Source organism: Triturus cristatus, chromosome 4_1, assembly GCF_964204655.1.
Source record: "Triturus cristatus chromosome 4_1, aTriCri1.1, whole genome shotgun sequence".
In the NCBI taxonomy this organism is placed as follows: domain Eukaryota; kingdom Metazoa; phylum Chordata; class Amphibia; order Caudata; family Salamandridae; genus Triturus; species Triturus cristatus.
The window spans coordinates 474,383,310-474,455,398 of NC_140585.1; positions in this window are offsets into that span (position 1 = coordinate 474,383,310).

The window sequence follows — 72,089 nt, forward strand, 5'->3', positions numbered from 1 at the left end:
GGAAAGAACGTGGGTTCCTGACTTCGCATGGAGCTAAGATTCAGAATGGCAAGTTGGTGAATGATCTTGAGTCGCTGACCCTACCGTTGCAAGTTGCGATTATGAAATGCAGTGCGCACAAGAAAATCACTGATGATGTTGGTCGTGGTAATGCGTTTGCTGATGAAGTCGCGAAAGAAACAGCAAAAGATGTGAAGACTCGAATGTATGTTGCAGGCCCTGCCAGATGGGTTGGTGATGTTGGAATATGTGAAAACACAATAGAGAGTGTAAAGTCGCTTCAAGCTGAAGCCACAGAGAAAGAGTTAAGCAAGTGGAGAGAAAGTATGGGTAAGTTGGATGAGAATGGTTGTTGGATTGATCTGTCAGAACATAGGCGATGGTTGTTACCTGATGCATATGTGCTTCCAGTGGTTACGATGGCACATGGAATGGCACACATCAGTACGAAAGGAATCTGTAAGTTGTTGGCTCCAGTATGGCAGAATGCTGGAATTCCTAAGTGTGCAGAGAACGTGGTCAAGAATTGTATGGTAAGCTTGAAGTACAACCCTGGTAGGGGAACCCCAACTCCAGCTGGTCATTTTGCGCCTCCATCATATCCATTTGAAGTTTTGCAACTAGATTTTAGTCACATGGAAAGGTGCAACAACCTGAAATATGTATTGGTGGTTGTTTGCGCTTTCTCAAAATGGATTGAGGCCTATCCTCTAAAGGATAACACTGCTCTGTCCACAGCCAAAGCCCTTGTGAAGGAATTTTTCCCTAGGTTTGGAATGCCAAGAATGGTGTGGAGTGATAATGGGAGTGAGTTTGTGGGTAAAGTGATGAAGAATGTGTGTGAGGGACTAGGTATAAGGCAGAAGTTTCACGCTGCAAATCACCCCCAATCAGCTGGATTAGTAGAGCGCTACAACGGCGCTCTAAAACTTAAACTGGCCAAAATCCAAGCGAGCTCAGGTCTTAAATGGCCTGATGCTCTGCCTCTAGCACTCCTGTCCACCAGAATGACCGTGCACTCACGAGTGGGACTTAGTCCCTACGAGGTCGTTTTTGGCCGCCCGGCCAATGTATGGGGTGTGCCAAGGCCGACGAAATTCAGTGAAATCGAGCATCCAGTACTGTTTGATTACTTGCACGAATTGACAGCTAAACTGCGTGTTTTACACCAACAGGTGCATGATACTCTTCCCCAGGACTCTGAGGCTCCAGGACACCCTATCGACCCTGGCACGTGGGTCTTGGTGAAACATTTTCAGCGCAAGAGCAATGATGAGCCTCGTTGGATCGGCCCTCACCTCGTGCTCCTATCTACAAGATCAGCTGTTCGAGTGAAGGGGAAGAAAAACTGGATCCACGGCGCCCACATCAAAAGGATCCCTTTGCCTCTGCCGTATGACCAGTGGGTCCAGGAGGGTATCGCAGACTCTGAAACAGACACTGTACCTCGCTTTGTGCCGTTCAGTGATGCACGCATAAAAGGCACAGCTTCAGCGCAGGAAAGTGACGATATTTTGCAAGAAGCTGTGCCTCCGTCAATTCGATTGGACACTACCGAGCCTGAACTTTTGTTTTAAGATCAAACAGTACCTGGCCGTCTCCACTACAATCTGAGACCAAGGCCTATGGACAAATAAATATTCTTTTCCTTTTACCTTTTTATTTTTTGATAACCAGAGCTCTCCCATCTGAAGGACTTTCTTGATTTTTGTTTTTCGAACCACCATCCGGGTTCAGCCGCAGGGTCGCGGTGCCAAGACTTTGGGGTACAGGCCGAAGACGTTAGGTCGACGGTTCTGGTTGGTCTAGGGCATTCCCTGGACTGACAGGCGTACTCCTTAGCAGAAGAAACTCACCCGCCGCGAGCGGCACGATTAGAGGATGGAGTTTTGTAAGATGGAGAGACTCACTGAGGAAATGAACTTTAAAGCAAGAATATGTAAAATAGTGAAAACCAAACGTTTTGTGTTTTTATGCCTGTTTGTATTATGTAGTATGATAATGTTTACTGTAGGATTTGTATTCTTCTCCTCTCAAGAGCCCATTGCCCCCACTGTACAGCCTATACCTCCTCCTACTATCTCCTCACACTCTTTTCACCCTCTGCCCGAACATGAACAAGCTAGACGATCAGAGTTTGTGAATAACTCGTTTATTCAGCTCCTGCACCAGCACCAACTAATCATGAATACAACAAATTGTTGGGTGTGTGGTTTAATGCCACATACCATTAATAAGGGTTTTCCTTATCTAGTGCTGCCGTATAGTTACAATGGATCGTCATGGGCATTCCAGACTATGTTTCTCTATGCACTAGAAGTATACTCCCCGCGACAACCGCGTTCCATCAGACCTAGCACCAATAACAAAGCTTTAATGAAAGGAGTTGCCGATATGAGTAGAGATATCGATGCATATTCATCCATTCCCAAAGAAGAGCTGAGAGCTTATGTAGGGTGGAATGCGATGGGGTATAGTATTAGTCTAGGTGAAAGACAGCGGAAAATCTCATCCCCAATCTGGGTCGTACCCCACATAGGTCGGTTCTGTTTGCAAGGTAATGGTCAGAATCCTAGAGCTCAACTGGGAAGAAGTGACTGTACTGAAACGTACACTTTTCCGTCACAGTTTTCCCCTGCGTTTTTGGCTGCCAAGGGTACATATTTTATCTGCAATGACCGAGCATATACATGGTTGCCCCCTGATTTCTCGGGCACATGTTATATTGCAAATCTGCTACCGCCAACATTTACTGCCGCCTCCGACTATCACAAGACCAGAGTTGTGAGAGGCGTGATTAGTAAGGAGGATAATGCCGGTCAGGAAGCGGGAGATTTCTTTTTGGGTTTCCTGCCGTTTTGGGGACCTATGGTTAATAGTAGGAACCTGAGACAGCTGACTCGTGTGGTTGAATCCACTGTTAATGTTACGGCTGGTGCCCTTGGTAATTTGACAGCTGAGCTCCAAGCGGATCGCCTCATGACTTTGCAGAACCGCATGGTTCTAGACGTCATACTTGCAGACCGTGGTGGGGTATGTAAGGTTATCCAATCCAGTTGTTGCATTTTCATACCAGACAACGCTCCAACAGTTTATCAAGCCATCTCCAAACTGCATAAAATATCTGAGTCCATACACGTGGATAAAGGAGATTGGTCACTGGTGGGGTGGTTCTGGGAACTGATATCTGCCTGGGGTTGGAAAGTTCTGATGGTCATTGGAATGATCTTAGCCATCCTTTTCCTGTTCTGTCTGTGCATACAGTGTGCTCCTGCGATATGTGGTCTCTGTGCTACATTATGTGTAAGGAAACCTGTATCGAGGGACGAGCTGAGTAATAGGATAATGCTACAGCAACATCTCCATGACTTCGTAAATATTGACCTAGATTCGGATTGAAATGAGTATAGTTATTGCCTATGCAAGGGCAAAAGGAGGGTCTGTCGTACTTTAGAATTTGGGACCGTGTAGGAGGCAGGGCCCTACCCCTGTCTATCTCGGTAATAGTGAACCGCAAATGGTTAATGCGGTATGTACAAGTGCTTTTTGTAACGTTTTAGCTATGAATGCACTGTGTATACGCTATTTTACATCACTGCGTGGGTTCCATTTTGTATCGGTGGCCATCTTATGGTTGCCCTCACATAGGCTATGTAGTGTGAAGCGAATACGGGCCTTTTAAAGCACATGTGGCTTTCTTTGACTTTTCTGTGACCTGGGCAGCTTGGCTCCGCTGCCCCAGGTCAAACTGGTCTCACGAGTTCCCCGTCCTCTGGCCACCTGTGATTAGCATCAGGGCTTGACACACCATAAAGTCTTTTCATCCTACACAAGCCTCCAGCTAATCTCTTTCACACCTGACTGTTCCTGCTTTATTGCTTGTTTCCCAAAACAGGAGATGCTCATGTTTATTGGGGCCTATCGATATCTGATGTGGGATCTGAGCCTTGCTGGGTAAATAATTACGGGCTTGTTTAACTGGAATGTGGGATGGTCATCATGACTCTGCCTTTTCTTTTTGTAATGTATACGTGTAATGGCCATATCATAAACTAAAGAATGTATGCCTGAGGCAGGAAATTCTGTATTTAAGGAGAAGCTTGTTTCTGTGATTTTTAGCAGTCTCCTGAGAACATACACGCTGTTGTACTTCTAGGACGCTTGTAATTGGTCTGCAGCCAATAAACTGATCTTTGACTTCACCCAGAAGACTCTGTGTTTCTGTAGGTCTGAAACAGGAAGAACCCCGAAGTCATAGGGTGTGTTCCCCTGCACCGCTGGGCTTAAAATACCCAGTACTTCACTCCCGAGAAGGCCCCAAGCACTTACTTTTTTTTTTGTTTACAATAAAAGCACTGACATTTATTACAATTGCATAATCTGAATCCCACAACTCTAATTGTAGCAGGGAATCTTGAGTTTGACTGGGGAGAAGCACTGCTAATGTAGAACTCAAGGTCTTGGAAAAGGACTTGCATGTGAGGGGAAAAGAAGCTAAGAAGAGGGTTGAAAAGAGACAGGCACTTGGAGGTTGGTAGATGGAAAACCTGCAAATGCTCTATCAGGTGCAAAGTGCAGGCAGACAGTAAGAAGTGCACAAGCATAACTGGGGTTCCACTTACGTGGCAAAGTATGAGGGATTGACTGTGCTATACAGGTAAAGAGGAAACCTGGGAGAAGGGAAACAAACACAGAATGCCAGAAAATCAAAGGAATAATAAGGATTTGGAAAAGATGGAATCATAGCAGATACAAAACAACAAAGATGAGGAGTTGAGTGGGCTGTGTGGAGATGGAAGCGAATGAGAAGTAGTCACACCAAACACAGTTGTCAGATAGCTTGCTTCTGCACATAGTAGCCCTTAATACTTTCTCTGCTTCTACTGATTCAGTAGTGCAGCTGCTAGGTCTAGGGTGCAGCACAAATGCATAAATCACTTGTAATAATGTAGACAGGATATCTGTCACTCTGTGAAGGAATCAATTTGCTCCATAAATTCTTCTGCATCTTCAACTTCTTTTTGTTGCCAGGCTAATTTAAGAGATCTTGAACTAGGTTTCTGTAATACACAAGAAAATTAACAACGAGAAACTGTGGAACATATTTCCAAACAAAGTTTACTTCTCACCCTCAGATAGGGAGGTTCTTAATGTCAGAAAATGTGAGAATATGGAATTAATTTTATTTATACTAGTGACATTAAAGTAGGTATGAGATAAATGTTTTGGGTTATACAGCACCAGGGGGCATATCAACAACAACCGGCGATAATTATCGCTGAGCGCACTTAGCGCTCGGATAATTATCGCCAGCTAGCGCCGATTTTTATCGCTGAGATAGCGTGCTATTAGCAACGCTTATCTCATCGGCGATAAAAATCCTAGCGCTAACTGGCTAACGTGAGATTATCGCTGGAAACCCAGCGATAATCTCTCGTTGGCTAGTTGATAAGGACTCACAAACTCAGCCATGATATCCACCTTCCATAGGATATCATGGCTAAGTCAGTCCTGAAGCAGGCGTAAGGAAAGTAGCGATTACAGGGGTTATCGCTACTTTTCCTGACGCTATGCTTCATAGAGTGGGGCTTAGCGACATTTCTCCTATCATGTCAGGTCAGGAACGCCCACTTTGCATCTCATTAGAGATGCAAAGCTGGGCGTTAGAAATCCCCACGCTAAAGCAAGGTTTCACGCGTTATCGTGACCTTGCTAATATAGCGATAAAATTATCGCCGCTTTTCGGCCGAAACGGCAGCTAAAGCGGCGATAAGTTTTTTATCGCCTCGTTGTAAATATACCCCCAGGTGTGTTGCCTAATTGAACTTCTTTATAAAACACGTTACACACTTCGCACCTGATGCATATCTTTGAGGCGTCAAATAATTTTCTCAAACACAATGGAAAAAATGTAAGTTCAGCCTGAGGGAATGGACATCATGCCTGTCTCTGTTGCAAAAGAATGTCTGAGGGTATGACGTGCTATGGCACTGCACCTCATTAATTTGGTAAGGATATGTTTCCATTCCGTGGGCACAGGGCTCACATCTTCATTAGCTTTAAGTGCTTTAGATGGTTCGCGGTCAGTGAGCAGTAAAGCCGCACAGGTGCTGCAGCGCTGTAATTGTTCACAGATCAGCGCTCACGTGATGCTGCAGAGATAGTGCCACAGACAGCCACAATGACCACACGGCTATTAGTGAGTTTGAGAGCTACCGCGGTGCTGACTTCTCAAGACTCCCGCCACACACGGGCACACTTTGAATAGCTATTGGCATTTGCATTTGTACTTCTAGTATTTTACTTTTAAAGTTGATTTTGGTGGGTGGAACGCACGTTGTAGATGAAACGTACTTCTTCAAACTGCTGCTGTAAATGTGAATGAGTGTTTGAAATACCTGCAACAGAACAAATACTCAAACATAATGGGCTGCTATGTTTCTGTCATGTACTGCATACATCTCACAATGAGGCAATCAGATTATCTTCGCCATTATACTGTAGCACTCGTCTCAAGAAATCGGAATCAATCGTTGATTCTGATGAGGCCCCGGTGCAAGAACTTAAAGCAGGAAAACTGTGCAAAAAAGAAGAAAAATCATGTAAGAAAAAGATAAATACTGCTGTTTTTTGCTTTCACAGTAACTGTCGGTTCCTTCTAAAACCATCAATAAAATCTACAATATTAAGCCAAAGTTATCCTAAATGAAAATGGCATAGCAGTAGATTTGTAAGAAAAAATGCTTTGACAATTTTGTGAAATTAGTAATAATGAAGTAACCGTTTCTGATCCCTACTAACACAAATATAGAGGGTCATTTAAATGATGTTGGACGGTCTGTGAGGCCACCAGGTTGGTGGAGTCAAAGCCTTCCTTCCTGGAGGAACACCTCCCCCCAGACTTAGACTTAGACATTTATTTATTTTATTTATTTATTTATTTATTTTATTTATTATTATTATTATTATTATAAGGATTTATATAGCGCAGATTAAAACAAAAATCGAAACTGTAACCCTACGGGTATCCAGGCGCTCTGACCAGACAAGATGTTTTATCGCACGAGAGGACAAGTTGGAGACTTTACGCTGCTGGGAACAACCAGGTTTTGAGGCTCCTTCTAAATTCTATCAAAGACTGCGTTTGCCTGAGAGCTGGTGGGAGTTCATTCCAGCTTTGGGCTCCGACCACCCTGAATGCCCTCCCTCCTAATCTTGCCCGTTTAAAACTGGGCTGTACCAGCAGATTGGCCTTGGATGACCGCAGCTGCCTTACTGGGGAATACCAGGCAAATCTTTCCTGGAGTGGGATCGGGCCTAGTCCATGGATTGCCTTGTGCACCAGGCACAGAGATTTGAAAAGGACTCTTTCTTTAACGGGTAACCAATGTAGATCTCTAAGTGCCTGGGTGGAGGAGGAGTCAAACTTACGACCAAGTGCCAGCTTGGCAGCAGCTGACTGAACTCTCTGTAGCCCCTGCAGAATGTATTGGGGGGCTCCGAGATACAGAGAGTTACCGTAATCCAGCCTGCTGAGGATAATGCTTCTTACGACCGTGTTACGGGAATCTGCAGGCAACAATGGGAGGACACGGCGTAGAAGTCGCAGTAGACCAAAGCAGGTACTGGAAGTTTTGCTAGCCTGTGAAGCCAGCTGAAGGTTGTTATCGAACAAGACCCCCAGGTTCCGTACAGTGCTAGCTGGTGTCAGTGGAGCTGAATCCGGGGCGATTCTGAAGTCCACCGGAGGATGTTGAATCAGTCTTGTTGGTGCATAAAGCAACAGTTCTGTTTTGTCTCCGTTGAACTGCAGACAGTTTCTCCGTAGCCAGTCCGTTGTCTTTTATATAGCGCTGGCTAGACCCAAAGGTATCAGAGCGCTTTACATAAGGTTCCACATAGTTGCAAACATACATCATTTTCAAGTTACCAAAGATACCAGTAAAAACTTTTAAGGAGCATGGAAGAAAAGGAAAATGGAGTGAGGAAGGGAAAGGGGGTAGGGATAAAATGGGTAGGGTATAGATACGACGGAGAGACGAAGAGAAGGTCTGCCCAAGGTCCGGCTGGATAGGTGAGTGCCGGGAGGGAATCCGCAGCCCATCTCCTATTCAGCTATCAGGTAGCTCCAGCGGGCATCGGTCAAATAGCTAGGTCACAACAGAAAAACATAAAAGGGATAGAAGACGAGAAGAAAGGAGCGTGGAGGGGGAAGGGGGTAGGGTGAATGGAATGGAGGGGGATACAACAGAGAGATGAAGAAAGGTCTGCCCAAAGTCCGGCTGGGTAGGTGATGGCCGAGGGTAGTCCACAGCTTATCTACTCTTCAGCTAACAGGCAGCTCCAGCGGGCCTCGGTCAAATAGCAGGGTCTCCACGGTCGAGGGAAAGTTCAAAGAGAACATGTCCTGGAGGGAGCGCAGGATCAAGGTCAGGCGAGGGATGTGATTAAGTACAGGTCGATGACCAGTTTGATTGTCCAGGAGTGGTCAAGCATCATGGAGAGACCAACTGAGGCAGCCATCTTGAGGTCAGGCAAGGGGGTTATGACCTTGGTGTTAAGTTCAGTCGGTCCCCAAAATTTTCAATGACTCGAAAGCATATGGGGTGTAATCTATGCATTGATGCGGCGGGAGGACAGGGCCAATGTCCGCATGTCTTCAGAGGGGGTGAGTGATGGTGAGAAAAACCGCCAGTGAGAGAGGTAACCGCAATTAGCAGGTCAGGCAAGGCGCCTCCAGAGTCATTCTCACATAATCCGGGATCAAATCTGGGTCATCCCTATAGGTCAATGTGTGACCCCCTCCAGCGTCAACGATTGGTTTAGTGGAAATCCCTAGCCTACGTTCTCGTGGCTGCAGAGGTGTTTTTGGTTGTTAGTCTCCTTCCCGCTCTCCAGCTGCATCGATCCCCCAGCTCTAGGGCACCATTTTGGAGTCGGGCAGCCCCTGGAACCAAACGGCCGCAGCATGCTCAGTAAGTCCAAAGTAGTAGAGGGGAAGGGACTCTCGCCCACCGATCCCAGAATAGGGGGAGGCGGACCGCTCCTCTGCAGTGCGGGTGTCCTAAACAGGATAGATTCAGGTTTAGGGCGATGCCTCTGCGAGCGGGATGCGGGGTCAGCCCCCAGCTACCGGCTCGATGTCGGGCGGCTTTTCTCTGGACTCTGCAAGCGGGGGCCTGACTCCCCGGGGAGCCAACCTTGAGATAGTTAAATGTGGGCCGCTGGCCGTGGGTCAACCATTTTGGGGTCAGGCATTGCTATTCAGCAATCCCCGACATCCGTGTCTGCCTGCTCTTGGTGGCCGGTCCTAGTCCCCCGATGCAGCACCTTACCTTCGTTGGCGAGTGGAGATCTCCCTTCCGGATGCACTCGTGAGGCAGGAGTGTTACCTGTGGGCTGCGGACCACGCGACAGCCATTTTGGGGTCAGGCGTTGTTATTTAGCAGTCCCCGGTGTCCGTTGTTGTCCAAGCCCGGTCACAGGCACCAGAGTGACCTGAGCATCAGTTCCTTGTTTGGGCGACCATTCAGCGTTGAATCGGGTCCGGCGCCTGGGCCTGAACCCGGTGAAGGAGCGGCTCTGCAGTCGATCTGCTCGGGCGTCGCGTCGTCTCCACTAGGAAAGCCACACTATTATCACCGTCTGGTGACATCAGCACAGGTAGATAGGAATCTCTCTGTCTTCGGTTGGGTCTCAACTAAGAAGGGTCCACTGAAGACAGTGAAGCTTTGTTGAGTAAGTCCCATGATTGATTTGTCAGCACTGCAAAGTTTTTATTGTTTTTTAAGAATAAACTCTTAAAGTGGAAATTAATTCTTGAGAACAAAAGACAATGACTCAGACATGCAGTGAGTTTTCTCTGAGTGGTTTGAGTGATTTCTCTGCCTGGGACATTCATGCCCCCCACATGGCAGTCCAAGGCAGCAAAATATAGAGAAGATCACCTCGTCCTAAACAGGGTTGTTATACACTATGGCCTGATACCTCTCTGGTGCATAAGCCATCAGACTAGAGGTTCTCAGCGTTATAGCCAGTGGAGGCTTCCCCAAACACTAAATAGAGCAGGGAATCATGAGTTTGATTGGGCAGGAGCGCAACTGATTTACAGTCTCTTTCCTGCTCTGCCAAACTCTAAATTACCCCCCTGATGTAAATATGGATCCCATTTTTCGGTTTAGATGAATGAATTGCAGTTATGGCACTATAGTGTTTTTTATTATAGTTTCTTTTATGAAGCACCTCATAATCATGATGCAGTGCCATTATCCAGTAAGTGGACAGGCACTACACTGCACCATGCTGGAGGTCTTGTTTGGAATAGTGTGGCATTGCAACGTGGCTTATATGTGAAGTATTCGGGTGTTGTGCATGAGTGATGCTAATGGTGCTCTTTTTCTTGGCTTTAGCATATATAATGTTGAGGATGTCAAGGTCAAACCCTCCTCCTCTGCATATGAGTCTCTTCGCCCCCTGTAGCTATCTCAAGGTCTTTGAAAAGGACTGAAATGTATTTTTAGAAAGCTCACATTTTTCTGCCTCAACCAGATGTGCCTTTCTGTCTGTATCCTGGGTCACATAACAGTTAAGGGGTCTCCTAGGGTGTGATCTGTATTCCATCCTGTTAGACTTGGCATCTTTGGCGTGATTTCCCCTGAAAGGAGGCATTTACTTGTTTAACCATTCTGTGGGCCCTCTGCCTGTTTGTTTATTGATTGTCTGATTTTGGAGTGACAAGGGCTGGGGATACACATTCACTGTAGGGGGTGGAGGAGTGCCTGGCCCTTCCTGGATGACTCAGAGCTGAGCTGAATAGACCGTGGCTGAATTTAGAGCAGTGGGTGGATATTTCCTTGAACTTGAATAGTACCTGTTTCCCTTGCACAATGCTGTCTCCACCCCCTGTGGTCATACTGCACCGGTAAGGAAAGAAATGGTTTGGACTGGGCTCAGAGGCTCTTGCACAAAGAGAACAAAGACATTTTGGGGTATAAGTATTACACCTGAAACCCCAAAACTTTAGATTACCTCTGGACTCAAGAGGAACCTTTGCCAAGGAGAAAAGCTGAAAGCCTGTGAGGAGGAGTACTGCCCCTTTGCTGTGTGCTTTGTCGGGTTGGCCTGCACTTGCTGGTTCTGCCAATGAAAGGACAAAGACTGGAACTTTGCTTTGAACCTGCTTGAAGAAGATCTCCAAGGGCCTGTGTGTGCTGGCCTCTTGTTCTGAAGTCTCAGGGACACACAGGCTTCACGCTCAGGTCCCCTGAACTCTGCTGCCGAGAGTTCTGACCTGTCAGAAGGTGCCTGTTCCAGTTCTGGGCCTCTGGAGGTCGTACTTGCTGCTGGGAGAAACCTAAAAAATCTGAAGAAATTGATGCATCGCTCTTTTTGCGGCAGTTTCTCCAACGCAGAACTGCTGTGCGAGAAAAATCTCCACGCATCGCTGCGCCGCTCCCACAACCGATGCAGCGCCTGTCGCCGCTGCAAGAACTGATACATCGAGGGATCACAGCTGAAGAAACCAACACAGCGCCGCTCGACGCCGCTGCATTGATTGCCGACACATCCCGGATTTCCACGCATCATACCTGTGTGGCAGGTTTTTACGTCACATCACCCACGGAACAGAACCGTCTTGGAGTCGACGCATCACTTCCCCCTAAAGACCGGATTAGACACATCACTTCACCTGTGTGCAGCTGAACTGTCGAATCGCCTCACCATGATCTCAGGAACTGATGCATCTCTTTGTTTCTCAAAGCTTCCCATCTCTGCGGCTGTTTGGCCTAGTAAATTTTGACGCATCTACAGGTACTTTGTGAGAAATCACGAATACATAGTTTTCTATGGACCAAGTTTTTTTGAAACCTTTCTAAAGTCATATTCCTATTACATGTATGTTGGATTTTCGTCGTATTGGTCTTGTTGAGTTTCGATTAAGATACTTTATTTTTCTAAAGTGATGTGGTGTCCATTTGTGGTGTAATCACTGTATTACTGTGTGTTTTGAATACAAATACTTTACACATTGCCTATGGGATAAGTCTGTCTGCCCGTGCCAAGCTACCCAGGGGGTGAGCAGGGTATATCTAAAGTGTGTATCCCCCTTATCCTGACTAGAAGCAAGGGTCCCTATTTGGACAAAGCTACCTACCTCTGCCAAATAGAGACACCTATTTCTAACACATCCTGACAGGGAACAAAATGGCTCTGGGAGCAGGAGAGGTTGTTCTTCTCTGGAGCAGGATTACCTGAGGGGAACCTTTCCTCAGCTTCTAAGGGTAGCCTCAGGACTTTGACCACACACTTCCTGACTTCTAAAGCTGCCTCACCTGTCACTAGTAAATGCAGCACACATCTGGACCTGCGTTCCCTTTTCCCCTTCAAATGATTTAGAACCAAACCCAGGGGAAGGGGAAGAACTGACCAAGGCCAGCATTGGGGAAGATAAAGAGAGGGACCCCCACACACAGGCAGGTACTAGGTACAACATGGCACTCTCAGACCCTCTCATCAGAACATTACTGGACCTGTGGATGTTTCAGAAGAACTACCCTGCTGTCTACAGAAGGAAGACTGGAACAGCTTACTTTAAACCCAGCATCCCCAGATCCAAGGGACAGTTGGCTGACCTACTGTTTGAGCTACAAGAACACAGCAAGCTTCCATATGCCTCTCCTGCTTTGCAGTTGATCAGATCCAACTGCACCAGACCCGGTCCCTTCTGCTGGCCTCCTTGGGAGTGGTTTCTGCCCCTCCAAGTGCTGTCCTGCAGGTCCTGGACCCTTCGTTGGAGTCAGAGTGTCCTCCTCCCTGCTCAACTGAATGTTCCACCAGATGAGATGCAGGCCAATGCAGACTGACTTAGGGCCAGGCTGTGCAGCATCATGCAGCTCCTAATCAGCAGCTTCACTGGGCCTGATGTTGCATGGTGCAAATCAACTCAGGGCCTCACATTGCAGCACCTCATATCTCCTGAGCAGTGGCTTCACTGGAACTAATGCAGAACAATGCAGAACAATGCAGGACGACGCAAGGGCCTCGCATCACAGCACCGTGCATCACCTAATCATCGGTTCAACAAACCTGATGCAGCACAAGTCAGACTCTATGGACTTGAAGCCTCTCCTCAAGGAAAAGCTATAACAAGGAGGACAGAGAAGTTGGGTCGTCCCTTGTCTGCCACAGGATCACTTTTGGGACTATAACTATTTGTTGATGACTTATGTTTGACAGCGGGTTAGAGCGTTTGCTGCTGACCCTTAATTACATAATTCTATTGTTAAAGAAATCACAATCCGGATTGTAATTATTTTTTGTATTGTATTGTATATATATTCTTTTGCGTATAACATTGGTTATTATTTTTGACTACTTCACGTAAAGTATTCTGGGGAGCAGATATTCTTACTGCACCCCGCGAATAAGTAACTCTTGATGTTTCTCCTTCAGGAGACATTGTTTTTTGTATACATTGTAATTATGAGTCAGTGTTTGACCAAATCAATGCAGCAGAATGGATGCACTTATGTGTATGTGGCAGTTAAAGGCAAAATTTGCAGCATAGTGCACCAAATTCTGTGACAAGGTAAGTTTGGAATTTGGTCATTTTAACACACTTCAATGCAGTCTGTGCATAGGTTTCACTCTATTATTAGTTATATTTTTACTATTACGTTTCAGAATAAAACCCCTGTGCTGTGCAGAAAATGAGCAAGCACCCTTGTGCATTTTTAGCTATGCGACTGTGAATGTTCCATATTGTACATCACAAGTTAAATAAGTGCATTTGTATTGAACCGATGACAGTCGTCTTTTTATCTGTTTGAGATATTGCTTGAAATATTTTGCTGGCTGCTGGCGCATGATCCCACTGGCGTACTATAAAATCAACTGGTTGCCCATGGCTGAAAAGTGTCAGATCCTAATATATCAACCCTATGTTTTGATGGCCTGAGTTCTTTGCTTAGCTGGGCTGATCTGTTTGTTAGAAGGAGAGGGATTATTGCAATGTGAGTGTTTTTGTGATGTCCTGCAGTTGTTTTTTTGCATTCTGTTTAGGCTGTGTTGTTGTGATGTGCATTATTATTATTTGATTGTGTTATTATTTTTGCTTTGTGTATGCTATGGTGTAATGTTTAGTTATTTAATTTAGATATGTAAACAAATGTTGCTATATTTTCAGCCAAAGACAGCACATGCCTTGAAATTTCCTGTGACAAGCAACCATTAACTACTCTATAGGGCTTGTAAAATAGCCCTGTTTCCAGCTATGCAATTAGGTAAGACATCAGTCAGCCCAGAAAGTGGCGGAGACTGGGGGCCTCTGTCACAACGATGACGAATATCCCGTCCGCCGAAATATAAACTCCATTATATCCTAAGGGAGTTATATTTTGGCGGACAGGATATCCGTCACCGTTGTGAGGAGTAACCTGTCCACCGAAATATAAATCCGGCCCTATGTCACAAATGTGACGGTTATCCCTTGTGACGTAGTAACCTGCCCGCGGAAATCTAAATCAGGCCTGAGTCTTAGCTTGACCCTCCCATTTCTCACTTCATGTGATACAGCCCTCAGTCTCATATAACAAGCTTAATAAAGAAGAAAAATACCCTTCATTTCAACAATAGGTAGTTGCTGATGGAACTTGAGAGTTTTTTTCTGTTGGTAATGGCAGTGGGAATGCCTTTAACTGTAAATCAGGAATTTAATAAAAATGATTTCAACTATTATTTAAAGAGAAAATATTTACTGGCTAAAGGTGGATGGAATAATAGAGTTCCAAATAACGCATAACTGTAAATGCGTGCTGAATGCAGTCACGCGTTAGGTAGCCGACTAGCAGTATAAACCTTAAACAGCAATATTCCCTGGGAAGTTCCTTTAATTGACCCAACCTACCACTGGATGTCACCATCACTCCATTTCGTTCCCGAGCATGCCGCTTGTTTCTGAAAGTGAAAGCTGGTGACTGACAGGCACACGGAAGATTTTTAGTAAGTTGTTCTCTGAATGTTAGACTGAAATGAAAGCTCTTCCTTCCAATGATATAAAAGAAAACATTTTGTGATTTATAATCGAATTTGTGTTTGAAAGGTGTTATTTAGATGAGTTAAAAGATAAAGTGGTAGGAATTGGTCAGCACATGTTTGTACAATTGTCGAGGGCTCAGATGACATCAACGCCATCTCATGAACAGAGAAAAGCTTTGTTAGCATTATCTTTTCCATCATTTACGTTTTTTCTGAGAAATTCGATGAGGATAGTATCATCCACCTTTAAGCTGAGCCTGTGCAAAATGATTACTGTATACCTGAGACGGCAGAACTTGCTAATTTTGTGTAACGTAAGGTTTTTGTGAAATTCTGTGAATTTTATGGGTGTGAACAGTTTCACAGTTTTGTACTGATGAGAGGTGGTTTAAGCAGTAAATGTCATGAAGGAGGCTGGTTCGAATAGAAAAAGTCTTCTTGGTGACATTTTTTACTCGATTCGGCCAGCCTTGCATTACTTTTTTGTGTAAGGTAATCCTCCCCCCCCACCCACTTTTCATTCTTCACGTGACATACGGTAAAGTTAATTTTCTGAAATGTCATGCAATTTTAAATAATTTTCACTGTATGACTATTGCACATTTATGAAGTTTTAAAACATTTTCATCTCGGGACATCAGGGAACTTCACAACAAGTTATTCGCAATTCGTTCAATTTTTTCACTAACATAAAGTTTATGAAGAAGCTATACTTACAGGAAAACAGTGTTCAGCATCACAATGCCACTGCGAATCACACTCTGAAGATGTTATGTGAGAGTTTGTAATTTCTTTTTGAGATTTTCCGGGCGCGCTAGGCCATGAATCCTGGTCATGAATCATGATAACCTGAAACGTAATTATTTTGGGAGTAGGTTGTTGTTACCAATCTTCTTTCTGGAATTACTTGTTACTCCTTGTCATTTTTTGGATGATTGCCCCTGATGTTTCGAAATATCTTTAGTTCTATTGCACATAACATCATAAAAGAGCTTTGGTTTCATGGAAGAGGTGATAGACTGCTTATTGTTTGGGATAAAATTACTGGCGCAAATTGTACAAGTAGAAATACCTCAAAAGTACTCTCTGAGCTTTCACTGGATGTGGCGGTCCAGTGGCATGCATCATCATTGAAGCTGGCAACAGAAGTATAACTCTATTTAAGACAACCAAGCACTGCATCAGACCCCCCTACCTGACTCTTCAACCCCACACTCCACAACTCTCTCTATGTAGGTGATGCTGCACCCTAGTCCTTTATGGTTGCCCTCTTCATTTGAGCTCTCTCACCACTACTCTATCGTCAGTTTCTCACTTTCTTAAGGCATCATCCTAGAATAGCTTGAGCTGGGCCAGATCCTCACACTCCTGAACAAATGTACACAAGACCCCGATGACTGCAACAAGTAAAGGCCTATCACTCACATACCCATCATGCGAAAGATCATTAAAAAAGCATTCCACGCTCAACTCCAAGATCACATCAACACTAAGCTTCGCCTACAAAGCTATCAATCTGGTTTTAGGTCATGTTGCAGAACAGAGACAGCTACATTCCAACTTATAGATGATGCTCTCCTGACAACGAAGGTAACTCTTTCCTCCAGAAACTGCTGGAGCTCTCAGCTTCTTTTTACACTGTTAATCGTCCCACATACAGATGTCTTGACTGGGATACACTGGCAAAACTGCCATCACACCAAGCAGCCGAAATTACACTGAAATCAAACAAACGCTGCCAGACAATTTACACAGTTTATTTAAACTACCAACTAAGAAAGAGAAGCAACATCTTAATACCTCGCCAAAACTAACAGCAAACTCTGTATTTTTGCCCAGGACTGAACTTTACCATGCAACTATAACGAGCCCCAGTGTGGAAAATACACTAGTAGACAATGTCCGGAAAGATTGTAGTAATTCAGGTAAAATTGAAAAAAAAAAAGCATAAGCCGAGTCCGGGACGTAATGTCATCACAAATACAAAGGCCAATAAAACTCCGACACTAGACAATACTAATGTCTTCCCGTATCTGCCTTTGATGCTTCCTGGGCCTACTGAGGAAGCACCCAAAATGGAACACGGCTCTGAACGCACGCCGTAGTCCGAGATCTTCCCAGATAAAAAAAAAATTGACTTTATCCCCCACTACGTCTCAAGGGGCAACCATGACTTCCTCAACAGAAGTGTTCTGTTGAAGTTATTCAAGGCTCTGCCCGCTCTGAGCCACATTAACTCCAGGGACATTAAAAGCATAGGGTTCTACCAGAATCAGCATTCAGTGGAACTCTAAGAATCAACAACCGCCACGTTCATTGACTCCCTCGTCACTGAGCAAATCTGGCAGCAGAGGGTTTCATTTGGAAAATGGGGTATTGAGTTAAAAAAGATCGACCCCCCCACGTTATCCCAGTCCATTACACATGCCAAATCAAATAGCGGGCCTGTTAAAAGGTGCCAAAGGCCCGGATAACCAAAGTCTTTTTCCTGGCATAGACTCCACGGTTAGGACAATCACAATCACCTTTGTTCAACCTGAAGCCAGTCAGCCCATCGGACTCCGGCACTTTAATAAGCCTGGGATCTCCCAAACCAGGGCATGAAAAAATCCACAAGTCGCCACAAATTCACCTAAAGGCTACCAAATCTGCTCCTGGAACGTGTTCGGCCTTGGGACGAAATTAGAAGACCCTGACTTCATGGAGTTTATAACACGATACAAAATACTCCTCTTCCAGGAAACCTGGTTAATAAAATCTACTCCCCTAGTAGGTTACAAGGAATTTCAGAAACTGGCCACAAAGGGGACCAATCGAGGGAGAGCAAAAGGGGGCCTCTCCACCTTCATTTCAACCGACATTTCTGGACTCGCCGTTTCCATAGACCTTGATTCCCCCTGGCTGTTATGTGTCAAACTTGACACTACAATCCAAAAAAGAAAAGGGAGGTACTCCTTTGTATTTATAGGGACGAGGTATATTAATGGACACAAAAGACAAAAATTCCCAAATCAAAGCGTATAGGCAGAGAAAAAAGCTTCTCACTGGGCCAAATAATTCCTAAGAGTAGTAAATCATGTTAGGAAAATCTCTTCTTCCAGTGAGAGCCACTATCTAAAAAGACCTTTAAGTAACTCTTATTTGCAGTAACACAGTACAACATGTGGTTTCATAAACATACTATTCAATTCAATCACGATTAAAACAACAGTTTATTATGGAAAGAAAAATATCGTATTACATATTCAGTCAAATACTATATATGGCCTTCCTCCCACTATAGGTTACAATCTAATCATAAAAACGTTAAAAAACAATAAAAAAGCAGTCGATGCGGCGTTTCGGTGTTTAGTTCAATGTTTTCACCTTCTTCAGGACAGAGAATTTTCATAAAATCTTAATTGTGCAATAGATTATGTTTATTCAATTGCATAATCTTGTAGAGGCACCTGTCTCACCACCGTTAGGGCCTCAATATAGGGTACTCTATTAGAATGTAGTTCTTTTCTTGATATCCGTTAACGCCACCGTATTTTAAGGTGGAGAAATGTTATCAATTCAAATTCCTTTATATTAGCTCTGTGCGTATGGATGCGGCCTCCCTGCGTCAGCGGATATCCGGGATGCAGTTATTCGCTGACGCAGGGAGGCCGCATCCATACGCACAGAGCTAAAATGCAGTACTATGAGGAGTACTTAATAATATAAGCAATTCTAAAAAGCCATGGTGATAAAGAATAAAGTGCCTGCTCTGATGGTCATGTCATTCGAATAGAATCCCTCATATAAAGGAATTTGAATTGATAACATTTCTCCACCTTAAAATACAATACGGTGGCGTTAACGGATATCAAGAAAAGAACTACATTCTAATAGAGTACCCTATATTGAGGCCCTAACGGTGTTGAGACAGGTGCCTCTACAAGATTATGCAATTGAATAAACATAATCTATTGCACAATTAAGATTTTATGAAAACTCTCTGTCCTGAAGAAGGCGAAAACATTGAACTAAACACCGAAACGCCGCGTTGACTGCTTTTTATTGTTTTTTAATGTTTTTATGATTAGATTGTAACCTATATTGCGAGGAAGGCCATATATAGTATTTGACTGAATATGTAATACGATATTTTTCTTTCCATAATAAACTGTTGTTTTAATCGTGATTGAATTGAATAGTATGTTTATGAAACCACATGTTGTACTGTGTTACTGCAAATAAGAGTTACTTAAAGGTCTTTTTAGATAGTGGCTCTCACTGGAAGAAGAGATTTTCCTAACATGATTTACTACTCTTAGGAATTATTTGGCCCAGTGAGAAGCGTTTTTCTCTGCCTATACGCTTTGATTTGGAAACTTGACACTACGCCTTTCAATAGTTTACTGATTATAAATATTTACATTCATCCTGCGTCCAAACAAAAACGGGCAAGCATCGACCACTTATTTGCCTCACTTGCCACTCTAAAACTTGCTTACCCCGACGCTAACATAATTCTGTCAAGGGACTTCAACATGTCTTTATTGCAAGAAACAAATGTCAGTAGGTGGGTCACTCTGGCCAAAACTCGACACAACACCCTTGGCAAGCAATGCGCAACTCACTTGTATGATCTTTCCCTGCGTATGCTTAACGGGCACTGTCCAACTGATACCACAGCGGCATATACAAGGGTCACTCAAAAGTCAGCTTCAATTATTGACTATTCTTTTATAGATCACAATCTAGCTTCCCGGATCAAAAACTTCCAAATTTTGGATAGAGCAGAGAGTGACCATCAACCGCAATCCTTCATACTCCTAAGTAATAATACAAATTCAACTCTCACTAACTCAAAGTTTCAAGAACTCCAATGCTACAATCTCAAACGCCTCATCTGGAAAAAGGATAACATAAGTGACTTTATGGCAACATGCATTAGCATTTTGGAGAAATTTAATCTCGAACCATCCAGCATCTTGGGCCTGGGAGACATTCACCACTGAACTAAACCAAAATTGGTCCAAATTGGCTATTGGCAAAAAAGCAGGCAAACCGTTGGGGGCAGCATGGTTCACCAAAAGCCTGAGAATTCAAAAACAACAAATGAACAAAAACTTACGAAAACTAACAACACAGGGCTTACCTCCTACTAAAGATCAATTGCTCTTAATTTCCAAAGCCAAAAAAGACCTTAAAAAAGATATCATGGCGACCAAGAAAGTATTCCAGGAACATCTTTGGGCGAAACTCCACTACTCTTGCAAACAAAGAGACTCCAAGCTTTTCTGGGAAATCTTCAACCAGTTAACTAATGGCAGGAACCGCCACCACAATTCGGACATCATGGGGGACACATGGAGAGCCCAAATCGAATCATTATATAACAAAATCTTCTCCCCAGGCACTGCTGATTGAGGCTCCCAACTCAGTAACAGAGTTACCATTGGAGATTCAACGAAAAATGACTTCCCCTCTGATTCAGACTCTCCTTTACGGATTCTTAAAGAACAAGTACTGAAAACAATAAAAAAATTAAGATCTGAGGGTGCCCCCGGGCCTAATGGCCTCCCAAATGCCTTGTTTCGGCACAATCCACCATTCTGGGCAGATTATTTGTCCCCTCTTTTTTCGGACATTCTAACTTTTAATATGATCCCTGACTCTTGGAGGGGAAGCATTCTAAGCCCAATATACAAATCGGGTTCTCGTTCCGATCCTGCAAACTACAGACTGATCGCGTTAACTGATGTGGAGCCTACAATTTACGCATCAAACCTGTTGGTAGATCTAGAGGACTGGGTGGCGAGAACAAACCGTATTCCCCCAACACAAACCGGATTTAGGGCTGGGATGGGCACCTTGACGAATATTTCCGCTGTAACACTCATGGCCAATCAAGCCCTTCGTACCTCAAGCCCACTCTACGTATGTTTCATTGACCTTAAAGCGGCCATTGATAAGGTCTCAAGAGCCAGGCTATGGGCAAAAATGCGCAACTGGGGCATCCCAGCTAAGCTGCTGGAGGCTATAACCAATCTGTACTCCGAAACGTGGGTCCAGATTAGGAAAGGAGACGGACTTAGCATTACCAAGAAGATCCACACACTCAACGGGTTAAAACAAGGGTGCGTGTTGGCACCGTACCTTTTTAACATTTATACTGCTGACTTGGACGAGCACCTCCGGTCTATCCAATGTGATTCCCCAAAACTTGGCACCACTCCCATATCCAGCCTTCAATACGCGGATGACATCGTTTTACTGGTGCAAACACCAATTGGTTTGCAACGATTAATTACAGAACTCAGAGTCTATACCACCTCGGTTCAACTGACCATCAATCATAAAAAAACTAAGGTGATGAGTTTCAACAAACATCATAAAGCTGACCGCAAATTTACCTGGATTTTGGATAAACGACCTCTGACCGAGGTGGATTCATACAAATACCTTGGCTTCCAAATTGATTGCAAACTTATTTTTAAGACTCACATGTCCCAAAGCCATACAAAATCTAAACAGTTGCAGTTTGCTTTTAAAACTTTAAAAAACAAACTTGCAGATGGCTCACCTGGGCACCACTTAAAGGTTATAGCAGCAAAATTCTTAACTTCCATTTCATATGGCACAGAAATCTTGAATGGTAAGGATGCTATAGGCCTGAATTTGGAACAGTCAATCCTTTTTAAGAAACTGTTTGCAATCCCCCGCCACATTCCACAAGCCCAAATTCGACTCGAGTATGGTTTAAAAAATCAGATCCCTGACAAACAAGGCATACTAGCCAAGTACTATTGGAGGATGCGGGATGCAGAGGAAAACACACTTGCGCATTATTGTTGGGCGGAAATTTAAAAGCAAGCTAGCTTCAAAAATTCAATTTTCGAAGCTCTGAGGGCCTCCCTCTCAGCATTGAAGTTAGAGGAGGCATGGCTTACAGCACCCACCTACTCTTGTTTTAAACCATTGGTCAACAAAGCCATAAAACGGCATTCCATATTACTAAACAAAATTGCCTTAGCAAAAAACAAACACGCCTGGGCCGTGATCCAGTCATACCAGAGGCTGCAACCCCAACCCTACCTGCTGGATCACTTCTCGGACCAGAAAAAAAACTTTTTTACTTTACTAAGGCTAGGGTCATACCCATCAAAGGACCTGGCCCCAAAATTGAAACACGTATGGCAATCAAAGGAATGTCGCCTGTGTGGAGCTTGGGATGAGTCCTACTGCATCTACTATGCATCTGCCCCGCCTTGGCAGAAATGCGCAAAAAGGAGCTTCGGGAGATCTTTAGGAAGGAACAAATAAGAACTTGTAGAGCAGCAGTGATTCACTGTCTCACGGGCTCATCCATCCCATTGTCCTGCAGAGCCATAAACTTTTTAAAAAATGCAGCAAGAGCTTTGGCCAACAAAGAACCCGTTGACCAACTTGCGCAGCATTAGAATACCTGGTTTTGTAACCATTGAAAGTTCTGCTTACATGTTAACTTTTTAAACTTTTTATAATAATAATCACAATGTATATCCTTGAAATTTTTATTTATGGTGGTTTTTCCACCCTTTTATGGTTTTCTATGAAATCAAATAAAAGTATATTCTCTCTCTCTCACTAGCAAAACTGTTCACAGGTTCTCCTGCTAACTACCCAACCAGTGCCACTTTCTTCACTTGAGCACCTCCAGGAACCAACGTACCCATTCACCTGCAGAGTCCCCTACGTTTCCATATTGTTTCCCATCATCTTCAACCTCTGCATAAAGGCCCTTGGGACTTTATCCAGCAATACCAGCATCACTATTCACCAATACATTGACGACACACAATTGTACTTAGAATTCTGACCTCCAGAACAAAATGTCTACTGTTTATCAAGTAAAACAAGTAACAACTAATGAAACCTGGGGCAATGGCATGGAAACTGGAAAGATTCAAAGCTTAAATTTCACCCAGTGTAATTCACTCAGATTTACCATGCACACATACCTCATCCTAAGAGAAAAGACCACCAAAAATCTGACACAGTCTGATACCAGTGAACAATTTCTCCCAGAAAATGACATCAAGACTGTTGTTCAAGCCATTGTACTGTTGCATCGGAATGATGATAACAGCCTGCTCTATGGCCTTCCGCACTCCACATTGGTCTCCACATAAAATCATCTTAAACGGCATGTGACCTGCAGCCAAAGGAGAAAGATGTATCTTGATCAGGCTCCACTCATAAAGTGAGGTCGGGGACAGTAAACAGCATTAACCTGCCTCTAAGTTGCATCACTGTGTGGAAAAGATATTGGCACACCTCGTGTTAGTGAGCAGTTTCCAGCAGTGGGGCGTGTCACTGTGATTTAGCGAAGTTTATAGTAGGGGTGGGCGGAATTTGCGTAATCGCGTTATGCAAATCTCCGCGAAACGGTAAAAAATCTCCGCGAACATGCAGAAATTCCGCGAACACGCGGAATTGCTTGTTCGCGATGCTTTTTTCCTGTTCACAGTTGCTGTTTGCGTGCTCGGGGAAAAATATCTCGCGAACACGCATTTTGAGAACGCGAACAAGAAAAAATTTCGCGAAGTCGCGGAAAGCAGAATTTTGGGCATTTTCGCGTTCTCCGCGGAACGCGAAATTACCGAAATTCTGCAAATTCCGCGAGCGGAACGGAATTTACCGCCTAGGCCTAGTTTATAGTGGATGGATGACACAGCCTCTTAAGAAGGCGGTGAGAGTGGTGTGGGCTGTGTCTCGTCCAAGGTTAAGTAGAGCTGCCACCCCAGACTGTGAGAACTTTAAATACAGGAGTCAATGTGACCTGATGCTGGAGAGTGCTCGAATCTCAGTCCGGTGAGGCGAGTGGAGTTCCTTGGATGATCTGTTGCCAGTAACTGGATGCGATTGGTGTGAAGGAGGCCAATGCCTGTGCAACTGGCAGGGAAGGCTATGATGGGCTGGAATTGGGCCTGAAGCGTGATAGGTTGGTCCAGCTGAGCTGGGATGCGGGGCTAATCGCTGGCCCCTCTCCCTCTTCGCTTTGGACTGCTCTTAGAGATTGGGAACCAGATGAAGATAGTCCTTTGCACTGTACAGAGTTCAGGCATGACCCATTAGGAGTTTGGAGGAATCTCCAAGACTTTATAGCGACTTATCAAAGCATGCTGCTGAACAGACAACCTGGGGCCTGGTAATATTCAAGCTATAATGTTTGATTGCTTCTGTGCTCTTCTCGTGCTGCAGCTTTGGATTGGGATCTGCAGGATGCTGCTTCTTATGCAAAGAGAGCACCCAAATTGCTTTTGGAGTATCCAGTGAAAAATGGTACTAGGGAAACTTTACAAGATAAAGGCCTATGAGCAAGTCATGCAGCGTAAAAGCTGATCATGCTTACACAACACATAAATTAATCTTGACATTGAAGAACAAATGTAAACTTCACACGTCTACAATAACAACACTGAAACTGAGAAAAGTACCAGCACCGTAAAAATGTGCTTGACTAGGTAAAAACAGTATGATTAATCAAATAGTGGATGTGTAATGTTTATTAACTGATTGTTTTCTATTCTTAACAAAGATGTCATAAAAATTAATGATGAAACGTAACATTTTTATAGACGTCATTGAACAGCACCATAACAAACTCATCAGTGGTGCAAATCATGCATGCAATATGTTAAATCATTCAACTTTTCACTGTAAGTGCCTCACACTTTAAAGATTTTTTATTCATAGAAACAACTTTATTTTAACAGTTTTTAGAAATAGTTTACATGTTTCTACTTTTTGAAATTGTAGTAGTATGCGACCATTAGAGATGAACATTTCTGTCTAACAATCACTACCAGCTTTAAAAAATGCTCATATATGATATGCTTGATTTATTTTATTATGCTTGAACTTAATTTGGAGTTTGTTTCACAAATAAGAAATGGTAACTTAAAAAAGCATTTGAATTGAATTCCTCTTTAGGCTGCATTATTTCTTAGCCTTGTGTAATGGACATTGATACGTTTCCTCAAATGTTGCTTTATACATTTTTGTTCATGCAATATTCTTTAAGTGACAAGAGACTTTCTTACAGCACCTCTTTGTGTATGAATTATGGAAAACTGACCTCTGGACCATATCTTTGGAGAGCAAAAGAGTAAAACAACTCTTTGTCAACTAACCTGTGTGGATGGAATGGACAGTCGTTTCTCATGATGAGCAGGGGAAACATTCGGGAGTATCAATTTGTACCTGGAGAATGGAAGAATGATCAAATGATGAACAGACAATTGTACGGCAACTACTGATGTCAAAGTGGACAATATGGAACTATAAAAAGTGACTTTCCTAGGAGGAGGGAGCTCTGGCTTCTTCATTCCCCCTCTCCTTGTCTCCTGCCTGCCTACCGGACATTTTTTTTAATGCCCTTTTCCTTTTTGCTCTTACTGATGAACTTTCCTTTTGGGCGATTTGGAGTAGTTTGGTGAGAGGCCTGACTACAACTTTCCTGACTGATTTATGCTCCATTCCCCTTTCCCATGGATGTTTCCCTAGTAGACTTTAACTTGATCCTCTTTCCCATGCTAAGAGAACCCTTGTGAAACCATCCTCCTGCCGTTGTTGGTGATAGGAATCTCTAACAATTGGAACCATCCTCTTATAGATGTCTGTATGTAGCAATAGATTTAATTTGACTAGATGTGTGATTATCTATTTTGAGCTGTAAGACTCATGATTGAGTTTCTTAAAATGTTACTTATATGCATTAATTTTGGATCTTTAATACAATCACCAAATATTTTTTTATTGTGTCTTGATGTTTTTTCCACAGAAATTGTGGCTACATTTATCTGACTTATTTTTAAATTCCTGATGGAGAGAGTCATTGAATTTTTTCAGGACATCACATTCTTTTGCTCTTGTTTTGTGTAGCCACAGCAGAGCTATTGGTCTGTATTTGTGAGTTGGCTACCAATTAATGGTCATTATTGGTTAGCTGACATTGGAACATCCTGATTTCTCACCCCTCACTATGACGAAGAAAGATCCATCAGAGGAATATCGCCTCTGAGGTGAAGTATAGAATCTGAATAAAACAGTTGCTCGCATGGGCCCAGAGTCAGAAGTAACTAGTATATTGCTTCTGTTGCAACACACGTGCCGAGGACTATAACTTCAACTTGGTGAACCAGGTAGTATTTGTAACTTTAAAGGTGTGCAATAATCTTCTGTGAACTTCACTATTTTATCAGTGGCTGTCATATCTGGGTCACACTGTGGTATTAACAGATCTGCCCTGCACCACCTGAAGACCGTGGTGGTTGCATGATCAAAGCTCTATGAGATTATAGAGACCGCTCCTTGGTTGAAATCCTGGAGCTTTACTATGACAGTCTGCATCATTGCCCTGCTTGAATGGTGTATTGGTGTAATGTCACCCTACACCTCATTTGTGTTGTGGCCATTAAGCAAAATGTACTGACAACTGACCAAATAAAGACTACTGATAGGGTCACTTATAATGAGCATTGCTATGATGAGCTGCAACTAATAGTTAAAGGATCCCAATCTGAACTGTCAGATCTGCACACCCAGGGGCCTACCGTAACTTGTTGTATAGAACATGCCTATAGAGTACCTACAACTCAACCAGCTCCTAGTGTACCCCCTCGACTTACAGCAGTGAGGCTATTAAACTGAAAGGACAGAGATGTTCTCCTCAAAACATCCACTGATGATGGAGTGATGTTGCTAGACAACCAGGAAGTGCTTTTGTTCCTGAACCATGATGTTCTAGTCCAGATACGAGACAATCATTTACGGAACTTGAACAATATCTACATCAATTTGAGATACCATACTTCCTTCTTTTCTCTGCCACACAAAAGATCATTGATAATGATAAAACATACTTTTGCTCCAAACCAGTGCAGTGGGGGTATGGGAGTGAAATGCAAAATGGGCAGCAGACAAAGGTGTTACATTTGATCACCACCACCCTCAAAGAGAAAGAAGAATACAGCCACAAAAGTCCGGCAAGCAGATGTCATTCTCTAAACCTTCTCAGGACCATATTGAAGATGCCAAACAGAAATTGCTGAGGGAGGTAAGCAAGCAAGACACCCACAGTGCTTTGTCAGGCCCAACCAATTCTGAGAATGACTCACAGGCCTTGAGCCCTGAAGTAGTTGGTTTGATCGACATGAACATCCATAAACCGGTGATAACTCCAATGAACTCCGATGTGAATAGTGCTTGAATGATACACATAGGGTAGCATCGTACATGTTGGAGCAGTAAATTGTGTTGTGTATGTATTTTTTTGCATTATAAATCTGGGACCATTGCTAATCTGATTATAAATTCACATTTTAGTGGTGGGTGGAAATGCGAAACTTGTGGGTTCAGCATAGGGTCATTATTAGGGGTGGGCAGAAATCACACATTTTCACTCTGTAGAATTCCACAGAGTTACATAAGCACTCTGCAAGATTCCACAGAGTTCTGCGAGTGGGTAGAGTCCAGCACATCATGCTGTTCATGCTGATTATTAGCACTGGAAGCTTGTTCTGTGCTGTAAAATCACCACAAATGGCACCAAGTAGTGCACCAGAGGGGGCTTCTTCTTTCTGCTGCTCAAGTAGATTTTCTACTTTAGTGGCAGCTTTCTCAAAGTGAATGGTCGTGACCTGCCAAGGCTGCCAGCATTTAGCCATCTCTCCGGGTGGGGTTCTAGCTCCTGAAAATCACACATGGGGATGTACATTCCCATTTGGCAACATAACATTTGTGAGCTGCGTGCGAGAAAAAGCTCCGCCATGCAGTGGTTAGCAGAGTTTTGACAGAACTCCACGTTCCAAGTTCTAAGCAAAACTCTGCAAACTCGCCTGTGTAGCGGAATTTTTCACCCACCCCATGTCATTAATATTATTATTAATACAGGGCCTCATCAAGGTTTTAGTGCACCAGTCACACCTCATACACCCATAAAATTGTATTAGAGAGATTTGTTTTTTCTTTTATTTTTATTGATTTGTCTTTCAATGGGTGTAGACATTTTGGTTCTAGACCCTAGGTTTGAGAAAGCTACAGGTTATTTTTTCTTGCCAATGGATGCAAACTTGCACAGCACGTTTAACTTGTATGCCGAGATGACTAAAGAAGATGGACTTCCTACACATCCAGAAAGAGATGGGAGCTGAGTTGTAAAGGATAGACTCCAATTTGTTGGCATTTTTCTGTCTTCCCACCACACGTTGATGAGTGATCCAACAAATAATTTACTTGGCATGGAATGGCAGGGCATTGGACATTTGAAAGGCATAAAATGTATTCATTTATAAAAAATAAAAAAAAGGAAGAGGCGAAGCTCTTGCATTCCTGCAAAAGATAAATCTGTTTAAGGTAGAATTTAAAAAATTGCTGAAAATCTGTCAATCATTCTACACATCTTATTGCTCTTCTGAAGGGGGTTACCTGACATGGATTAACCCTAGGACATCCTCCGAGGCAGTTGAGAGCATTAATGATTAGGCAAGGATATACACAATACTTTTGGGAAAACGTGATGGTAGACCACTTAGGCTGGTGAATATCTGTGCCCCTAATACTTCCAAAGCTGGAAGCAGTGATCCACCCCCATTAAAGCAAGTTTCGGATATAGCCACCATTTGGGATGGAGATTACAATTGTGCAGTTGATTTAGAGAGAGATAGGTCCTTCCTGCCTTTGCAACGTGCAGCAGCAATACAAGCATTGCATACGCTTCATTACTGGCTGCTGGATTGTAGGTTGCTTGATGCCTGGAAAAGGCCAAATCTTGGGACCAGGGAATACTTCTATTACTGTTATGTGTGCACATTACATACTATATTAGGCCTGTTCTTCAGCATGGTACACAGGTGCATGAAGTTATTATTAACACTGAATTCTTTGACAAAATGCTGTCAGGCCACAACCCACTTAAGTTGACAATACAATGAGCAGGCAGATTCCGACAAACCATACAGAGAAATGCTAGAAAAACTTTGAACAAATGAAGATTCAATTGACAACCTTCACACTGTCTGGGAGGCCTTTAAAGCCAATATGATAGGATCTTGTATAAGTATGAGGCATGGCCAGGCTGGTGACCAGATGTCCGCACGGCCCAAAGCTTCATAAACTGTTTCCTGTATACCAGGATAAAAGACAATCCAAGGCTGTCTTACCTTGTCTGAAAAGTATCTATCATATCCGGAGTGTGGTTTACTCCCCTAAGGTTCACAGGTGCTGGCTCCTAAGCCACGACAATCCTGATAGGGGCTGCACAGTGGGCCCAGACTTGTCTCGAAGGCCCCATGGTGACAGGGGCTGCAGGTGAGTCTAAGGGCAGGGCTATCAAGCCCTGCTGGGTCCTTCTGCCAGCTCCAGGCTACGACGTTGTCCTGGGCTATGTTGCTGGGCCTTTGGCTTTCGCACAGCTGCAGGCCGAGATGACCGGCTGCTGGGGGCTAGGCGACTCCCGGCGGCCCTGAGTGGTGGTGATCAACATTGAACTCGAGCTGCGGATCAGAGCCTTACTGGCTTGCTCAGCCCTGCTGCTGCCTGCCACCATCAGCGGCCTGCCCCTGCAACCCTTGGAGCTGCAGGCTGGATTTGCCAGGAGCCCTTGGGAGTGATGGATGACCTGTAGTTGGGTTGTGTGGGGGTGTTTGAGTGGCGGTGCCTCCTGGGCATGCGCCGCAGGCAGCAAATGGGAGGATACTCAGGCCTGCAGCCATGGGCGTGCCGCCCCCACACCCCTGTCCTGTCCGAGTGATGTTATGCTCCCGGGGAGAAGAGGCCTAGCCTTCCTTTCGGCTGCTGGCTTGCCAGAGCCCCTGAGCTTGGATGGGTGCCGCTGCTCCACAGCTTGGGCCTTGTTGGCCATGAAAGTTGGGGAATCACACAGAGCTCCACAACGTTGGTTGCCTTGACCCGGTGAGAGATTTTTGCTGCTCTGACTCGCTCACAAGCTGCTGTTTGAGGGTGCCAGGCAGGGAGAAGATGCGTCTAGACCTAACAGGATGGCGGGAGAGACAGGAGGTCCCCTAGAACTCACACAGCCCACCACCGTGAAGGCCCTGATGTCCGAAATCTGGAAGGGGTTTAGGGCCATGGACACAAGATGTGACACTCTATCGGGGAGACTGGATGGTGTGGCTGAGCGCCTTGACCGTCAGCAGGCTTGGATCAAGGGGGGCTGAGAAGCACGTTGGAGGACGGTGCTGCTACCGTGTCGAGGCAGCTGGAGAAGTCTGAGTGCCAGATCAAGACTGTAGCTTTAAAGAATGAAGACCTGGAGGCCAGGTCACACTGCAATTACCTTCGTATAACCGGCATTGAGCAATCCACGGCCACTGGTAAAATGGACTTGTTTGTCGAAAATCTATTGGTGGAGCTGTTTGGTCGTGAAGCTTTCTCTACGCTTTCCTAGTGGAAGGAGCACACTGATAGCTGGTCCCCCAGACCCCTCCCAGGAGTGACACCATGTCCCATCATCACCCACCTACTTAATTTTAGAGATAGAGACACTGCCCTTTCGTTAACCTGTGACTGTGGTTAGGCCAATATCAAGACACGGTTGTCTCCTTCTATCCTGATTTCACCTTGATGGTGCAAGAAACTTGCAGTAAATTTGCTAATGTAAAGACCTCACTCAGAGAAATGGTACTCCATGCTTTAAGGGAAGTCACGCATTTTTGACACTCCTGCAGTAGCTCAGGCATTTTGCAAGAATCACTGCAAAGATCATCAGAACACTTTCAGTGTATCCCTGGCGCAGTCTCCCTCTGACCTGCAGACCAGGTACAGTTCAGATTTCGTCAAGACGGACTAACATTCACCACTTTGCTGCGCTATGGCCGCTCTGGCTGCGGTGACCTGCTCCCCTGATCCGGGACGATGAATTTAGCTCACGTTTGATCCCGGGGACATTGATGTGATGGCTATGCGGGACTATGACTTGTTCATAGAGACTTCCCTGGATGATGGGTTTGTTTGCTCCACCATGCTGACTAGCTGGACATGTCTTGTCACTGTGCCAGGCCTATGACTCCGACATGTTTCTTCACAAATATCCTTTATCCCAATCTATAATTGTTAACATGCATTTCCAATGGGTACCATGTGTTGGTGTGTCGCCTGCACCTCATGGTGTATACTACTATGTTTATTGCACTGTTTGGGGTATTTTTTGTGTTGTTCATTGATGGATTGCCCCCAGGTGCTGTTTTGCCTGGGATGGGTGGGGGGAGCGGGTAGGGGAGGGTTTATGTTTTGTTTTTTAAATGTACACCACATTGTGAGAATGTTCATTAAACTGCAATTTGCAGGTCCAACATGACTCTCATAGAACATGCCCATAGCTGAGAATACCGCACCCGGTAATCTTGAGGTATCATTCATGACCTGGAATTAAAGAGGCATTAACAATCCCTGTAATGACAAACTGGTGCTACAATTTCTGTTCAGGCATGGGGCTTAAGTTTTTTACAGGAAACACATCTGACCCTGGCTCAAACCAATGCTTCGACATGGGGCCTACATCGTTTTTTTTGTAATTACAGATTATACCCCTGCGGAGTCTCTATATTGATCTATTGCTCAGTCCCCTTCACTCTTTTAGACAGTTTTTCTGATGCTGAGGGAAGGTATGTGGGCATGGTCAGCCACAAAGTGGGAAAGTCATTGCCACTATTGAATGTCTCTGAGCCCAATGTAGATTCTCCGAAGTTCTTCCAAGCCCTGAAGGAACTCCTTGACAGGATGGATACAGACCACATCATGATTGGGGCTATTTCAATTTATGTCTCAAACTAGTGCTGGAGGCATCTGGCGGCGGCCCCGAGCATTAAGCCCTGTGCCACACATTCTGCGTGACATGTGACCACTGACACATTCATCTTCAGGGCCACACTTTCTAACCTGACCCCACCCCCCCCCCCCCCCCCCGGCACCTGGTCAAGGCTGGACTATTAGTTCCTTTCCTGTTCGATTCTCCCATGGCTGGTTGAACGGACGTGCCAAACCCGTACATTATCAGACCATGCTGTGACAATGGTGTGGCGCTTTCCCAGTCAGGCCCATTGGACTTGGCTTTCCCAGAGGAACTCCCCACTGCCATAACAGACTACATTGAACTAAACGAAGGAACAGTGGACACCCAATTCCCCCTTAAGGAGGCCTTTAAGGCATTTGAAGAAATTGAAGGACGCGCTAGAAGTGATGAGTATATATTTAATTCAAGTCATTGTGCTCAACCTTAAACTACTACGGTTAAGATAAGATCAACAGCTCAGAAGCAGTTCAAACGGTTCTTTATATTCCAAATGGAACAAGGAATAGTGAACAGAGGGAAGGGGGGTTGGAAGATACCACATAATAAATATTTACAAAAATAAGGATACAAATAAGGAACAGCAAGGGATAATAGATAAACATAAAATTACAACAGCATTTATCCGGGGAAAGGCTATTGCTAAATACTGCGGAATATTGCGTAATATAGGTCACTCTCTGGAGCGTGTGGAGGCCTCCCTCTGGCATATTGATTCCACAGCTTCAGGGGGTTTTGACCAAGACAAGATTTGTCTCCGAGCGAAAGCAATGGAGGAATTTTGCAACCTTGTAGACTACGCGATGCAGTTCCTTGGGAAGCACAAGAGAAGAGAACCCATCGGTACGGCGAGGGTGAGCGCCCAGGCCGTACATTGGCGAAACTGCTGCACCCACTCTGGGGAAGTGATCACATATCAGAGCTTAACCTTGAGGACGGTACACGAACCACAGATGGCGGTGAGATCCTGGAGGCATTCCTGAGAAATTATAACCAGCTCTAGATACATGGAAGAGGGTAAAGATCCAGCAGATTATCTATCAGAAATTGCCATGGCTTGGCTGTCCTCTCTGGAACAACAATTCCTTAGGGAGCTAATCTCAGATGAGGAGATTATTTCCGAATTGACTCCATGCTTTGGTTGAAAGCCCCTGGTTTGGATGGGCTCACTGGAGCATTTTATAAAACGTAACAACACCTTTTTGCTCCCCGTTTGCTGGAACACACATTATGCAAGGCGATTGTGGGCCTGTTGTTAAAACACAGCAAGAACCCATGGCACTGTCAGTCTTAAAGGCCACTGTGCTTATTGAATTTTGATACTAAAATTCTTACAAAGGTTTTGGCAACTCGATTATTGCTCCTTCTAGAGACCATTATTTCGCCAGTCCAGTCTATAAATCTACACGTTGTTTTCCATGGTAAGGATAATATCTCCTGGTGTCCCTGCCGCCGTGGCCTTGCTTGACGCAGGGAAGGCCTTCGATTCACTTGAATGGCCTTTCTTCCAGGTAACACTGCAGAAACTTGGCCTCCCATGCAAATTTACATCCTGAATCAATCCCCTTTATTTGCACCAAGAGCTCACAGCGGTTCTTTAACCCCTGCGTTCACAGTGGCCAAGGGCATGAGCCAGTGGGGCCCACTCTCCCTGCTTTTATTCATCGTGGCGATGGACCCATTCATCCGTCGCCTACAGGAGCCGCACATGTGGCATGGGATGCAGTTCGATACTGGCTAACTGTTGCCATCACTTTACGCGGACGACATCCTGCTTTTCATTCGACACCCTGCCACAAATCTGCGCCCAGTCATGCAGGAGATTCAAAGATTCAGACTGTTTTCAGGACTTCATATAAACTGGAGCAAGTCCAAACTATTTCAGCTGACAGAGGCTGTTCGTCAATTCCGATGTGACTTCCCTTTGCAATGGTGCACTGATACGATCAAATAGCTGGATATGCACAGCCATCATGATAAAGAGCAGGCCCTCCGCCTTAACTATGGCCCAGCTGTGGATAAACGAACAAGGCAGATTGAACGTGGATTAAAGTACCATTATCAATAGCTGGGCATATCGCAATACTTATAATGGTTGTCCTGCCTCGATTTCTACACTTGTTTCTTAATATACCCATCCCTCTCACTAATGCCTTCTTTGCCACCCTAAGGGTTCTCCTGTTGTAGTCGATCTGGGACAGGTGCAGACCACGAGTTGGTTGGCGTGCGCTGACCCTTCCTTATGCAAGGGGAGGCTTTGGTTTGCCCCATTTTCACCTTTTATATTTGGTAGCTTAGTGTCTGTCAACATGCCTACGATTAGTACCACCGGGACGCTCGTATCCCTTATGACTGGATCGATGGGAACCTAGCTGGGTCCATACCCCTAAATGTTGTTCTGCAAACAGGATTACCCTTGGACCCCAAAGACATTCAGTCACTCTCCCCCACATGTCGGGCATGGTGCCAATTACATCGTCTATTGGAAATCAAGCAACTATATTCATCTGCACTCCCACTTGCGGACAATTGCTGGCTCCCCCGATGGTAGAACCCACTGTTAAATGCACGTTAAGCTGATATGCATTACATACCACTGGAGATTTATTCCCAGAGGTCCACACTATCTCCTGGTTGGAAGAAATCCACTTTACTGACGCTCCTCTACTGCCCAGGTTTATTATGCATCGCATACAGAGTGCCTTAAGTGCTCACGTCCCATCATACCCTGTGACTCCAGATGATTTCACTCCTCTCACTGGATGATTCTGGTGAGCACCCAGTCTCAAAACTGTATCATACATGTCTCGACATGTTGCCAACTTTGGATATCCGACTGAGAGAAGCATGGAAGAAAGATCTACAATGCCCCCTGCCAGACGACGTCTGGGTTTATTGTCTACAGACCAATATGCTCTCCCCTAACCACAGACACAAAGTGCTGCCTTTCTACGACATGCCTACATGACACCCAGCCACCAAGCTAGGATTGACCTCACCCATCCATTGACCTGCCCCAAAGGTCACACTACAGATGCAGATTTCTAACACTTGGCTTGGCTGTGCCCCACAAAGGTAGTAATTGGACTGACATTTGCACTCATATCCCAGATGGGGAAAATGGTGATGATGCCCGACCCCTTGTAAGCTTTACTGGGATATGTGCACAATATCCCAAAGGATACTCAACTGTTTGTTGCAATCGCACTCCGTGCAAAGCGTGAGATTGTCATACATTGGGGAAGCGCCTGACACCCTCCCATATTGCAAGGGCTTAAAAGTATTGTCTTTTGGGACACAACTAGCGAACTGTATACTCAGACGCTATCAACAACGTCTCATCCTCAAGATATTTGGTAACCCCTATGCACGTATCTGCTCCATTCTGGCATGACTGTCTGGGATTGACTCTGTAGGATACGCATCTCTATAATGCATAGGTGTTGCCAATGCCGCTATTGTAAATGTGAACAACAGGAACAAGATGATGGGTACTGTCCCACTCCAGATCCACTGTGGCCACTGCAATTGAAGTTATTTCATGATACTGCATGTAAACTCGGCCCTTGGGTATTAACTCACAATTGCAATAATTCCGGACAGCTTCACTTAGGAAAAGACTCTTGTGGGGCTCTTACCTTGCCTCCGCTCCGTTTTCACCGCCACTGACGCTGCGGCCACCATCCTCCACGAGGCCCGGGGACTACAACTCCCAAGCACCCTAGCGGCGGAAGGACGCCTTGTGCAGCAGCGCGCCAGGAGGCGTTTAAAGTCGAGGTCTTTCCCCGCGACGCGGGTGTCTCCTGCAATAATTCCGGACAGCTTCACTCAGGAAAAGACTCTTGTGGGGCTCTTACCTTGCCTCCGCTCCGTTTTCACCGCCACTGACGCTGCGGCCACCATCCTCCACGAGGCCCGGGGACTACAACTCCCAAGCACCCTAGCGGCGGAAGGACGCCTTGTGCAGCAGCGCGCCAGGAGGCGTTTAAAGTCGAGGTCTTTCCCCGCGACGCGGGACGCGCGCGGGACTGCGCCGGGCTAAGCCCGGGCAAAGGGCGGGCCCTCTGTGGCCCTCAGGGGACTGAGGGAGACGGGACGGGCCACCCCCATTGTATCCATCTCCAGTCCGGGACAAAGTATTGAGGTGAATCCTGTATTACATCCGTGGGTCATATGATAGTTTGTGCGGATTTGTGCATTCGTTAAGTGTAGTGTTCTACACGTATTTAGTTGTGTTGTTATATTCTTGGATAGTCTGTATAGAATGACGAAAGCCAGAAAGACGCCTGTGGCAACAAGATCAACCACTAGAAAACAGCCTGTTCCATCTACACCCTTACCATCTCTTACAGCTATTGACCTCATGTTACAAAAAACCATTGGTGTAGTTGCTGATGCAATTCAAAATACGGAGAGACGTCTCTCCTTGACTCCGAATATGTGCTTTCCAAATCTTTCAATGCACACCACTGAGCATAATAACACTGTGGAGTCCACTATTAATGTGGATGATTCACTTTTGCTGCAATCCTTTTCGGGGTTACCCAGTGGTAAAAGTTGTAGAAATAATACACCTTCAGGCTTAATCATCCCAAATAGTACTGAAGGAAGCCCTTTATCTGTTTCTAATGGTGGGGTTAGTCTGTGTCTAGTACAATCAGGAAATATGTCAATAAACTCCCCAGGGGAAGTACTTGCAGAAAGTTCCCCTTTGACTAGCATAACAGTAGCAGACAAGTCTCCTTCTCCCAAAAAGAAGAAATGGCGCAATGGGAGAAAAAAAACCAAATCTATCATGAGGAAGATTTACAAACCTCTGGGCAACCATAAGCCCTCAGCTAAAGATGTTTGGCTTAATTTTAGATTGGCTAAACCTACAACGAGTACATCTAATATGACTATAACATCTGTCAAGCAAGACGTACCATTATCCAAAGAAAATCAGCCAAAGACTACCAAAACTCACATAGATGAGACAACTCAGACTGAAAGGGTGAGCATAACGGATACATTTTATTTGACAGATTTAAAACGGTTGGTTAGACTTCTTCTTCAGCCTATAAGTGAGAAAATCACTAACATAGAGCAACTTTTAGTACAACTTGAGAAACATCAAGATAAGGACCTTATTGGTACCCTCAAACTTCCTATTGTCTCTGCACAGATTGACAATACAGAAACTGTCAGTCGCAATATGGCAACTACCAATCTCTTGGGAGCTAATGATCAGAATGACCCATTACAACAAACAAGACCACAAAAAGAATTAATAGTGTTGCCGATCGTACCCTCTATGTTGGTGTGTCCCATAGCTGATAGTGACGAGAGTGAATGGGCCACGGAAGGTTCATCTCACGTTTTACCTGACGATCAGGCTGAGCTCGTTAGGACTCCACCAACAGTATCCCTAGCCACTAACACACGACTAGCGCGAAATTCCATGCAGCCCCCACAAAATAAAAAACCCATTCATATTCATCTCCCCCCTGAATCCCAATTATACACCATAGTAATGATAGGTGTACCGCAATTAGAAAATGGTAAGGTGGAGAGATACGGGGACTTGAAAAATAAAGTAAGTCATTGGTTAACCACCCATAGACCGATCCCCAGACACATTAGTGGTAAAATCTCAAATGTGAGGAGGGTCGATTGGGTGGGCCATAGATTTAAATCTACCGAGGGAGACTGCATTGTTGTTACTTTTACTGATAATCGTGCAGTAAGGCATATTATTAGCTGGAAGGATGATCTGATCAACAGTTTGATCCGCACTAAAGATTTAAGTTACTTTTATCCCTCAAGTGATTATAGTATCAATAAAATGTCTTTACATCCTAGTATTGAGGAAGAGGGAAATTATGCCACCTATAACTTACATCTTAACGGAGAAATACCAAGGAATCATGATCTTTATACCATAGGTAACCACAGACAGTATAGAAGTGATATATCAGGGGGGTTTAGAAAAGCCAACCACCCAGCAACTTATTACGAGAGACGGGAGGTCCCAAATGGATCACATAATTATCGTAATCATTTTCAATTAACACTTCCTAACGCTCACTATAATGTACCTACCTCTAATAGGTTTGACGTTTTTTATGAGCAAAATGGTTTGGAGGGGGTTGATTGACTGTATGCTGTAGCAGCCACACCTACGTTTGCTGATTCCTCGTTAAGCAACTTTGTTTACGATGTTATTATTTCCCCCCCAATTATTGAATCAGACAGCAATAATCTTGTAGAACCAGATACAGATTTTTTATTAGCCAAGTCCGTATCAATTGATTGCGAGCATATTAATACATTGCATTATCTGCCTGAAGTACCTAATTTTCATCCAACTCATGTAGAATTACAACCCTCTGTAGTAGAAATCAGGGGAGTTACAATCGTTGAACAACTAAATCGGTTACCAGAATTTACTACTACCGAGGTTCCTATTAATACAGAGAATGATGATGTTTGTAACGCGAGCCTAGTCTCTTGGAACATTGCAGGCCTGGCGGATAAGATACGTGATTCTGCCTGGTTGGCATTTGTTAAAAAATATGCTATTATATGCCTCCAAGAGACATGGTTGGAAGAAAATAATGCCTTCATTGAAGGATATCAAAGCTTTCTTAGGCCAGCAGCCCCCTCAGTTAGTGGCAGAGCAAAAGGGGGCCTGGCCATTTTTATTAACTTGGCCCTTTCATGTGATATAACTAACCAACAATATGCTAATAGTAACTTTCAAGTGCTTGTACTGAAGAGAGGCAAATACGCGTTGACTTTAGTTAATTTTTATAACGCCACATCAAGTCAAGGGGAGTGTAATATATCGTTGTTGAATGAAATGTTGAAAGAAGGAGCAGGCATATTGCCTTGTAATGTATTGATTGTAGGAGATTTCAATGTACATCCATGCGGTAACCCTCGTGATACCCCTATGGGCTTCCCTGGGGTGTAACAGCATGGATGGATTCCACTTTGATCACACTAGACGTGGATCTCTCCTCAATGATCTGCTAAATGAAAATAACTTGTTTGTAGCCATGTCTTTGGTCCCAGAGTCTAAAGTTTATGATGTTCCAACATTGAAAGGGTCAGGTCATGGGTCTTTTATAGACCACATATTATTATCCGCTGACCTTGTCAACGAGACCTCTAGTTTTACTATCCAAATGAACATCTACAGTGATCACAACCCCATTTCTATTAATTTGAACGGGGGTGTATCTGAATTGCGAAAACACTGTAAAGATGGGGGAATTTTAAAATGTACAAATGGTAAACGTCGTCTGAAATGGCACCGGGTAAACCAAGAACATTTCTACAATGATATCAACAAGTTATGTGGTGAGGAATTAGCGGCCTGTGTTTCAACTTTTATGTGCCCAAAGCAAATTTTAGCTATTTTTGAAGGTGTAGCGTTAACAGTAAGTTCTATGTTATTAGTTCCAGTGAACGGGCAAGTTGGTAGTAACCCTAAATGGTTTGTAGGTAAATACACTCTGGCCCGCCAGGGAACCATACATATGGCTTTTATGGACCTATCGTCCGCTTTTGACTGTGTGGATAGAGGTAAATTATGGGACATTATGCTAAAGATGGGCATCGACCAGAACTTAATTTATGTTCTGATCGATTTGCACTCAGACACAAGAGCCAACGTCCGTTATTCCCAAGATTTGAAAGTGACAGGGGACATCAGAATAAATCGGGGTGATCGTCAAGGATGTATTTTAGCGCCATTTCTCTTCAACTTGTATATTAATGAGCTGGAGGACTGTTTGTTGAGAACAGGCGTAGACTACCCCCATGTAGGTAGAAAAGGTGTCCCAGTCTTACTCTATGCGGATGACGCTGTCCTTATTTCAAGGACTGCAATTGGTCTCCAAATACTCTTGAACTCTTTTTACGAATTTATGGAGTCTAGAGGCTTAAGTATCAATAATTCAAAGTCCTACACTATGAAAATAGGCCAGGGGTCGCGCAAACCCAATTCTTTTTTCATAAACGGGGAAAAAATTCCAAACTCCAAAACCTTCTCATACCTCGGGGTCCTTCTCGATGACCAACTAGTTTGGGGCCCAGCTGTTGCTAAAAAGAAGCGTGAAGTAACACGCGTCAATGCAGCCATACTTGGCTTTGCAAGAAAAATGGGCAATAGCCCGGTGGCTGCCTTGCTTAAATTATATCAAGCCAAGAGTGTTGCCATTGCTTGCTATGGCAGCGAGCTATGGGGCTATAGCCAGACGCGAGACCTGGAGGTTGCAGAAAATAATTTTTTAAAGAAGGTATTGAGGCTGCCAAGGGGAACCGGAAATTTTTCGGTACACGAGGAGTTAGGTGTACCATTTCTGAGTGACAGAATAGCAGCAAATCCCCTATTATGCTGGTTGAACTCCTGGCTAAACGACGATATACCTCTTACTCATGCTATATTAAAAGAAGCTCTAACTTGGGAAGGTAGGTTCAAGGTTCCGTGGCTGAGGTACATTAACGACCGTCTCACTGAAATGGGACGGCCGGATTTGTTCTCATCCCCAAATTCTATAACCAAAGCTGATGTTATCTTCGTGAAAAAAACATTTATGTCTATTAGGTATCTTGCCCGGGAGGAGGGTGAGCTGTTGAAAGACAGTGTTAGGAAACATGCCCTACTTAAAACACGTTTTCAAATGGAACCGTATCTATCCTGGCCTATGTCTGGATATGAACGTTATCTATTGACAAGTTTCCGTTTTGACTTATTTCATCTCCTGTTGGCAATACCAAGAGGAGCCCATCGAGCTCAAGTGCTACCTGCTTGCGGCTGCGACGGGAAGTCTCCGCAAGATTTGGCGCACTTTTTATTTGTCTGCCCTTACTATACAGTACCTCGGAAGTTGTATTTAAAGCCTTGTTTAAAAGATCTAAAATTTACACAGATCAAACCAGCACTTTATTACCTCCAACTCCTGAATTGTGAATGCACTTTATTTGTATGCAGCTTCTTGAAACTAGCTATTACTTTCAGGAAAAGTATGGAGGGTTAATTATGCTGCTACTATCGTTGTACTTTTTAACCTTTTTAACTTTGTATAATTATTTATATTCTTAACCTGTTTTACTCTGCCTGTTGCTCTGGTTCTACAACATCTTTGCACATTATCTTTTGTCTCATAAATGAAATGGATGGTTTTCTTTTATTATATATCTATGGAATGTGTTTATGTTTGTATGTCTATGAAATGTACTTTTATGAATGTAAAGATTACATTCGATTAAAGTTATTTGATGATGAACTCACAGATAATGGTAATGAATTGGACCCTATTGAATGTCATGTTTTCTCATTAATCCCGATTAAACGCACAAGTAATATTGTTTAATCTTAGCTACAATTGCGATATGAATACATTTTCACTAAAATGGTGTTCCTCATATATTGAAAATGATAAATACAAATAATAATAAAAAAAAGAATGAGGCATGGAGTTCAAGTGATATTGGAAAGAGAAATTTCAAAGCTCGTAGTGAAATTTACTAGAGCTTGAAGTAGATGCTGTAACACAGCTACACTGTCGACCTTTCTTGGTGCAAGCCACAAAAGAATATCAGAATTTAGTATGTGGGCTGGTAAAGATTCACTACATAGCAAAATGGAAAGTGAGCTGGATAAAGCCAAACATCTATTGGCATGGCAATTAAAAGGTGAACATCCCTCCCATGTGATCACAGCTATTCAGAAATTCTGAAAGGGACTCATGAACTAACCCACTCACAACTGCGTATAAGTAAGGCATTCACAGAGTTCTGGTAGAAACTGTACACTGAAACTATCCGGACTACAGAGGACTGCTAAATAAACTATGTTAATATGGCTTGAAATAAATTGGCAGTCAAACAGAGACTACTTGTCTACGCATGAACCACAGAGGAGGTTAAAAAAAAACAACTGAGGGGTCTCGGCCAAGTGGTCCAACATGGCGGACAGGCATTAGCCTGGCTCCCATAGCCCTACATTATCCTGCATCATCCTGCCAATCTGTGATACCAATTTGCCCAGCCGATCAACACCTGAGCTGCCGAGACCCCCGCAGGGTGCATCGCAAGGGTTTATTGGGAGTGATTGCCAGTGGAGTCCGTGGTTTGCCGAATCGCAGCATAAGGGGCCTGCGATGTACATCCAAGCTGTGAGCTGATGCAAGCCCAGCCTCCATAGGCTAATCCTGTCATCGCGGTGCCCATGGGAGCCTCGCCTGATCCATGCCTGGTGGCTTTGGGCTGGTTTGTGACCCTGCCGCCGAGGCTCTGAATTTGCAGTGGGGGTGTTGTCAGCACCGCGATTGGGGCTGAGGGAGGCCTGGAATCTTGATTGTGTCCCGGTGGAGGTGCACATGGTCCGGTGAGCCTTTGAGCATTTGGTGTCAGGGGAGATTGGAAGTGACCTGTGACTCTACTGCCTCCTGGAGGATACTTGCCTGCGGTGCCAGCCAAAGTGGCGCCATGGACTGGCCTTGAGCCACGTGTTGAGAAGGGGTTCTTGCACCCATCAATTCAAGCCGTGGACGCAACCTTGTTGAGCCCAGGGGTCGCCCATTGCCCGCGTTGCCTTGGGATCAGACCGGGGAGTGCCTGAGAGTGAGCCTTGCTTGGTGTGCTCCATGCCGTCACCTCACTTACTCCCGGATATTGTCCATACTTGGCATCGGCCGTAGCGTGGACGCCGACAGGCCTACTGCTGACTTGTCCTTGAAGGGCCCTGGGTTGGCAGTGTCCCTGCCACTGGCTGGCTGTCCCGAGTTTGTTGTCTGCATTGCCTGGAGATTGTCCCGTGGAGCCCTGGAGGCCAGGACTGGCTTGCCCCGGGCAGTGGCCTGAGTTGTGTTGGGAGTTCCTGTCATGGATCAGGGTGGCCCTGGACGACATCATAGAATAGGCCATCACTTTACCTACTCCGACATGCACCGAGTGATTGGCTAGCAGCCCTAGACCGCGAAGGCACGGTGCTCCGTAGAGATCAGCCACCAAAGTGTCCCTATTTCGCTGCGCTTTCCTTCAACGTATGCTCGCTTGCCCTCCGGCACGGCCCAGCCATGCAAGGTAGACTGGGTTGTGCCCTTTAGCGGTTGGGGGATTGCTGCATTGGCAGAAGTAGCCTGGCTAGGTCCTGGTGAGGATTGATGGTGTCAGTGATCCTCCGTTGTGCCAGAACCCTTGGATGCCGGTGTCCAGTTACTTACCTGTTCTGAACTGCTCTGAGTACCCATACGCCATCCGGTACTGGATCACTAAATTACTTACCGGGGCCATATTCTCCAGCTTTATGAACTTCGCTATTCCAAGGGCCATCCAAACGCCTCTTCAGCTAAACAAAGCACCTTGGAGAAGTTTACATGCAGCTGCACTAGCCCTGCTGCTCCGGACGATGCAGCCGTGATTGCGACAGACTATGCCATGATCCTCGATGTGATTGCCCATTTGCGCGATATACTGGATGTTAAAATCAGAGCAGTTGGGGCTGATGTAATGTTGTTGCACCAGGATCTGCGTAACGCTGTTGAACAGATCACACAGGCCGAGACCAGAGTTTCAGAAGTGGAAGACGATACCACCATCTTGAAAGGAAAGGTCGCAACCCTCAAATCGCTCTCTAAGGGCTTGGTCACACGTGTGGAAGACGTTGAAGGGAGAACCTGACTTAATAATCTACACTTCGTGGGAATCCCTAAGGGATGCGAGGGCTCGGACATGTGCACATTCCTCGAACAATGGCTTAGATCTTGGATCCTGGAGGGTTGTCAGTCACCCTGCTTCATACTGGAGCATGCCCATCGTGCGCTTGCGGTGAGGCTTCCTCCGGGGGCTCCCCCAGACCCATGATTGCACGGATCCTAATTACACTAGAATGGTGCAGCAGCAGAGGCAATCCTTCACGGCTGCGAAGACTAGTCTCAGGGAGCTACCGATTTCATACATGTAGCTCTTCCCGTCTCGCTTTTGTGTCAGCTATAAAAACAGCACCCTTTTCTTTGAAACCACTGAAGACGCCTTTCAATGGATCGAGGAATGATGTCTGGTTAAGCCACATACTCCTCTACCATGAGACTCAGACTCTTCAACCAGCGACTCTCACCAAAACAAAGACAATGTCCCCCCAGAAAAAAAGACATAATCGCTCTAGGTCCTCTTGACGCTCTGGAGTGCGGAGCGACAAACAGGTCAATAAATGAGATGGATAATTCTGCGCTTTCAGTGGCGGAACCCTCTAGACTCCAGGGCCTACTTGTAGGTGGGCTGAAGAAACGCCTTAACAGCATGATCCCACACATCGGCACAGGATTGGGCTACTCTACTGAACCTGACATTATAGATCCCAGAGACATTCTGTAGGGATGGGATCTATGGGGATTCATTGGACTGTTCCACCTTGTAACCCCCGTTGGGGTGAAGACTGTTAATATTCCGCGTCAGAGACTTCTGTGTTCCTGGAGTATTGGGGTGGGTGGGGGGCGTGTGGGTGTTTTGGTTATTAATGTTAATGGTTCTAGTTATCCCAAGGTCCCCTCAATGCAACATAGCAGCTCATCCTTTCTATACCCATAGTGTAAACCATGTCTTGGCACAACATGATTACACATCCCCTAAAATAGTCACGGCTGGGGAAATATCGGTGGTTACCTGGAATGTCAGAGGCCTACTCGATAAGGTCAAACAGGGAGTGGTCCTCAGATATGCAAAACAGCTAGGGACTGATATTCTGTTACTTCAAGAAACACATTTGCTGGGGACTAAAACCTCATGCCTGGCTCACTTTGGATTCATTCACATATTCCACTCTGGCTTTACGAGGTCTCAAGAAGGGTAGCCATCCTAATCCACCTTAGAGTACCGTTCACACACATCCGCACTTGGACTGATACGCAGGGAAGATATATTTTCGTCCACGGCACTGTTGGGTGGGAGCCCGTAGTACTGGGTAGTGTATATACCCCTCGTCTGCTCAGCTGTACGTTTACCAAACTCATAATTGATATTTGGGGGTCCTTTCCTGATACTTTAGCACTAACTGGGGGGGGATTGGAATGATGTTATACAATCCAGACTTGATAGATGCCGCCCTACTACTACACCGCTTACACATAGGGAGTCCTGCCTGGGGTGACTAGTTAAGGCATTGGGATGGTCCGATACTTGGAGGAGGCTCCACCCCACAGAGGCGGGCTACATGTACTTTTCAACAGTACATGGATCTTTTTTGAGACTTCATTATATCTTCATCACCAGGGAACATGCATCATGCCTGATCAAGGTTGATATTCTACCCAGGGGTCTCTCGGACCACTCCCCAGTCCAGCTGCGATTGACGCTGGGCCACCACCGTATGCAGTTTCATTCGCGAAGGTCGTCTTGGCATTCACGCAATGCAACCTACCGTTCTCATATACACAAAGCCCTAACAGCGTACTTCATTATGAACGAGGACAGGGTAGACTCTGCCGTGGGAAGCTATGAAACCCACTATCCATGGCTTTGAAATCAGTTATTGTTCTGCTGCTAAACGGGAAAAAAATCAGAAATTGATACAGTTAGAAGCACTGATAATACAAACGTAATTACAGGCACTCGATAGAGACGAACATGGGGCTCCCCGTCAGTTACCCCCACGGCAGAAGAGATAACAAAGCATTCAACTTGACGAAGCTAAACACAGCTGGCGGGCTACGCAAAGCAGGATCTACCAATGGGGAGACAAATCAGGGAAATTGTTACATCAACTTTGTCAATACTCCCTTAAACCGATACACTTCCCGACCCTTTAGTCGCATACGGGGGAATTGATCATTACCCCGGAGCAGGTTGCCTGGTCCTTCGCCGACTACTACCAAACACTTTATACCAAGCGTGAAACCATATCTGAATCTCAGGTTGATGGCTTTTTTGTGATCTGCCACCTAAGACGCCCACTACCACTGCATACGACTCACTTGAGGCAGGGGCTCGCGCGAGGAGCTCGTTTCGGCTGTCTCAGATGTAGTACCTGGCAAATCGCCTGGCCCCAATGGGTTTCCTTATTTCAAAAAACAAGAGCGACCCATATGTCCTTGTGAACTGGGTAAGCACTAATGCCAAAGCGACAAATATTCACAAGGAACTCATTTAGCTATTTTTGAAAATATGCAAAATAAAATTGTTTGCTCTGATTTAATCTAATGGGTTTCCTGGCAAATTCTTTGAACTGCACATGACAACACTGGGACCCCAGTCCCTTACAACCCACACCGAGGCCCTCGAGAATTAGTGTCTACCCCCGATTGGCTACACACTAAGATTGCTTTCTTTCCCAAACTAGGGCACCCACTCGAATTATGTGCATCATACCAGTCAATATCTCTCCTTAAAATTGAAGCTAAGATTCTCGCCAAGATACTGGCAAACAGATTGCTCCCTCATCTCTAAGCCCTGATTCACCCTGACCAGGCAGGGTTTATGCCCCACTGGCCGACCCGACATAATATACGCAGAGCGCATAATGCCATAGCGTCAGTGGATAGATTAGACAGACCTGCAGCCCATCTACTCGTTGATATGGACAAGGTGTTCGATTCAGTCAGTTGGACCTATATGTTTATACTACCAAGACACCTGAACCTGGGACCCCGATTTATTGCTATGATTAGACTATTGTACATTTCCCTAACTGCCTTATTCCGGGTGGCTGGTGCCACATCTCCACATTTTGCCATGCAATGGGGTACCAGACAAGGATGCCCCCTCTTTCCCCTTCTATTTACCCTTGCCATGGAACCCCTTGCGACCTGGGTGCGTATAAATGCTGTTAGAATGGACCCATGAATACTTATGCGGTGCCCTATATAAGTTGATATTTTAGAAAACAGTGGTTCAGAAATGGCCAAAAAGGTCCAAGGTAGGTAGTCTCCGCTAGGGAAACAGGGTACAAAAGTTGTAATTGATAATCAATATCTCAGGGAGCGATAAGTAATATGCAGAGAGACATGGAAGTCAAAATAACATATGATATTTATTTGTCAAAAAACAGGTGCTCACATAGATAAGTGACAAAAAGCATGGCATGAAAAAGTGAGGGTGACTTTAAAACATACCCATCGCATTGACAACATATAGGAGAACTCCTCAAGAACTTTATACAGAGTGGAAGAAGTTCTTGTTGTAGGGGGTCAACGACATTTTGATCTCAGCTTTTTGAGATCATCTTCAGGACATAGCAATAGTGAGCAAGCTGAATTTGCTCGTTCAGGACTTCATTAATGTGCATGAAGGAGAGGAGCGGAGATGCGTTTCCTGTTATTCCAAGGGGAGCGCCGAGCCGCTTATTTTCTCATTCAGGACTGCATAAATGTGCCTGAAAACAAAGAGCGGAGCTGCGTGTCCTGCTTCTTCAGAAACCCTCTCAGTATAAGTTAGCATTTGCGGCACCATTTTCTGTTCAGATGCCATTTTGAATGACAATTGAAACTAATTCTTTGCCGTTTCAGAGAAAAGCCTCTGTCAAGTTTTGTTTCTGAAATGTTGAAGTTGTGCCTCAGTAATGAATAGACTGCTTATATTAATGCATACCTTTCTCACTAGATAGAGGCCCTCTCCCACTTGTCTGGTGGCGGACGCAGGGTGAAAAAACCTTGGATTGTGCTAGGTTGTGTGAGGAAGGACATACTCAAGAGAAAGTCTCCTTTGGGCAAATTACTACACGCAATTGTACACACTCGTCCAAACAATTATATCACCAACACATAACACCACCACTATCAAAGGCCAAGTGTTCACAGTTATAAAAATATTTTATTAAAATTAACCAAACATAGGGTCAAAATTCAATTCATTATTTAAAATTTAATATTTGGCACACAATAGATTAAAGGGAGAACCAGCAAGAAAAATATTTTATCATCAATAATAAAAGAACGTACATTAGATCTAGATCATTTGTTCAATATATGTTTTGTATACAGACAACTTTCACAATAAACGTAACAAATGTCTGCACAATCTACAGTACGCCTTTAGACAGTTGCGTAAAAAGCGTTTTGGTGGGTATCGCTGCTTAAAACACCACCTTCCCGAGGACAAGAAATAATATCTCCCACACGACAATATGAATCTCTAACAATATCAGGGAACCGGCCCAGTCGGGGCTGCGGTATATGTACCTTACAGTCCTATTGCGAGGATTGACCAATCTCTCACCTAGGCATCACTCTAAATGTCATAGGTTATCTTCCACCTGTGTACTTTTTCCTCACAATAATTATGGTGAGGGAGAGGGCCACTCTACCCCTCTTGCAGTAATGGTGCTGATTGTGCACAGTTCAAATTGCGATTTTTAAATTATCTGCAGGACTTTGGCATCCCTCTACAATATTTATCCAAGGTAACCTTTGTCCACTGGCAGTTCTTGATATGTCTTATTTTGAGCAAAACAACTCCTTACGGGGTAACGCATGCCTCCATGAGCAAGATCTGTGTGTGAGAAAGAAACCTTTTTTTTGTAATTCTCTGTCTAGGTGCATCTGCCTGGAAAATTCCACTGTGGGCATGTCTTTGCCCGGCTATGAAATGCACATAATGTGTCTCTATGCTTGTTGATTTCAGTTCCCCTCTGTACCACTCTCCGAGACTGTGCAGACGGGGCTCCACTCTGAGTGCATCTGAATAACCTACCCTACTACTTTCTACGCATGTAGCCTCATTGGGTAAATTACAGGTCATACAAAATACGGCAGCCCGCCTGGTAACTGGCTTACCTTCTAGGACCCCCTCTTTGCCTTTGTTATCTAAGCTCCACTGGCTACCAGTAAAAAAAAGAGTGGAATTTAAAATGGGCTGTACGATATTTAAGGCCTTAAACAAGCTTAGTCCCTCCCATCTTGCCAGGAAACGTACTATCTATACTCCTGGAGGTCCACTCAGATCGGGTGCTAAAAAACTTCTCTCGATTCCGAGAATCAATTAGGCCCGTACTGGTGGCAAAGCCTTCTCTTATCTGGCTCCAAGTTTTTGGAATAGCCTTCCTCAATACCTTAGCGCTGAAATGATCCTTCCCCAGTTTAGAAAGTTGATGAAAACCTATCTTTTCTAATCTTAGTGCTGGGATAGTCATCTGTTACAAGCGCAGAGATACCCCTTGCGGTGATTCAGCGCTATATAAAATGATAAAATAAATACATAAACAATTATTGGTATATTCTCCACTGTTCTTCCGACTCTTCATTTGACATGGGAGCCTGATAGGTAGCCCAGAGAGACCCGGATGGACCCAGAGCGAGTCACTTCCTACAATGCTCTATACCAAGGGTTTGAATGGACCCCGAAGATCTCTGATCATATTGCGCTTTTTGCAGATGACCTGTTATTCTTTCTAACAGATTCCCATAGATCTGGCCCAAGAATACTACAGATCATGCAAATCTTTGGTGAGACCACTGGTCTATACATGGACCTCTTTAAATCGCTCCTTTGGCCGCTGTGGGGGTCTTTGGGGAATGGTCGTTTGGCCAAGGAGCTCCCTTTGGCATCTCAGGGGTTCACATATCTGGGAGTCTATATTTCGGACATCTAAAGCCTGTCCTGGAAACGCAACTTAGAAGAAGCAACAGAAAAGGCTAAAGTTGAGATAAAAAATTGGTCTACACTCCACTTATCCCTATATGGATGCTTAACTATATTTAAGATGGTCTCCCTACCCAAATTATTGTACCACTTAAAATCCCATCCATATACCACATGGTTTCACCAAATTAACGCACTATTGGAACACTTCCTTTGGGGGTGGTGCTGCGAGATTAGCCCTGCGTACATGTACACAGTCAGTCAACTTACTGTGGGGGCATTGCCGCTGCTGACATACAAGCTTTTATGCCACAGCACACTTACAGGTTCTCAACGACTGGTGGTACGGCTCCAAAGACAACCCTGCATATCTACTCGAACGGTGGATGATGGGGGACCCCACCGCACACTTACAGGTTCTGAACGACTGGTGCTATGGCTCCAGAGATGACCCTGCATATCGACTCGAGTGGTGGATGATGGGGGACCCCACCGTGCTCTAGCTCCTATAAAATAAGATGGACCCCAAAAATCTTACCTCCGCGACACACGTGATAATCCTAATATGGCAACAAACCCTGTGTAGAATCGGACGGTGGGGACGTCTAACACAAGCGACCCCTCTTTGGCGGAATCGCCTACTTCAGCAAGTAGCTGATCTGCAGGGCTTCGGTGGCTGGGACCGCATTGGTGTTTCAACATTAGGGGATGTGATAAAAGGCACTGTCCTTAAATCATTCGGAGACCTCCAAAAATATTTTCATATGTCCCATACCTAATTCTATCAGTACCTGCAGCTGGGACATGCTCTCTGTCCATACATTAAAAACTTGACTACCATCCCAGAACTCAGCCCTCTTGAAGGCAAGCTTCTCATGAGGGATCTCGAGGAACATAAGATATCCAAGATATATCAAACCTTAGTCACAAAAAGCCCAGCTACCTTAGATGCTCTCAGGGTTGCCTGGGACACCGATATTGGACCACTGAATGAGGACGACTGGGCCGATGCCCTATGCTCACCATGTGAGGCTGCGATATCCTCTCGACTTTGCCTCATTCAATTTAAATACCTCCACAGAGCGTACCACACCCGACACACACTGTGGACTGCTGGGCTGATTGCCTCCCCAATATGACTCCGATGTCAGTCAGACGAAGGTTCATTTTTACATACAAACTGGTCCTGCTTGGTACTGGCCTGAGATATTCGGAGGTCTCCAAAATTAACACTCTTACATAGTACAGAAGGAATCAGGGGTAACCAATACAAAAGACACTTACTGTTCCTAGGTCTTACAGTTGCTAAGCGAGATATAGCCAGGCTGTGGAGGGCTGACCCCCCCCCCCCCCTCCGGGTCTCACAATGGATGACAGGATTGGACTTCATTATGGAGTTGAGGGTCCCAGTTTTTATCGGCAGCGGATATCCACAGAAACATACTAAAATATGGGCTAGGTGGGCCACTTATAGGAACATTCCGCTGCAAATACATGAAGGTGTTGCAAGTCTATTAGATGCTGAGATCAAAAGATTCAAGTAGTAATGGTAGCTATGTAATGTCAGCTATAGGTACAACTGCGCTGTATGTAATCACTCCTCATGCTCAGTTGAAATGGGACAATCTTAGTATTGAACAGTGATTATGTTTTCTTTGTTATTGGCCCTGCAAGGGTGTGTGTTTTGAAGTTAAATAAACAATATATGTACATTGATAATTCGTCATTATGCTGTATTACTTCATGTCACATCGGCCTATTGTAAGGTCGTAAAATAAAATTAATAACATTTGTTATAAAAAAAAAGTTACTGAGACATAGTGAGAGGCAAGACAAAGGGAAGCGATGTCCTGACAGCCAAGTTTTATGTCATATTTTAAAAACACAGTAACATCTCAGCTTTTAGAGATGTATCGGGCGGCTAGGGCAGGTGAGTCTTTGCCCCCTACAACTAAAGATGCCTTGAATATTATGTTACCTAAACCACACAAAGACCTGTTAGGCACGATACCCTATTTACCTCTGTCCTTGCTGAACTTTGACTATAAAGTATATTGCCTAAGTGCTAGCAGTGAGAATTGCGGATATACTCCCAGAATTGTACCATGTACTAAATCAGCAGCAACTGAAGTGGCTCACATGTACAAGGAGAAGACCTTCAACACCCTTGGATGGAGGTATTTAACCGAGGTAATAAGGGCAGTGGGGTTAGGCCCTGAACTGTTGTCATTGATTCAGTTGCCATACACAGCTTCCACATTCCGGGTCTACAATTGCAGAATAATCTCAGAGGCATGGCAAGTACATAAGGGAATGCAGAAGGAGTGTCCCTCTAAACCTCTGCTTATTGCACTTGCTATGGAACCCTTAGCTGCTGTAAGGTGGTATTAGGAGGTAAATTGGGGAATACCAATGTATGGGCATAAGCATGTGATTTTACAATGCGTGGTTTATATTCTCTTCTCTATTAATAATGTTGTATCTGATGTAGTCCCAGTCCTTGCAAAGTTTGACCGTTTTGGGCAAGTCTCTAGGCTTTCTTCCACCTTCACAAAGAGGTAGATGGATCCCATCTCCCTATTTTACTTATACTGTGGACTGTAGATACTTTAAATACCTTGGTGTGCAGACATTTCATACATTTCTAAGTATTCTGGAGAGGAATCTAGATAAAACTATTATGAATTTCAGAGGCTCCAATCACTTCTAGAATAAACGTATGTTATCAATATTAGGCAAAATCGTCCCTTTAAAAATAATAATTCTCCCTTGGTTTTTATGCTGTTTTGCAAATGTACTGTTAAGTTCATAAACTGGTTTTTAGAAACTTAAATGGTCGACTTTTAAGCTACTATAGGAAGGTGGTAGAAACAAAATTGCACTTTGAAAATGACAGCTGCACACATCGCAGGGTGGTCTTAATGGTCCAGACTTCAAGATTTAATGTATGGCTTCCCAAATGAAGTGGGTGGCTCGTTGGTGCATGGATTGAGAGGCAAAGGAACTCACATGCATTCCCCTTTAGAGCTAAAGGTCAGGTACTAATGCCAATATTTTTCCATCATAATGTGTTAGTGTTTTTTAATTCTAGCCTATTGATGGTAGCTAGATACTGTCAGAGGAAATATTTAGCTTGCACAAAAACAAAGGTGGCCTATGCAGAGGCCCTTCCTATTGTGGAGGTACCCAGAATTTAAACAAGCAGCAGTTAAAACTGTCATAACATTTTTCCAGGAAGTGGGAGTTAATAACTTGGGTAGTCTACTTGAGAGGCATAAACGTAACCAATTTGATGTGGTGAGCACAGAGGATAGATTACCAGTGGGCACATTCTTAATGTATGGTGCCATCTCCCATACCGTAAAGAAAATTTGGAGATGCAGGAGCAGTTAGCCAGCTCCGCATTCTATGCTGCCCTTATTGCTAGTGCATTTGAGGAGTAAGAAAGCCACAACTAAGCTCTACTGTGGTATTATAAATCAAACTAAAATAGACCTTACCGCATTGATGGAATTATGATTTGAATAAGCAATTTATAGATAGTGAATGCTTAAAGATTCTTGAACACCCTACATATGTTTCCAGGATTGTGAGTTTAAGTTAATCCAATATACAATTCTCCCCAAGATATATTTGATACCACATGGGCTGCACAAAATATACCTTGAAGCAAGGGACATTTGTCCAAGATTTAAGGATAGTGAAACATACTTAATACATATGTTCTGGGGTTGTCCTGAGTTAAGAACTCTCGGTCTGAAGATCACTGGCTTGTTACTGGAGCTCACAGGCAGAGTTAGATTGCTAAGTTGAAAGAGGTTGTTAGAAATTGAGTTACTGGTTCAACTGTGGTGTGAGCCCTAGTCAAGTAGCAACCACAATCCTTGCAAGAGTAAGGCAGAAGCAACCCTCAAACTAACCTGTGCTGCATCCCCTCATAGCTAAGCCTGGGCAAAGCACTACGCTACGCTCGCGTAGTTTGCGAAGTTCGCGCTACTTCGCACTACGCGAACTGCACGTAGCACAGTGTGAACACGCGTAGAGTAGTGTTGCGTAGTGCTGCGGTCATTTTTTGCTTGCTCGCGGTCCTCAACGTCAAGTTGGCGACCGCGAGCAAGCAAAATGACATCCCGGCGAGACTTTTTCCTTGTTCGCGATCAGCAACTTCAAGTTGGCGATCGCGAGCATGGAAAATAAACCTCCCGGCGAGATTCCCAACGCGAGGAGGTCAGGTTTCTCATTGCGAGTGGTCGCGTATGCTCGCGACCGCCCGCGATGAGAAACTACCAGTTCGCGTTGAGAAAGCTGTAGCTCGAGTAAAAATCTACTTGAGTAGCAGAAAACTACAGCTCGCACTGTGCAAGATGCCATTTTCAATGATTGCACAGTGCCGGTTGCTTGTCCGCACTGTGCAATCATTGAAAACGACATCTGGCACAGTGCGAACAAGGTACTACGCAGTTCGCGAAGTGCTACGCGTAGCTCGCGTAGTGCGAACTTCACTTTGCGTAGCTTCGCGAAGTGCTACTTCGCGAACTACGCCCAGGCCTACTCATAGCTTGGCACAGAGTAGTCAGGCTTATCTTAGAGGCAATGTGTAAAGTATTTGTGCAACACTTCAAACAGTAAAGCAGTGACAACACCACTCAAAGGCTATCCTAACCTTTCGGCATTAAACATTAATGTGCATCTCTTATGATGAAAATAATTTCATGCTTTATACGCCACATGACTGGAGACACAAGAAAAGTTTAGAGACTGGAAATCTCTTCTGCGAATCTGAGCATTTTATCTGTTTTCATCCAGGGTAGCCACTGGACAGTCCAGAGGCAGGGTGTAATGTGTTTAAAAAGTAGGATATGTACTTTGAAGCTTTACATGGCTTGGTAGTGAAAAACTCTTAAATTCATTTTGTACTACTATGAGGCCTACCTTCCCCATGAGTTACCTTATTACATTTTTATAAGAGTAATTTCCAAATGGGAAGAGACACCCAGTTCATATTTGTTGTCTCTGGAATCGCAATTTAAAATATTAAAATGTAGTACAGTCTTATCTTAAATTGTAATTCTGAAAATCCCACTTTTAGAAAGTTGTCATTTTTCTGCTTTTGCCAATTAGTGCTTGCTCCATGTCTCTGGTCAGATAGCTGGGTGTAGCTGACGTCTTAGCGTTGCCTAGTCCTCCTAGAGAGCCACATACAATAGGGAGATTAGGTGTGGCTGGATGGGCCCTCACTGGCAGCATGGGTGGGAGGCGCTGGGCCCAGCCCCACTTACACTTGAATAGGCTGTGTCCTGTCTCTGCACAAACGGATGCATAGCCCCTATAGTTAGTCTGGAGCCAGGACCAGGAAGGCAGGGCCTCAGTGCACTTCAAAGGCATGCCTCTAAAAGCCTCTCCTCACCTCAAAGGCACAACTGTGTTTAAGGAAGGACCTACACCAATGCTTCAGTACACTTCTCGACCTGTGGATACTCTGCCAGGAAGAAGGACTGCAGTGTTGCTACAAAGGCTGTGACTCTGCTGGACTGTTGCTCTAAATGAGCCTCTACACTGCTGCCTGGGGAAGAAAACTGGGCTTGCAACTTTGCCTAAGGAAGAAAAATTGGACCTGCAGCTTCTTTTTGTACCACGACCCCAGAGTGACTCAAAAGGCTAGTCTGCTGAACTCTTGATCTGAGCCTCAGAGACATAAAATGCTCTCCAACCAACTCCTGGACCCAGGTGCAGTGAGGTCCTGACTCCCAAGTGGTGCTCCCAGGTCCTAAACTCTTGGTGTTGCACACGGGCTCTTGAAATCAAGCTTTTGGGCTCTTAATGACTGTGAACAAGTCTGTTAGCACCAGAACCACACCGATCGCATTGAAAATCAGCACGAGCCTCCGCCAAACCGTCTATTTGCTCTTGACCCCTCCCCCTCTGTAGCGCCTGCTCTTCACACCACGCCGACCACTGCCCATGACGCTCTACTTACTTATCGCGACCCTTTATGATGCAAACGTGAATCTGGGCACAAAACATGAGAAGGTAAACCTTCAGCAGGACTAATCTGAGACTGTATCTGACCTGCACTCTATGGCTGTTGATCTGAGCTTTTGAGTTTGACCCGATCAAGACCAGCCAGATTGCTGCGGTTATCGCTTTATTCTTTTAGATGCTATTTTTCACCATATTCTTTCAAAATTCATAGGTCCGGTTCTAGTAATTGGATTTTTGTTGTTTTGGTCTTGTTTTATTTATTAAATTCTGATCTATTTTTCGAACCTGGTGTGAGATAATTTTGAAGTGTTGCACAAATACTTTACACATAGTCTCTAAAATAAGCCTGTCTACTCTGTGTCAAGCTACCAGGGGCTAAGCACAGCTTAGTTTGAGGTTTGTTTATGCCTTACCCTGACTAAGATTATGGCTGCTGCTTGTCCAGTGCTCACAGCTCAATCAATCAGTATCCCAATTTCTAACACCATGTAACACTGCTGCCACAAAAGGGCAAATTTTGGTGCATACCATCTGTACCACTATACACTTCAGTACAATATGGGCTCTGAGACTATAGCAAACACATACAGACAGATGTGTGTCTTGTGATGAAGAATTGTAGGAGTCCAGGCTATGTGACTTAATAGCGACTGATCCACATCTAGCTAATTGAGAACCAATTAATTTTCTGATTAGGTTGTGGGCATAAAAAGGTAATAAGGGGAGGGCCTAGAGTGAAGTTGTTCAGTAGGTCCTGCACCTAAGGCACATTATTTCATCTGACCTTCTTTTAACCTGCAGAAACTTGATATTTGTCCCTGTTGGAAGTTTTTTGAAACATGCTGCTTGAAGTATCCTCTTTATTATGTTGCAAGTAAACTATTAAAATGGTAAGTCATACACAAATCGTACACAGCAGGTAAACAAAAGTGAAAAATAATCATATACATTTATACTCAATTTCAGTTGAGATCATCAGACTTGTTTCCTAAATCATAAAATATAAAACTTCTGGGCAACTAGAAGAACAGATGATCAAAATAATTAGATGTTATGAAATGGCAGGTATTGTATTTCATATTCGGCAAAGTGAAATTATGAGAGATAAAATGCATCAGATCAAAGCAGAAAAGATTGTTTATAGCTCCCTAATGAGCTCTAATACTTCTGCCCAGAGGTTCGGTTTTAGTCTAAAACTTTCATAAACTACCATTCTCAAAACTTCCAAAGCACTGGTGGGCATTATAGACAGACATATCAATGGCTTTATTGGTAAAGTCTCAAAGGGGAGGGGTGAATTCCTTTTCACTGACAGCCATTTATTTTGCTCTCAGGTGTGACAAATATGAAACAATTAAACATTAGTTTATTATCAAGGAATTATATGGAATTCCTTACATGAACTGATTACAGGTAGATGTTTTTAGATTTGTTAGTGCTTTTCTTTTTGGAAATTTGAGAATCCTAAAGAGCTTCTCTTGATGGACTGGGAGCGGTGTTAATCCCCTCAGGATTTTGGCACTGAAGACCTGAGCTAGGTCAATAAACCAAAAACATTTAATAAGATGTGAATCACATTAGGTGCCATAAGAAACACATAGAATATGTCAGTATCTAACCATGAAGGTTTAATGGTTTACAAAAAGCAAAAGTCAAGCTAGCCAGGTTTAGTCAGAATGCATATGCCTCAATTAGCAGGCAATCAAATTAGATCCTATCTAAAGAATCAGAGGATAAACCAGCATGGCGTTTCATCAAAACGAAGGACCAAGGAAAGTCAGCCCTATCTCTGAGAGAGCACTCTAAAATCTTCTAACATGTTCTGCTCTAACCTGACTTGCACTGCTCTCATCTGAAATAAAGACACATAAATTCTAACATTTTGCACACTTACTGGCAGCTTTCAAGAACAGTGCCCAATCCGTTAAAGGAAGATGATACAATTAAACGCTTAATAAGCTCTCAACGTTTCTCAAAATACAAGCTTCTCTCTGCATGCTTCAAATGTACACTATCTGCATATAAGATACATGGACTAGTCTGCACACTGCAGGTGCCTCTTAAGTACAAATGTTTCTTCACCTGGAAAAGAAGGGAAAAAGAACATTGTGGGTGTTTGACTTGGCTCCTTCTGCAAGGTCAACCCCAAACCTTTTGTCCTCACTGTCTGATTTTCTGAAATTGTTTTTGCTGGCCTTAGGATTTTTTCCACTTTACCTCTGCTACCCAGTGCTGAAGGGCTTGTGCTCTCTTCCCTAAACATGGTCAAATTGGCATAAATCCAAGTCCCTAGGAAAGTGACACTACATGTGCCCAGGGCCTGTAAAGTAAAGGCTACTAGTGGGCTTGAAGCACTGATTCTGGGTCATATGACTAGGTGTAGCTGGCAATTGCTTTGTGTATTGCTCCCAGACAGTGAGACAAAGGGAATATAGGCATTGTCAGGATAGGCCAGTATGAGTGAACAAGGGGGAGCAGCTGTCACCTACCACACTTGCACATCATAAAGTCTCTACTTGAGCGCTCTTGCAAAGGGTTTGTCACTAGTCTTTTGTGACCCCAGACACACTGGGGACAGGACAAGGTGGAAGGAGATGCCTGACACCTCAGGTGGGTGAGAACATCTAGAAGATTTCTCTATTCAAAGTGAGCATCAGGTATAAATATTTGACCTCAGACCCCTACTCTTCCGATCACTTCTGGACTTGTGGATTCTGCCAGAAAGAAGGACTGCACAACCCATTTGTGAAGTCTGCCCTGCTGACCTACTTTGCTGCCCAAGGACTGTTGTTAATGCACCAGACCATTTTTGCTGTGAGCTGCCCTGCTGAAACCAGCCTGTCTGTGTGTCCCAGGACTCCAAAATCTCCAAGGGTCAGTTGACTGTTGTCCTGTTTTCAAGCCACAGAGACAAAAAGGCTTCTCTGTGCCACATCTTCGATGCAGGACAATGCATCACCATGACAGCTCCGCACGCTTGATCCAGCATAACACAATTTGATTCTGACAACCAGTCCAGCACCCCACAGCTCCTCACAGCTCCCATGCAGGACTGTGCATCGCCTTAGCATCTCAATCAGCCCAACCCAGCCTGAGCCATCTCAGTGCTGACAACTAGTCTAGCTCTAAGCAGCGCAGGGCATTACATCTCAGCGCAAGTCCTCACAAGCCCCAACAACTTCACCTGCGCTGACCCAGTGTGGCGCACCTCCACCTCAGCACCAACGCATCGTTACGCAAATCTTCACAAGCCCCAGCTGCTTCCTCAGGGAAGATATTAAACCTCACACTACAAGTTCTTGTCGACGGTCACTCACTTTGCTGCGCGAAGCATCTTAGCACGGGACCTAGGACTGTAAACGTCATGTCGATGGTTTCTTGACGTCGGCCTGGGTAACTCAAGGCACGGAAACAGGCATCGCTGCTCAACCAGGATTTAAGACACTCTTGTTCAGAGGGCCTAACTCCATGAAGGTTGGTCTGAACTTGTGCTTTTTTTGAACTTGTACTTTTTGAACTGCTTTGCTTTTTGCCCTGGTCCAGACGACTAGATAACCACAGTTGGCATTTTGTGCTTTGTGACGCTATTTTCACTGCACGCTTTAACATCATATACCTCCAGTTCTACTGATTGCATTTTTCTTGTTTTCTGGTATTGTTTTATTTATTAAAACTTACTCTATTTTTCTAACTTGGAATGGGATTTATCATGTGCGGTGTTACTGTTTGAAGTGCTGCATAAATACTTTACACATTGCCTCGAAGTTAAGACTGACTGCTTTGTGCCAAGCTATCAGAGTGTTGACCAAGGGTTAATTTGGGGTTTGCTTTTGACTTTACCCTAAGAAGGATTGTGGTTGCTGCTTGTATGCCTTTAGAGAGTCAAATATTTAACGCAAATACTTTTCAAATAGAAATAACAGTAATGTAAGTGAATTTATCTGCAAATGTTCCATCAAAACTATCAGCATGAATCGAAGGTGTGAGATTAAGGAACACATGATAGATACAAACAGTTTACAAAGGCACCAGAACTGAGCATGAACCATGCTACATTTTGTTACAACAATTTCACAAACATTAAATCAGTCTTTTAACAGACGACAGAAAACTGTAAAAGTATAAGCACCCGCAGAGTTAAAAAGTTAACCTGATATGAAATCATGTTGAAATTTACACCCTCATAATTTATAACATTTTCTGCAGTAAAAACACAAATATTTTCACTTATGAAACATCTTTTACCTGGATTATTTTAACTGGATCAGCCCACAACTCATAAACGTACACAAGGAGGATTATTTGGGTTCTGCCAATTCATTTATTGTGATTGTTTTATTGTTGGAGCAGCTCCATCAAATGTTTTTGGGACGAGAGATGAGGACAGCAATTCCTACTCTGTTTAGTGTTGCTTGCTAATGCTGTTCAAATGCCCACTGGAAAAGAGCAAACTGTGATCTTCAATCAGGCTAGTTTCAGACCGAGATGATACAGGAGTGGATTCCATAGGGAAGAACCGTAATAATAAAGAGGTTTAGGTCCATATTGCTATAACTTAAACTGTGCGACACTCTGCAGATTTTGGTAAGACGTCCTTAAGTATACAGTCACATGCAGTTGCAGTCTGCAAGGTATCCTAGTGTAGACCTTAGATTACTAAATACATAGAAGTAAAGAAGAAGTAAATACATGCAAGCCCCTTACGCCACTTTTGCGTAACATTTAACATGGGAAAAGTGACGCAAAAGTGGCGCAAGGGACTTGTAAATAAGCCCCATAGGGACTAGTATCTTGAAATCAACGCATAGTTTGCTCAGTGTCAAATGAAATGACATCAATGTGAGGGTCGTTTGGTGCTTTATGCCAAAGTCGAGTCAGCCAAAATGATTCTGTGCAAGTGCAGTTTCTTTTGCATTTGAGCTATCAGGCCAGAATGCATGCCACAGCATCAAGTTGTGCCATAATCACTGGAAAAAACTGGCATTGGCATAGCCAATAGGTCTCGCCTTTGGGGCCTTATAAGTGTTTATGTATGCAGCATATTATCCTATGTATTGTGTTACTAGGTATTGAATAGCTGTACAATTACTATATATTGGGTAATGCAGTCTGATTTATTTCGAATTCCTTGGCTCTGCCAATTTAAGATAGTGTGTTTAGCCACCGTTTTGCCCTTTTAAGCCCAGTAAAGCCACAAAAAAGCTGGTCATCAACTCTGTACTATCTTGTGTGTTTCAGGCAATAGGGCACTGCACGCATGAGATTAAGATTTTGCATATGTTACTCCTCCTTGCTGGGATATGGGTGAGGTAAGAAAGATGGAGCAGCAGTAGTCTGAGCGAAGTGGAATGCAGGCACCTTTTCGGGTAAGATGAATAAACAGATACTCCATTTGCTCCAACCCTGTGAGCTGGAGTGATTGTCACCAACAGAACTGTCTTTATTGCTTTCATGAGTACACATGCATGTCCGTATAGTATTTTAATGAGCATTCTAATTCAATTCCAATTGCTTATCTTGCAAACATCGGTACGCGTTTCTAGCTGGAACCACTGTGTGTAATGCAAGCTGAGCCCACAGCTCACTGCATTTCCTTGGAGTGCTCGCCCTAACAGCATGCTCGTTGGCAACTAACATACTCTAGTATTATCACATGCGGAGGAATAGCGGCCACACGAGCCATGTGTTGCACCCTGGAGGCGATGGAGTCATTGCTAAGGAAAACGATTTCAGGCTCAATCTGAAGGCTGGAAGGACTATTTATGATGTGAGCAATCTATGGGAAGAGGATTCAATTATGAATGTAAAAATGGTGGATAAAAACCACCATGACAGATCTCCTGCTCGATGCTAAACTGTTGGTAAACAAGCATTTGGTTTATTTGAAAGCTTTAGGAAAATAGTATAATTAGTATAAAGTGTGAAATGAAAGCTCTTGCTACATGATCAGTCAACCAAGCTAGTAAGGTGGCAATTACGATCCGGTAAAAAAATTCCTCGTGCGACTCGTATCCGGTCTTTTTACCGTACGAATCGTACAAGTGCCGTACGAACTGGCAATCACGATTCGCATGGTAAAAAGTCCATACGAACCGCATTGGGAATATTTCCCCACACGTCCTCGGGTTGGAAAATGTGTCCGACACGTCCTCGTACGATTTACCGTACAAATGTGAAAGGTGAAGTCCGACCGAGTAATCACGATCCATCCCGTGCGTCCGAGGCCACAACCGTATGGAAAAAACACCGTCCGCACCGAACTCCCATAGCAACCATGGAGACATGTGCCCGCATGTGCGCCCAACACTCCCCCCAGCCCCTGTACGTCCGACACGTACCCCCCGTGTATGTACACCCCCACCCGTGTATGTACACCCCTGTACGTTCGAGTCCTAACCCCACCCCTGGACATGTCGTACCACCGTCTATGGACACCCCAGTACGTTCGAGTCGAACCCCCACCCCTGTACGTGTCGTACCACCGTCTATGTACACCCCAGTACGTTCGAGTCGTACCCCCACCCCTGTACGAGTCGTACCACCGTCTATGTACACCCCAGTACGTTCGAGTCTAACCCCCACCCCTGTACGTGTCGTACCACCGTCTATGTACACCCCAGTACGTTCGAGTCGAACCCCCACCCCTGTACGTGTCGTACCACCGTCTATGTACACCCCAGTACGTTCGAGTCGAACCCCCACCCCTGTACGTGTCGTACCACCGTGTACCTACACCCCAGTACGTTCGAGTCGTACCCCCACCCCTGTACGTATCGTACCACCGTCTATGTACACCCCCCCACCCCTGTACATGTCGTACCACCGTCTATGTACACCCTCCCACCCCTGTACATGTCGTACCACCGTCTATGTACACCCCAGTACGTTCGAGTCGTACCCCCACCCCTGTACGAGTCGTACCACCGTCTATGTACACCCCAGTACGTTCGAGTCAAACCCCCACCCCTGTACGTGTCGTACCACCGTCTATGTACACCCCAGTACGTTCGAGTCGAACCCCCACCCCTGTACGTGTCGTACCACCGTGTACCTACACCCCAGTACATTCGAGTCGTACCCCCACCCCTGTACGTGTCGTACCACTGTCTATGTACACCCCCCCACCCCTGTACGTGTCGTACCACCGTCTATGTACACCCCCCTACCCCTGTACGTGTCGTACCACCGTCTATGTACACCCCAGTACGTTCGAGTCGTACCCCCACCCCTGTACGAGTTGTACCACCGTCTATGTACACCCCAGTACGTTCGAGTCGAACCCCCACCCCTGTACGTGTCATACCACCGTGTACCTACACCCCAGTACGTTCGAGTCGTACCCCCACCCCTGTACGAGTCGTACCACCGTCTATGTACACCCCAGTACGTTCGAGTCGTACCCCCACCCCTGTACGAGTCGTACCACCGTCTATGTACACCCCAGTACGTTCGAGTCGAACCCCCACCCCTGTACGTGTCGTACCACCGTCTATGTACACCCCAGTACGTTCGAGTCGAACCCCCACCCCTGTACGTGTCGTACCACCGTGTACCTACACCCCAGTACGTTCGAGTCGTACCCCCACCCCTGTACGTGTCGTACCACCGTCTATGTACACCCCCCCACCCCTGTACGTGTCGTACCACCGTCTATGTACACCCCCCCACCCCTGTACGTGTCGTACCACCGTCTATGTACACCCCAGTACGTTCGAGTCGTACCCCGACCCCTGTACGAGTCGTACCACCGTCTATGTACACCCCAGTACGTTCGAGTCGAACCCCCACCCCTGTACGTGTCGTACCACCGTCTATGTACACCCCAGTACGTTCGAGTCGAACCCCCACCCCTGTACGTGTCGTACCACCGTGTACCTACACCCCAATACGTTCGAGTCGTACCCCCACCCCTGTACGTGTCGTACCACCGTCTATGTACACCCCCCACCCCTGTACGTGTCGTACCACCGTCTATGTACACCCCCCACCCCTGTACGTGTCGTACCACCGTCTATGTACACCCCAGTATGTTCGAGTCGTACCCCCACCCCTGTACGAGTCGTACCACCGTCTATGTACACCCCAGTACGTTCGAGTCGAACCCCCCCCTGTACGTGTCGTACCACCGTGTACCTACACCCCAGTACGTTCGAGTCGTACCCCCACCCCTGTACGAGTCGTACCACCGTCTATGTACACCCCAGTACGTTCGAGTCGTACCCCCACCCCTGTACGAGTCGTACTACCGTCTATGTACACCCCAGTACGTTTGAGTCGAACCCCCACCCCTGTACGTGTCGTACCACCGTGTACCTACACCCCAGTACGTTCGAGTCGTACCCCCACCCCTGTACGTGTCGTACCACCGTCTATGTACACCCCAGTACGTTCGAGTCGAACCCCCACCCCTGTACGTGTCGTACCACCGTGTACCTACACCCCAGTACGTTCCCGTCGCACCCCCAACACAACCTCCTAAGTACGGAGCGCACCCCAGGCCCCAACATCACAACCGCATGTACGAGTCGTACCAAGCCACACACAAGGACAGCACCGTACAACCAAATGGCCCATGTACACACCGTACACACGCTCAAAACGCACGTACACAACCAGGACAAAACTAAACAACACAAGAATACACTATACGAATGACACAAAGCCACTAAACATGGCCAACAAACACTACAAAAACACCTGTGGAGAAGTGTGGCTCAGGGGCTAGAGGCAGCAGACCCGGAAGCTGAGATCGGTCCTGGACCAGGGTTCAATTCCCCGCCTCGGCTGGTCTTGGGCTAAAAATTCCACGGACTCGATAATTCTCGCCCCGGTGCCTCCTCGACTCACGGGTTCACACTCTGCGACTCTGGGCAATAGCTTGCTTAATCTCCACAACGGCCCCTCGCGGCGGGATGCCTGACTTTCACCTTGTGGATACCCTGCTATCTCACAGGGGAATACCAGGACGGGTTCCCTAAGCAAGCGCCGGGAAACCCACAGCGGGTAGCTGTGCGCTATATAAGCTCAACTACATTTACATCTACATTTACCTTCACTGACCTGCAACTGCCAAAAACAAACAGAGGCCCAAAACACACCCACCCAAACTTCAAACACAGCCACACCCACCCATGGACCAATAAAAAGGGCCCACATACACAAACCTTTGCAACTCACTGCTGCCAGACACCACAGAACCATACTACAAGCTTCACCACACCTTACACTTGCACACCTTCACACAACCACCTTCACAAACACCCTCTCATCACATTCACACACACACACCTGCACAACCACACCCACACACCCACAACCATCCACACCCACACCCCTCACCATGCTCACTAACAAGAATCCAAAGTTCAGTAACCAAGAGTTGGAGGTCCTTGTTGATGAAATCCTCAGAGTCGAGCCACAGCTCTTTGGAACATTGGTCAGAAGCACCAGCCAGGCAGCCAAAACAGCCATGTGGCAGACCATCGTCAATGCTGTGAATGCTGTTGCGGACACCAGAAGGACCAGGCAGGAATGCCAATCCAGGTGGTACGATCTGCGGAGGAGGGTCCGAGCCAAGTTGCAGGAGGAACACAACCAGGCCAACGCCACTGGAGGAGGGCCCTTCCGCAGACCCGTACACTACCAGCCCTGGGAGGAGAGGGTGATGGCCATACAGCCGGTGGAGGCAGTGGAGGGATTAGAAGGACTCCGAGACCCGGGTGAGTACACAAACAACGCACCTCACATGGGGGGAACGTCATCCACAACCAAAATCACTAACAGGCACGCAACCACCCCAAGCTATCGCATGACTCAACCACACTCCATGAACATGCACATGCCACTGCCGCCACCATGCCCCATGCACCCAGCTGGACAATGTCAAGTCACAGGCCACAGAAGACAACAACACATGACACGGTAACCCGGATGGAGGGAGGGTGGGCCCCAAAATTCACATAGTGCAACTCAGAAGCAGACAACAATGCCCTCTGCCCATATGGCCTAGGTCACAGCCAGACAAACACTGTGTCCCAACACAGGAATGACTTGCCAGCAAATGGCGGACGCCTTGCATCAACAGATGGGGTTGAAGGCACTGTTTTGCACATGACAGCAGCTAATGAACAGCCAACATTGTGAAAGAGTGGCAGCACACACCACCACAGCAGCAGCGCACACACAGACACTACACCCAATGGGTGCCTGGAGATCAGAAACAAACTCACATCAACAAGCCAAGGGCCATTCAAAGATCTGCTAACAGTGTGTGCACAAGAAGCTGGGCTGAGGTGACAGAGGGTGACACACAGAGGGAGGGAGAGGGGGACAGAGAGGGAGGGAGACACAGGGAGACGGACAGAGGGAGGAGGCTGACACACGGAGGGAGGGAGAGGGGGACAGAGAGGGAGGGAGACACAGGGAGACGGACACAGGGAGGAGGCTGACACACGGAGGGAGGGAGAGGGGGACAGAGAGGGAGGGAGACACAGGGAGACGGACAGAGGGAGGAGGCTGACACACGGAGGGAGGGAGAGGGGGACAGAGAGGGAGGGAGACACAGGGAGACGGACAGAGGGAGGAGGCTGACAGACGGAGGGAGGGAGAGGGGGACAGAGAGGGAGGGAGACACAGGGAGACTGACAGAGGGAGGAGGCTGACACACGGAGGGAGGGAGAGGGGGACAGAGAGGGAGGGAGACACAGGGAGACGGACAGAGGGAGGAGGCTGACACACGGAGGGAGGGAGAGGGGGACAGAGAGGGAGGGAGACACAGGGACACGGACAGAGGGAGGAGGCTGACACACGGAGGGAGGGAGAGGGGGACAGAGAGGGAGGGAGACACAGGGACACGGACAGAGGGAGCAGGCTGACACACGGAGGGAGGGAGAGGGGGACAGAGAGGGAGGGAGACACAGGGACACGGACAGAGGGAGGAGGCTGACACACGGAGGGAGGGAGAGGGGGACAGAGAGGGAGGGAGACACAGGGACACGGACAGAGGGAGAAGGCTGACACACGGAGGGAGGGAGAGGGGGACAGAGAGGGAGGGAGACACAGGGACACGGACAGAGGGAGGAGGCTGACACACGGAGGGAGGGAGAGGGGGACAGAGAGGGAGGGAGACACAGGGACACGGACAGAGGGAGGAGGCTGACACACGGAGGGAGGGAGAGGGGGACAGAGAGGGAGGGAGACACAGGGACACGGACAGAGGGAGGAGGCTGACACACGGAGGGAGGGAGAGGGGGACAGAGAGGGAGGGAGACACAGGGACACGGACAGAGGGAGGAGGCTGACACACGGAGGGAGGGAGAGGGAGACAGAGAGGGAGGGAGACACAGGGACACGGACAGAGGGAGGAGGCTGACACACGGAGGGAGGGAGAGGGGGACAGAGAGGGAGACACAGGGACACGGACAGAGGGAGGAGGCTGACACACGGAGGGAGGGAGAGGGGGACAGAGAGGGAGGGAGACACAGGGACACGGACAGAGGGAGGAGGCTGACACACAGAGGGAGGGAGAGGGGGACAGAGAGGGAGGGAGACACAGGGAGTGCAAATCAGCCGTGTGGTGTGTGGGAATGTCTGCTCGTCAGCAGGTAGACAGCGTGCATGTAGCCAAGGGTGGCCAGTGCCAGAACCCCCCCTCTTCCCCATGGCATAACACAGGGCCATGTCACAACCTGTTCACGAGCACAACGACAGCTACCTGCATTATATAAGTGTGTGGATCCACTCCATGTGCACATGTACAGTGCTACACGGAAGGCGCCAATGCATGGCTCGCCACACCTGCCCACTCCACTGCTGACTGCAGTCACACTTGACGCAGCAAGTAAGACTGTGCCACACATATTTAAAGGGACCAAAGTGGTGTCCAAGGGACACACCCATGCACAAGTGCACTGTGAGTGGAATGCAAGACAGATCCTAATTCCAAGAGGAAAAGTGCCAACTGTGAAACTGATGAAACATGGATGTTGCATGGACCAAAATTAACATTGTCTCTCTCACACACAGGTCAACGTCGTGGTTCACCCCCCAACACTGGGGGGGAAGACTCACAGGACCCGGATCTGCGGGAGACCGATCCCACCGGCAGCGACGACTCTCACCACTCTGTGGACGACCCCGACCGACCTGGCCCCTCTGGTGTCCAACCACCTGCAGCACCTGCGTCAGGTACAACTGTGCCAACCACCACCCCCACTCCTGCCACATCCCAGGAGACACCCATGATCCCTGCCCCACCACCACAATGCAGCCAGGCCAGCCAGGAGGGACACGGTGTCCCGGGCACCCAGGAGGAGGCAGGCGACAACGCTAATGCCACCCCTCAGGGGTCCCGGAGACCCGATGTACCTACAAGGGCAGGCCAGGTGCAAGTGGGCAGGGGTGGTGGGAGTGGAGGACGGCGGAGGCGCGAGCCTGACCAGTTGGCTGGGGAACCGGTATTTGTCCATGTCCGTAACATCATGGACACATACCGGCAGGACACCACGGGCATGGCCCAGGTTGTGTCCACCCTCAATGAGATCAAGGGGACCCTCGATGACATAAAGACCGAGCAGGCCCAGCAACATGCGGAGCAACATGCCTGTCTACTGCAACACCAACGGAGGATGGAGGACAGACAGGCTGAGCAAGTGACGGTGTTCCAGGGGATTCACGATACACTCCGTCGGATGGCCGACAACATGGGCAACCCTCCTTGTGCCCAACGGCGTAGAACATCACCACCCACAGGGAGGGATCAGGAGGAGGAGGAGACATCCGACGGAGCATCCCAAACATCGTCACGGCCTGCTGCTGAGGGTCCCCGCAGGAGGCCGGGTCGTCCACGGAAAGGACCGTGAGGGTCGGCGCTACATCACCATCTCCCAGGACACCTGGCCTGGCACCTGGCCCACTGGAGCAACAGCATCACAGCATCAAGAGACATTCTCTGCCACATGGCCCTGCTGGTCACTGTCTGACCAATGTTGACAAAGACTGTGGCATGGACTATGAGGATTTACATTGGCAAGGACACCAACTCCCCTACTGAACTTTGAATTCCAAACTCCCGGAAAGCCCCTCACTTTATCCCCCCCCCAATAAAAATTCACACCATGAAGAGAAGATGCCTGCTGGTTGCATTATTACCTTACATGTGTGTTGTAAAGTCTAAACATGCCTGAGCTCTCTTTTGACTCTAACCATCCACACCCTGGGGCCTGAGTCTGGCAGAGGACACACGGGTCACAGTGTATTAGGCAAGACAGACATGGCGCACCATACACACCCGTGATGGGCCCAACCAGCTGAGGGGGTGGCCGCACAACCGTGCTGACAGACATATTGAGTACAGCAACAGTCATGCGCAGAGGTCAGGGAAAACCATGCCAGACATGCTGGATGCACCGTGGCAACACACCAGCATTGACGGAGAAGAGGCACCTTGGAGGCATAGAGACACCTTTATTAGTCATGTTTTCGGGATTGCAGAGGCAACTTGAAGTACACATGAAGACATCTTGTGGAGTAACATGTGGGTCCAACACTGGAACCCCCCTTCTGCAGCACAAATGCGTGTTAGCCATGGAACTGGCACACAATTGTCGGCTAACAGCTAAACACCCACAGCTGCTCACGGAGAGACTGCCATACACCATTGATCCGCTGATGTGGAAGTCCCACACCATGTCAAGCCAATGCTAACCGTATGTGTCCGAGGGCAGTGTCAGACACATTGATGCCATCATCACAATCCACTATCCCATCACTGATGACTGTCACCCAGGCAGACCATCTAGTCAGGTGTACACAGCTGCATGTCGTGTCCCATGGGGATGCTACATGGCTGCAGAGGAACCAAACATCGACAGGGGCAGTGTGCATACATCGTGAACAACTGCCACACCCAATACACCCCAGATGCATCCCTTACCCTATGGAGACTTCCAAACGTGTCCGTGCCTGTAACGCTGAGTCAGCCCATGATGACGTGTCCATGAGGAATAGCATGAGGAATAGCAGTGCCACAACAATGCAAGCAGCAGACGGCATGCGCAAGTACCTGGGGAAGAGAGACACACAAGAAGTCAGCCACAAAAAGCACAGCCACTTGCATGTGCATTTACTCGACACATGTATGGATGACAACATGCTAGGTCACAATTATGACTGGGGAAATACAACCATCACTGCCATTATCACTCCAGTGACACACCCACACACACCTCTGACTCACGTGCCATACATGCAGGTGGAGACACACATCACAACACATGCCACACGGGGACCAATGCGTGCACACTCAGACACTGGTACTCACCACTAAGCAAAGAAGTCGCGTATGAGCCGAGTCCGGATGTCCTCTTGCGGCTCCACATCCTCCACATCACTAGCCCCATTGCCAAGCCCTACGTCCTCCACGGGTGGATGGTCCTCGTCATGTTGATCCAGGATGAGTGGCACAGCTCTCTCAACTGCCATGTTGTGCAGCATGCAGCAGACCATGAAGATTTTGCAGACCTTCGCAGGGGCATATGGGAGCGCGCCGCCGGTCTTGTGTAGGCACCTAAATCGGCTCTTCAGCAGGCCAAACGTCCTCTCTATCACTCGCCTTGTCCGGCCATGGGCGGTGTTGTAGCAGAGCTGGGCCGGCGTGATGGGGTTGCGGAGAGGTGTGAGCAGCCATGGCATGTTGGGATAGCCAGCGTCCCCTACATGGGAAGCACATGGACATCGTTAGAACTGGTGAAGCGGCCGTGCTGGTAGGCTATGCAAATTACAGGACAGACAGACTGTACCCACCAACAACACATGCTCTTTCGTTGCGCAGCTGCATCATCATTTCAGGCATCCTGCTAAGCATCATGATGTAGGCATCGTGTGCTGATCCTGGAAAACGAGCACAGACATGTGAAATCACCATGTCGGACTGACACACCACAAGGGCATTGATGGAGTGGTAGTGCTTCCGATTGCAGTACGCCACCTCCCGTGCATGTGGTGGTACCAAAGCTACATGTGTCCCATCTACGGACCCAATGACATGGGGCATCCCTCCCAGGGCATAGAATCCACGCTTGACCGCAGTCAACTGTTCAGGGGTTGGGAACTTGATGAAGTCATCCAGGTGAATCAACATGGCCTCTAAGAAATCATACAGCACACGGCAGAACATGCTCTGGGACATGCCACCAACATGAGCTATGGTATTTTGAAAGGTACCCGTGGCAAGAAAATGTAGGGCAGCCATTACCTTCAGCTGGGGTGTCAGTGCCGTAGGATACCTGTGCTGCGGTTGCAGGTGTGGTGACAGTCTCGCCGTCAACTCCAGAATCAACGGTTGGGTGAAGCGGTAGAGCCGGATGCTGTCATTCTCCTGCATGGCAGCCAAGTCCGGAATTGGTCGGGCAAGAGGCGGCGCTCTGCAGTAATTTGGAAGTGACAAGGAAGAGTGAGTGCACTACGACAACAATTCATATGTACTGAGCACATGTTAATCTGTCAATACACATATGCTACATAGGGAGTCAGGTATGTGCTACATGCCCAGGACACGTATGGATGCAAGGTGACACTCCTACCAAGACCCAGCTACACACGGAGATTGAGAACCTCCCCATGCCACGCCATGGGAATAGCTGTGTGACAGTGCAAGTGAACAGCCAGACGCAAGACAGGAGTGACATACGCCCACACATCAGCAGAAGTAGGATGCCGATTGCAGAGACTGGTAGCGGAACACTAGAGCCACAGGTCACATGACATTACACTAGGACAGCCCACACACCTTGCCATGAAGGTGCACATGTCATGACTCACCCCACATTCATTGTGAGGATGCAGACATGTCCTTGTCACGCTACTCCGTGTCCCATGCATACATGTGCACCTCCCATCCGATACCACATGTGGCATGGTGTGCGGAACAGTGTGAAATGACAATCTACACACAGACACATGTTGGTTGCTGCAACGGCTGCAGCTTTTGAGGGTGCTCCAACATCAACCTGATGGGAAGCCCCCACACATACATGACATAGTCACATTGTGCACCGTGGGTAGTGACAAGTCAGGTGTGATAACCCCTGTACCGTGCATCAGGGGACACTTCCGTGTGTTGGTGTCCGTGCCATGCCAGTGACGCTCACCCCAAGTGTGCAGTATGACATGCACACATGTCAAAGGAGTAAAGGGCATGCCTGGCACACATTGCACCATCACACAGTACATCTGTAGACATCTCATCATACATCTGGTACCTTCTCGAGTCAGGAGTAATGTTCCACATCACAGGCCGTCACACCTGTGCCCCACACATGTAGTAATGCACAGACGATGCCTTGATGTCAATTAATGGACAAGTATGTCCATTCATGGACAAGTATGTCCATCCATGGACAAGTATGTCCATCCATGGACAAGTATGTCCATCCATGGACAAGTATGTCCGCCCTATTCCTACCTCTGTGCCGCCTGTCACCACTGTGATGTGTGAAAATCGCTGTACTGCTGCGAAGAGGGCCTGTGTACGTTCCCATATCACTATGGGAGTGCTGCAGTATGTGTACCCATCGTGATGGTGAGCGTACAGGCATGTGTACGGCCCGTACCACTACGAGTAGGCATACGCAAGAACACCCATAGTGGTACGGGCCGTACACACGCCTGTACGCTCCCTATCACT